The 62,500-nt window shown below is 41.9% G+C and overlaps 1 protein-coding gene across 1 annotated transcript; it reads left to right on the forward strand.

Annotated features, from left to right (window-relative positions):
• Window positions 1–4,437: 4,437 nt before the first annotated feature.
• Window positions 4,438–49,118, forward strand: LOC308077743 (chondroitin sulfate N-acetylgalactosaminyltransferase 1-like). Its single transcript, XM_080418636.1, is given in 9 exon segments — window positions 4,438–5,963; window positions 5,965–6,129; window positions 6,656–7,151; window positions 15,944–16,160; window positions 23,785–23,886; window positions 41,029–41,207; window positions 41,779–41,873; window positions 41,984–42,065; window positions 45,057–49,118. Coding segments are annotated over 9 exon segments (1,863 nt in total). The 5' UTR covers window positions 4,438–5,732; the 3' UTR covers window positions 45,353–49,118.
• Window positions 49,119–62,500: the final 13,382 nt, after the last annotated feature.

Consider the following 62,500-nt stretch of genomic DNA (forward strand, 5'->3'; position numbering starts at 1 on the left):
GCAATTCGAAATAGTCCAATATACAAGCTCACAACGCGTCGCATCGCGACGCGTTGTGAGCTTGTTAATTGTCTATTTCTAAAGATTGTAAAACATTTTCTTAAAATCTTGAATAACTGTTCTTTATCTAAGACATGGTTAAAACATATTTTTTGTTCATACAGAATAGCCCAGCACCGGCAGAGAAACAGTGACATAGTGGAGATACATTAAAATGCTAAGAAGATACACAGTAGTGTTATTTCTCTAGGCTAATTTGGAATTGTGTATATTCTTTTGACTTGTGGGTGAATTAAGGACACAGGGACTACTTCTGAGGCAAGAGTTGCCAAGACAACGCATGCACCCCAATTACATCATTTCCTGTGTGAAACTCCATGCCAGTTTTGATTTTACTGGAAGTGATGGTAAACCTTGTGGGTTTTTAGGGGCAAGAAGATCATAAATTTTCATACAAAGTTGACAGCTCTAAGCCATTGGTTCTCAAAGTGGGGTCCGGGGACCCCCAGGGGTCCTTGGGGGATTCTAGGGGGTCCCCAGCAAATCGCAATCATTTTGCTATTAGCTATTCAAAAAATAGTGTATACAAGTTTGTAGATCTGCTATTTTTCAAAAATCTTGAACATTAGTTAACATTTTTAACCTTTGCTTCCTGGGGGTCCCTGGCACAACATATTTTCAGATGGGGGTCCGCGGACAAATATCTATCAATTTGGGGGGGTCCTTGACGTGAAAAGGTTGAGAACCACTGCTCTGTGGCAGCATGTTGTCTTCATTACTGTAGATATAGGGCTTGCTATAGAGTCCTGCCTTCATTTGAATCCTTAGGTGTTGGTATATATATATATATATGGCTCTGTTAGCCACAGAGTGCCACGTAGCTAGTGAATCGACGTATTCATACCTAGTGAGGGCTCAGCAGTTTGATGGAGTCACCTTTCATAAATCATATACTCCATTATGCCTCCAAAATTGTGTTTTTAACAAGGCAACCGAGTAGTTGAGCCCGTATGTGGCTCTTTACTGTACCTAGGGCCTGTCACAATTATTACATAATCACCTAATCGCAATTATTTCAGATAATATTTTTTGGCATAATCGTCATGATCAGTACTACCATGTTAAAAATGTTCATATATTATTACAAAAATAAAATAATCAATCAATATCAATATTTTCAAACATTTTCAAAAATAGTGGAAATAGCAGATTTATACGCTCAATGTCGTGATGCGACATGTTTTGAGCGTGGTAGATCGGCTATTTTCCACTCGGCTAATTCCACTATTAATGTCTTTTTTTTAAAGTTAAGGAATTTTACTCTGAGAGTTACAGAACCGTAAGTGTCCATTTGGACGACTCCTGGTTGTCCCCCGGACCAGATGTTGAGACACAGTGGGCTTGTGTGTTTGTTTTGGTATTGCAGTAAACCACTGGTGGACAAACTTGTGGACCGCAGAGGGACACACATACATTATATACACAGAGACAGACCGTGTCATTAATAACTACACTTTCACACTTTGCTTCATGACGCTTAACTAAGCCAGGCTACTGAAAGTCAGAGAGGGTCCTGCACTAGTAGTGGTCACAAGAAGAACAATAAATATGAATGGTTTTAATGGACGGAAAGACAAGGAAAGACGGAAAGAAGATTCATGATCACTTGCACAAATCAAAACCTGTGGAGAGCTTCTATGATAATGATTCTAAGACGATGTTTCAGAATTGTACCAAACAGTTTTTTTTTATGTCTAAAAGCTGCTATCCATTATGATGATTGTGAGTGATGATGAGATTTGACATTCTGATGTCAGACTCATCAGCTCATTGTGGTGGCGTGCAATTATGGTCCCCCTGCTGCACCTAGACTTAACATCCATTATCCTCATTCTAATTATGATCCTAGGCTAAACCTCAGGGCTTAAAGACATTGTGGTGGAAATGTAACATCATTCTCTTGTTCGAAACCACCGTTTTCCATTTATTTCATATCGCTAGAGCAATTGAGTAACAGGAAAAGAACCCTCTTCTTTCAAATCCTTATCATCTTGCAGATACAGTGACTCTGACTTTCCTGGTTTAACCACTTCAATCCTATATCTAACTGATAAGCTTTATCCATCCATGGTTTGTATGGGCTGTGCATAACCGTAGTCCCAGGTTTCCAGAATGTGCCACTAAGGGTGCATCCATCCACACATAAGATGCAAGTTGACGCTATAGTTGTCACAAGCCCTTGTTCCGGTTCCGGCCATTTCTGCGGCATCGGGACGTTTTTCCGTTTTTTCCTTTAACATGGGAGTGGATGGCACTTCCGATGGACATGTATCTTATGTGTGGATGCACCCAGTGTGACATATCTACCCATTTCCTGTTCCGGGTTCAGTGTTCCATCGCTTCGTTTGATTGGCTCTGTCTGCAGCAGATTTGAAACAGGAAACACAAATGACATTTCATACAGTATGTGTTTCCTGTTCAAATTATGCTGCCAAGCCAATCAAATGTATACTGTAGCTATGGGAAAATGAACTGGAACAAGAAACAGATATGCCACTGCTTCGGACCATTGGCATATCCGTTGGCAGATATACCAATGGTCCGAGGCGGGGGTTAATCCGCCCCTGGCGCGATCCTGTTCCCACTTCCATTGGGAATTACACGGCCAAGTGAACAAGAGTGGCAACAGAGTGTTTGGTTTGGAGCAGGACTCATCTTGTCGCTTTCTGTCATAGTGATATAGTCCTGCATCAGATCACGTGTCCCTATCCAAATTCAGGTTCTCCAATAGGCTACCCTCTTCTCTGTTTTGTCTTTCTTGCTGATTCAACGACGTCCACAAACAACTGTGATTTGTTACTTAAAGGTAGGGTAAGTGATTTACTTTGGTTAGAATAAGTGTCAAATAGCTCTATATTCTGATAGTACTCATTGCTATAGAGTGTTTGTTCAGTAAAAGGAGTCTCTGTGTCTCTCCAGCTCTTTATTAAACAGGAAATGCATTGTCAGGACTCTCTCCTGATTGGCTTAAATGTTGTCACCTACCTGAAAATTTACATATATTCTGTTTACTAAAGAGCTGGAAAGACCCCTGTGACCAAACAAGCGCTCTGTACCTTTTTAACAACATTTTTAAATTAATATGAAAAATATCACTTACCCTACCTTTAAGTTAACCTGATGTTAATGTCCCACAGTAACTGATCACATTATTTTGTTTAGATTCTGTGTTATGCTAACTGGACATCTTCTAATTAAACAAGGACAAACTGTGGTTAAGTGGTTAATTCTAGTGTTATGACCTCATGAAGACATTTACTAAGAGAGACCGGTACATGGGAGTGACACTCCATCAAATCATTTTTATTTTCTACCATAACTGCACAAGATCTCATTTAGCCCAACCGTCCTCCTCGCTTCAAACATTTTCAGAGCATTGGAGGTCCGGCTGAACAGATGTCCTGTCTTCCCTCATTCAGCTGTTAGTTAGAGCACAGTCCAGTATTCACTACTGCCATAAACTAATCCTTTCATTAGGATCTCGGCTTCAGTTAGGCCTGCCAAAGAGCTAACTGTGCGCTAAGTCAATAGACTCTCACGCACGCACACACAAACGCACAGACACACACTAACTCTGACACACACTAACTCTGACACACACACACACACACACACACACACACACACACACACACACACACACACACACACACACACACACACACACACACACACACACACACACACACACACACACACACACACACACACACACACACATAAATATACACATATCCTTTCCATTCATATTCAAATTAATATGTGTGCTCTCTTATCCACAATCCACATACTGTACTGTGTGTGTGTGTGTGTGTGTGTGTGTGTGTGTGTGTGTGTGTGTGTGTGTGTGTGTGTGTGTGTGTGTGTGTGTGTGTGTGTGCGCTCGCGTGCGTGCGTGCCCGTATAGACTTTAAGGGCACAAACACATGCCCTCGCACATTGCTTCATTCTTTCACACGTCTGTGACACTTCAGTGTGTTTTGTCAGGAGCTGTAGTCTTGGAGGAATGCTTAGTTTGGCTTTGGCCTCTGCTGCACGCTAGTTCTAAACCAGCATGTCAGAGAGAGAGTGGTCTGGCATGTTTTCCTCCTCTCTTAAACTTCATTTAAACAATACAACGTAAGTATGTGATGATGGTGCAAGATGTTAAGAATCATCAAGTTATAAAAATGTCCCTCCCTCTCTCTCTCTCTCTCTCTCTCTCTCTCTCTCTCTCTCTCTCTCTCTCTCTCTCTCTCTCTCTCTCATCTCTCTCTCTCTCTCTCTCTCTCTCTCTCTCTCTCTCTCTCTCTCTCTCTCTCTCTCTCTCTCTCTCTCTCTCTCTCTCTCTCTCTCTCTCTCTCTCTCTCTCTCTCTCTCCCCCTCCCCTCAGAGGTCTCAGGGGGATCGTGCGGCCCATGACGAAACCGCCGGCGACCACAGAGGATCCGTTTCCTCATGCCCCGTACATCTACATCCATGCTGTGGCATCAATCCTTTCGCATGAGACCATCAGTGGAGCGTTCTGCATTCCATGAGAGACAGACAGGGGAACGACAAACACACTGTTCAATATCCCGGGCTTACATTCTTAGACAGTATCTCAGAGCTGTTCGTCTGTCTGTTACACAGACGGGAAGAAGAGGATATTATTCTGGACCAACTGAGAGACTAAATGATGACATCATTTGTACATATGAGTCGCAGATGACTGTTAGATGATGATGGAACCACCAGGGTCTGGTCTGTGGAGCTGAATGGAACATTACATTACAGTCATTTAGCAGACGCTTTTATCCAAAGCGACTTACAATAAGTGCATTCAACATAGGTAGGCAAGAAAACTACTAATCACCAGAAGTGCATTCTCTTCTAAAACAAGCAACTAAGAGTATACCTAGCGCTAAGGTAAAAAGTGCAATATATCAGCTACCTACTTTCTTAAACAGATGAGACAAATCAAATGAGCAAGAGCTACAACCAATAAGTGTATCAAAATAAACAAGATCCATAAAACAGGAGCTCGTACAAATAATTGACAACAAGTAGGCAAGGCTAAGTGGAAGGGTACAGGGAACGGGAGAGGGAGCGCAAAAGTGTTTTTACACTTTTTGCCATTTTGTCTAGCATGTCAATGGAAAAGCAAAATGACCTAATTCATGATACGATGACCGAACACTGATATCTTAACTACTACTGCCCCCACACCTCACTGTGCAGCTTAAAGATAATAAGTGACACATGCAGCGCTATCGTAACGTGTGAGGTTATATATATATATATTTTGATTATTACAAAACATACATTAACCACTTCATTTGAAAAGAGCCGATCTACAAGCTCTCAATGCGTCGCATCGCGACGCATTGAGAGCTTGTAGATCTGCTATTTTCAAAAGATTTTTTATACATTCGAGAACTTGAACTGGGACATTCTGCATAATGAGTACTTTCACTTTTGGTACTCTAAGTACATTTTGATGGCAATACTTTTGTACTTGTACTCAAGTGCATTTTGAATTCCGGACACTTTTACTTGTAACAGAGTATTTCTATATTGCAGTTTTGATACTTTTACTTAACTAAAAACAATTGAGTACTTTTTTCCACCACTGGTCCCGTTCCATCTGGGTGGGTGTATGGCCGTTTAAATCAGATAGATAAGCGTTAAGCGTTAAGTGTGTTGTTGTCGTGATGTTGCGGCGCGGGCTCCTCTCCTGGGCGTCCCGCGTGGGAGGGGTGCTAGTCCTGGTCTGCTGCTCGCTCTCCCTCCTCTACGTCATGACCTGCAGCCCGCCGCACTCCGACGAGCCGCCGCTGAGCCACGCCCTGCCCCACGCCGGACCCAACCATCTCACCCAGCTGGGCGGGGGGGGCGGCACGGGGCCCGGGGGGGCCGCCGGCGCGGGGGGGGCCCGCGGCGGCAGGAGGAGGAACCGGAGCGGTCCAGAGCGGAGGCCCCGCCCCGGGAGGAGGAGGAGGAGGAGGAGCCCAGTCCTACCAAGCCCTCCTCCAGGAGCGCGAGGAGCAGCACCGCCTCCACATCGCCTCCTTGAAGAAGCAGATCGCACAGCTGAAGGAGGCCTTGCAGGTAGAGCCATATGAAATCCGTTTTATTTTTTTCCCAATTCCGTTTAATTTTTTCCCAAATTCTGTTTTTTCCATTTTAATATTTCTGAATTCTGTATTTTGCTTTTTATGCTCATTTTTACCATAAAAAAAGTGTCTGGTATGTGGAAATGAATAAATGTCCACAATTTAATAAGATATAACAGTCCATACATGTCTCTGAAAGAAATCTACACAATTCTCAAAAATGTTACCCAAAAGAATTCGGTCTGAGCATGCACAAAATGGCGTCGCCCATGTATTATTATCATTTCTATCGTCTTTCTAAGACGATTTCTACGTGGATTTTATTGTTATAAAGTAGGATTTGGCCATGCAAAATGGTGGTGTCCCGTGGATTTGTAAAAAAATTATTTTACCGCGAATATTTTTTTATATTCCAAATTCTGCAATATTCAGTTTTTTATTCCAATTCCATTTTTATTGGTCAATTCCGTGATTCCGTCCGCGATTCCGTTAACACGGATTTCATATGGCTCTACTTGCAGGAGAGGAGCCAGCAGCTCAAAGGGGTCCAGGAGACCCTGGAGAGGGCGGCGGCCGGGGGCGGCCCGGCGGAGGGACAAGGAGGAGGGGTACTGGGCGTGGCTCGCGGGGGGGGAGGCGCTGGCGGGGGCTTGGGGGAGGCGCAGGGGGCCAAGAGCCAACAGGCCGACCTCCAGGAGTTCCTGAGGAGCCAGCTGCTGAAGGCCGAGGTGAGCGCCGGCGCCCGTCTGCCCAGCGAGTACGCGGTGGTGCCCTTCGAGAGCTTCACCCTGCAGAGGGTCTACCAGCTGGAGACGGGGCTGACCCGGCACCCCGAGGAGAAGCCCGTCCGGAGGGACAGGAGGGACGAGCTGAGCGACGTGCTGGAGACGGCCCTCCGTAGCCTCAACGGACCGCCGCCGCCGCCGCCGCCGCCGCCTCAGGCTCAGGCGGAGGGTCTGGGCAAAGGGGGCAAGACGACGACGGGCAAGGTCTACACGCCGTCTGACTTCATAGAAGGTGAGGATATATATAGGTCGACGCAGCAACCGCATTTTTCACCTGATTCGGATGCTATCGATGCATTGAATGGGACATTATCACGTTTTATCTAATCTCTCAAGATCAGATTCTGCTCTGCGTTTGAATCTGTCGGGGGGGTTCGTCATATCGCGTACGCACTGGCCTACAAGTGGGCGTGCCTTCAGATCAGGAAGCAGGCCGCGCTTTACCCAATCAAATGTAGTGGGCGGGATTCACGTGTCCGTCGATCCTTCCCCACTCGAAACAAACCCAAACTAATTTAACAATAGCGTCCTCGGAGCAGACAAAACCACGGATAGATATTCACATTTTAACTTGCTCTTTCATCATAGAAACAAGTGGGCTTATAACCAAAACGATCCATGTTCTCTGGGAGAAGTGGTGTTAGTGTTCCGTGTAGAAATATTGTTAGTGGGAATGAAAACATAGTCGCACCACCGGAAGTGATGCGCTGAAGGCAGACCAAAACCCCGGTTTCCTTGCGCACGGGTGCTACGTCAACTTCCTCCCAGAGCCAACTGAGATAGTCAAAAACAGCAGAGGGCGCTGTTTTTCCTTTTCATTTGGCGATGGGTTCCCAGATTGCGTTTTATCAGACCATTGAATGGGCGAAGTAGGCGACATACTGACGTACTCGCGATTTATCAGACCATTCATTGGGTGTTATCAGGACATACTGACCTTCGCCCATTCAATGGTCTGATAAAATGTGATAATGTCCCATTCAATGCATTGATAGCATTCGAAGCCGGTCCATTTTTAAACCACTGGTTGTCAACCTGGGGTCTGGGGACCTCCTTACAAGACTGTAACTCTTGAGTGTACAAATGGAACCAGATGGACCCTTTAGTGTCCATTTATTCTCTCTCAGAGTTAAAGGAATAGTTCATCCAAAAAATGTCTATCAGTTACACACCCCATGAACCCAATCCTGTGTTCATTTTACTCTGAGAGTGTACAGTACTCTGTGAGTGTACAAATTGACCAGTAATGGTCAATTTCTGCACTCAGAGTGAAATGATTATATGAACACTGAAGGGTTTTAGTGTGTAAATGTTTTATGAGAGAGAGAGAGAGAGACTCCTGAAGTCAGGATATCCTGCAGACAGTAACGCACTCACATGATCACAGCCGTAGGACATGAACACAGCTGCTCCTTGTTTACAGGGGAGCATCACCACCAACGTGTGTGTGTGTGTGTGTGTGTGTGTGTGTGTGTGTGTGTGTGTGTGTGTGTGTGTGTGTGTGTGTGTGTGTGTGTGTGTGTGTGTGTGTGTGTGTGTGTGTGTGTGTGTGTGTGTGTGAGAGAGAGAGAGAGAGAGAGCCTCATTCCACAAAGGTTAGGTATATCCTGCTTAAAAGGAAATGACATCTCCCGTAAACTTGTATGTTTTTACTTTAGTACTTAAAAAGGATTACGTGACATTTCTTTCAACCTATACTCTTGAACTACAACTATTGTAGCCACAATGTAGAGGTTTATAATGAACTGTAGCCTTGCTAATGTCTGTTTACTTATAGTCTTCTACAGTATGAAATAGCACACAATAATAGCACACAAAGTATATGGGTATTGGTATACACAGCTACACAAAAGGTTAAGCCTGATTTATAATCTGTTGTGCCTCAGTGTCGCGTGACGAATATAGCAGATCTACAAGCTCTTGATTCTTGAAGCTCACACAATGGGTGTCAGCTCTGCACGCGACGCTGACACACAACAGATATAAATCAGGTTCAGGCTTGGTTTAGGAGTAAACACCCAACATTGAGGCTGAATGCAATGCATCAGTAAAACAAATAGAGAGACAGAAAGTGATGATGTTTATAGCCTAGTAGTCTGATCAACAGTGGTGTAAAGTAACTAAGTACATGTACTCAAGTACTGTACTTAAGTACAATTTTGAGGTATTTTTACTCTACTAGAGTATTTCCAATTGTTGTCTATACTCTTACTTCTACTCCACTACATCTCAGAGGCAAATATTGTACTTTTACTCCACTACAATTATTTGAAAACTTTAGTTACTAGTTACTTTGCAGATATAAATGATTACATTATAAAACATACATTAACCACTTCAGCCCTATTTTATACCTAGGCTATTTGGAAATAGCAGATCTACAAGCTCACAACGCGTCGCGGTGTGAGCTTGTTTTCAAACATTATTAGTACTTATTTTCAAACATTTTAGTACTTTTTACTTTTGATACTTTAAGTACATTTAGATACTGTACCAATACTTTTGTACTTTTACTGAAGTAAATTTTGAATTCTGGACTTTTACTTGTAACAGAGTACTTCTACATTGCAGTATTGATACTTTTACTTAAGTACAACATTTGAGTACTTTTTCCACCACTGCTGATCAAATATATATGGTATTTTATTCCATGTAAACCGAGCCCCGCCGCTCTCTTAATGATGAAGCCTGACAACACAGGAAACTAACCTTGTTATGACAGGAAGTCCTGACTGGTTTCACTATCACACAACCGATCTATGGGTACAGTAACTTTTATAATGGTTAGGAATTCTCTCTCTCTCTCTCTCTCTCTCTCTCTCTCTCTCTCTCTCTCTCTCTCTCTCTCTCTCTCTCTCTCTCATATATACATTAACCACTTCAGCCCTACAGTATATACATTTCGGCCAATTGAAAATAGCCGATCTACAAGCTCACAATGTGTCGCGATGCGACACATTGTGAGCTTGTAGATCTGCTATTTTCAAAAGATTTTATACATTTGAAAGCTTGTGAGATGGGACATTCTGCATAATGAGTACTTTCTACTTTTGGTACTTTAAGTACATTTTGATGCCAATACCTTTGTTTACTAAAGTAAACGTTTAATTCCGGACTTTTACTTGTAACAGAGTATTTCTACATTGCAGAATTGGTACTTTTATTTAAGTAAAACATTTGAGTACTTTTTCCACCACTCTCTCTCCCTCTCCCTCTCCCTCTCCCTCTCTCTCTCATATCTTCTGGCCACATCATCACAATTATTTTTAATGTCTCTCTTCCTGTCCTGTCTTCTTTGTTATTCTGTTTGCTCCATCTATCCTTTCCCGTCTTTCTCTCCGTCTTGCTCCTTATCGCGTTCTTCCCTTTCATGATTTAGCCCTGAGGCCTGCTGAATAGACTAGAGTAAAGACTATCACAACTACAGCCTCAAGTATAAGACCAGACCAAAAGAGCTTCAGCTCTGACAAAATACATAATTGCATTTCTTTACAGTTCTCTTTCATTCTCTCTCTCCCTCCCTCTAGTATGCTCTTTCTCTCTTCGTCAGTGGTGGAAGAAGTACTCAGATATGTTTACTTTAAGTAAAAGTAGCAATACCACAATATAAAAATACTCTGTTACAAGTAAAAAGGCCGTGCTCAAAATGTTACTTGAGTAAAAGTACAAAAGTATTGGCATCAAAATGTACTTAAAGTACCAAAAGTAAAAGTACTAATGTTTGAAAATAGCAGCTCACAACACGTCGCGATGCGACGCGTTGTGAGCTTGTAGATCTGCTATTTTCAAATGGCCGAAATGTATAGGGCTGAAGTCGTTAATGTATGTTTTGCAATAATAATCAAAATCTACAAAGTAACTAGTAACTAAAGTTTTCAAGTAATTGTAGTGGAGTAAAAGTACAATATTTGCCTCTGAGATGTAGTGGAGTAGAAGTAAAAGTATTGCAAATTGGAAATACTCTAGTAAAGTAAAAAAGTAACAACATTGTACTTAAGTACAGTACTACTTAAGTACATGTACTTACTTTCCACCACTGCTCTTCGTGTGTGTGTGTGTGTGTGTGTGTGTGTGTGTGTGTGTGTGTGTGTGTGTGTGTGTGTGTGTGTGTGTGTGTGTGTGTGTGTGTGTGTGTGTGTGTGTGTGTGTGAGTGCGTGTGTGTGCATGTGCTTAGTGCATACATACATACATGTACATACTGTATGTGCGTATACGTGCATTTATGTGTGCAATATGCCTGTAGTGTGCATATGTTCGCTATAAAACCAGCGCTTTCAAAGCCCTCATCAGCGAACCCTGATGAGCGCTTTGTAAGCAGAAATGCGTGGGCTTTATGAAGTATATTGAGCTCTGCAGGTGATTTCCCAGTTGTTTTCTTCTGGTACTGTATATCTATACTTTGCTGTTCAAGCATCTTGTTTGAGGTCAGCCGGGGCGCCTGATGGAGGGGAAAGGAACTGGTTGGAATCCTTCCACGCGCTACGTCCTACCGGGGGAAACCCCCCCCCCCCCGGTCAGGTGATAAGAAGCGGCCTTCTCACTCCTCATGCATTGAAGGAAGCATGAGCTCAGTTTGGGGCTCTCTCCCCAGGCTGGCAGAGGGAGAGTAGCGCCCAGGATTACAGCTTAGGCAATTGGCACTGGGTGAAAAAATGGGTTCCAAAATGTGTGGGATAAAAAAATAATATATATATATATATATATATATATATAATAAAAAAACATCTTGTTTGAGCTGTGAGATGTCTTTCTTTCATATAAGTTTAGACACGCCGTCCTTGACGAGAAGACGAGAGAGACTAGAGTCTATTTTGGGCATGTCATTATAGAAAGTTAGAGATAGGGCTTAAGTGGTTAAATATTTGTATAACGAAAAGAGAGACATAAGTGTAACTGGAACATTGAGCTGTAAAAAAAAAAATGACATGGAGATACAAGGTTCCCACCTGACAGTGTGGATATCCTACATTCACCCACAGCATTTCTCTCGGTGACATGTCACACCTGTCTCTGAGATAACAGCATGGTTATTGTTCCAGTGCTAGTAGGTGGGGGTGGGGTGGTGTAAGAGTGTGGGTTTTTACCAGGTTGCTTGCAGCCTGGTCTGGGAAGAGACTGCTCAACTACTCAACACTTTCTCAACACTTTCTGGCGAGGAATATGTTGCGTCCCCCGGGCTCCACTTTGAGAAACCAGTGTTGTAAGGAATTCATTAACCCATTAAGACCGGGGACGCATCTGCGTCTCATTTTAAGATTTCTTTGGGCTATTCAAAAATAGCAGATCTACAAGCTCATAGCGCGGCACCGAGTGCCGCGCTACGAGCTTGCAGATCTGCTATTTTTGAAAAATCTTGAAAAAATATTTTCCAGATTTTTTTCAAAAAACTGTTGAGATTTAGATTTTTTTAAAGAATCGCCTCAGGTCTTAAAGGGTTAAGCAGGGAGGGAACACGACCACAAATGACACAAATCTGTTCAGAATTACGTGCAGGAGGACCTTTACTGACACTGGAGCTGGGAGGGTCGCGCACACCATGCGATATGTTAGGCTATAATATTGTGACTTCATATCTGTCCCAGTGATGACAATATATATAGCCTGGTTCCAGACCATAGACCCCGCCCACTCTCAGAGTGGACTGCTCCTCTTGGTCTGGTGTCAGAACGTGAGCCTATGGCTTTTCACGGTCGAAGAAAAACCTGTCAAATCAGAGTCGGAGGTGGGGGTGGGTCTAACGACAAGCCAATCAGCGAATATCTGCTAAAACAAGCTGTGCGATGACGTCAGATGTAGGCGGATCCGTGGATCTCTTGTGATTGGTTTAGGGAAATTTGAATCCCCTCCCCCTGGTAATCGCGGACACTGCAGCCAATGTCAGACTGAAGCTCCACGCTCCGATATACATCACCTATACTTTTCAATGAGTTCAGTTCAGTGTCCAAAAGATGAGTTTTTACCTACTCTGTTTGCACCGAGTGATGTTGTAAGCAGAATCCTTTAATACAGTGGTTCTCAACCAGTGGTCCTTGAGGGGGTTCCAGGGGGTCCCCAACAAAAGGTGGTAATACATTTTCACCCCTTTATCCATATTGTATACGTTGGCTATTCAAAAATAGCAGATATACAAGCTCACAGCGTGTCACTTCGTGCGAGATCGTAGATCTGCTATTTTTGATTTTTTTTATCTTGAAAGTGTTTGAAGAATTTTGTAGAATTTAGCATTTTTTTATCACAAATCTGAAGGTCCCTGGCACAAAACATTTTCAGATGGGGGTCCGCGGCCAAATGTATATCATATTAGGGGTCCTTGGCATAAAAAACGTTCCCCCCCATTGGCCCGTACCGTTTCATGCTTGCAACCAACCCCAAAACTTTGTCATCACACATGCCCCAGACACAGAGACAGATGGAGAGAGGTAGACAATGAATGTGAATGTGTGTGTGTGTGTGTGTGTGTGTGTGTGTGTGTGTGTGTGTGTGTGTGTGTGTGTGTGTGTGTGTGTGTGTGTGTGTGTGTGTGTGTGTGTGTGTGTGTGTGTGTGTGTGTGTGTGTGTGTGTGTGTGTGTGTGTGTGTGTATGTGTGTGTGTGTGAGTGAGTGAGTGAGTGAGTGAGTGAGTGAGTGAGAGAGAGGAAGAGAGAGAGAGGAAGAGAGAGAGAGGAAGGAAGACAGTAGAGATGGTTTGCACCTGGTAATCACATGGTGCTCTACTCTGTCATGACTGTAGGTAGACATTTCATTGCATACATCACTGTTATTATTTTAGGGAATGCCTCCTGGTGGAGATTTGTGCTCTATTCTACTGAATGAACATTTCTATCTACTGTATACCTCTTTGATATACATGTTTTGATCTTTTGAGTGCTCTGGTCCACTGTGTTGGGTGTCAGTTCTACTGGTTTAAAACGGTTTGCAAGTTCCTGTACTGACTCTACAAGCAAAAAGCATTGAATTAATTTGCAATTGCTATATTATCAGAGATACTTCAGGTGTGTTGTTTATTCTCGCTGACTTTATCGTCTGATGCTGTGTATTTTGTGTGAGTGTCAAGCCTTCTATAGTGTGTGTCTGTGCACCCACACCGTGCATAGCCTATGATACCTTTCTCAGGAGACCTACTGAAACAAAAAATGGTACTGTAGCACCGATTTTCCATCAAACAGCTGCCACATGGCTGTAAAGCAGTACCTCTAACCACTGTTGTTAACCAGAACATGTACACAATGCACAAGAGCCAATCATAACGCAGTCCCTAGTCTACACACCATGTTTTGTTTTGTTCAAAGGTATACGGAAATAATGGCCGTTAGAGAAATGTAACTAAAGTGATCAGAAGTGCACACTGTTTGGGTCCAGTCCAGTCGCATACCACATAGGCTGGTAATCCAATCTGACAGAGTATCGCGGGTTCAACTCCCAATCACGACGGCCTTTGCTGCGTGTCTCCCCCCCCACCCCCCCATCTCTCTCCCCATTTCCTGTCAGCCTACTTTCCTCTCAAATAAAGGCAGAAAAAGACCCAAAAATATATTTTAAAAAAAGAAATGCACACTGTTTGAAGGACACTTCTGTTAACCCATTAAAAAGCATCTGTGTCATTTAAAATTTTAACTATATATATATATTGCACATTGGTTGGCTAATAGCAGATATACAAGCGTCACTTCGTGCCACGCTATGAGCTTGTAGATCTGCTATTTTTTTTTAATCGTGAACATTGATGCAAATATTTGAATATATATATTTATTTTTTTTAAGCGAACATTTTTTACTCAAATCTTTGCTTCTGGGGTCCCTGGTACAAAATATTTTGAGATAGGGGTCCGCGGCCAAATACATATAATTTTGGGGGTCCTTGACATGAAAAGGTTTGAGAACCACATACTGTATAGCAACATAGGTTTTTCAGAAAACTGTTAGGATTCAGAAGAGATTCGTAGACTTGGCCTCAGGTACGAGACTGACTGAATATCATTCAAGTCAGCGCTTAAAGTTACAGTAGCTTCCCTGTTTTAACTTCACTGACATTTATGTTATGAATAGTCTACACAACTTGGTCATCCTCTCTCCTTTATCTGACGGGCTGGTCATCCTTTCTCTTAAAAACAATCAGAGGATGTCAACAATGTGTCCTGGCAGGCTAAGTAAGACAGCCAGTAACAGCTGGAAGCTTAGGCTGCACATAGAAACAGGATGCATAGAACAGACTGTTTATTTAATGGTGCAGGCAGCCTAACATGCAGTATTATTCAGATCTATGTTCTGTGTTGTCAGGCGGCCGATTTGCTCAGGGATGTAATTATTCTTTATGGTTTCATCATGGGGGAGCAATTCTCCATCTCCGTTTTTCATGGCGGAGCAATTACTTTTAGTAATCCTTTGTTCACGCACCAGAGGTGTTACTGTTTACAATACGCAGAAGTGTACATGACACAGTGGTGTAAAGTAACTAAGTACATTTACTCAAGTACTGTACTTAAGTACAATTTTCAGTACTTTTACTTCTACTCCACGACATCTCAGAGGCAAATATTGTACTTTTCCTCCACTACAATTATTTGAAAACTTAAATTACTAGTTACTTTGTAGATTTTGATTATTATTACAAAACATACATTACTCACTTCAGCCCTATATACATTTTGGCCATTTGAAAATAGCAGATCTACAAGCGCACAATGCGTCGTGAGTTGTGTGCTTGTAGATCTGCTATTTTCAAATTATTTGTATGCATTTTATGCATTTGAAAACTTGTGAAATGGGACATTCTGCACAACTTTTGGTACTTTAAGTACATTTTGATACCAATACTTTTGTACTTTTACTCCATTACATTTTGAATTCCATTTTATTTTTACATTGCAGTATTGATACTTTAACTTAAGTAAAAACATTTTTTACTTTTTCCACCACTGACAAGACACTACTTGGTCCTCACTGTCAGCTGTTACCGTAGGTCAAAACCGTCCCAAACCACTGGATTTAAATATCTATTTAAATAATATGTCTTTTTTGGACAGGAATCGCCCGTACGGAGAAGGACAAAGGGACGCTGTATGAGCTGACCTTCAAAGGAGAGTCCAGCAGAGAGTTTCGTCACCTGGTCTATTTCCGTCCCTTTGGTCCACTGATGAAGGTGAAGAACGAGAGAGTGGACACGTCCAACGTCCTCATCAATATCATCGTCCCGCTGTCCAAGCGCACGGAGAAGTTCAAGCAGTTCATGCACAACTTCAGGTCAGTGCTGCTATAATTTGCTATAAGGCCATAGGCATGCTGTGGGGGCCTCGGGGCAAAAGCCCTTGCCCGAAATGACGAGCCCCCACCACAATATCAAATATGGGGGCCCAGATTTACAGTACCATTACAGTAGCTCGCCCATAGCCAGGGGTGGGCTGCCGTGGTGGAGCCTAGTGGCGCTCCACTAGCTCTGAAGGTGCAAATGCGTGCCCGCTAGAACAATAACCCTGTATGTATGTTGTGTTTTAACCACAAACGAAGTTCCGAAAGGAAAATAAAGTTGCTTGAAGTTGAAGTTGAACCCTCTACCTGGCTGCTTTGCATCCTTGAAATTTACTCGAGTAAAAGTAAAATATTTTTCTTGAAAATGTACTCGAGTAAGAGTAATAAGTATCAAAGAAATCTAATACTCAAGTAAAGTACAGGTCCTCAGAATATGTACTTAAGTACAGTACTCAAGTAAATTTACTCCGTTACTGTCAACCTCTCATGTGTTATAGTTACTTCTTTACCACTGTGTGGATGTGTTATAGTTACTTCTTTACCACTGTGTGGATGTGTAAAAGATTGACATTTAGTGGTATATATCCACATTGTGCAGTTACCAGGAGGAATGTCTGATAGGAAAGAATAATTAGTGGGTGGTGTAATAAGAGTGAACAAGTTGGTCCCTTAGATTGGGAGGGCGTCTGAACACCAGCCTGGGGGGCTCCTTGAAAACATGTTTTAATCTGGGATCCGTGTTAATAATATGCCAATGTTTGTGCAAAATGTTACGGAAATCAAATCCTCTTGCTCTTGTTAAGAGCCTTCCAATCAGCCAATACTGTGAAGCTCTGATGAGCACTATCAAAAACAAGCAGATGACCTCACCAACAGGTTTTTGATACAGGGGTATAAACCAGAGTGGATTGACACCGCTTCTCAACGTTTTGAGTCTGTTACACAGGAGGAGTGTCTGATTCCCACTACACGCACACAGCAAAAAAAAACGATTCTCCCTTTTGTATCACCAGATATTCTCGTGTGTGTGTGTGTGTGTGTGTGTGTGTGTGTGTGTGTGTGTGTGTGTGTGTGTGTGTGTGTGTGTGTGTGTGTGTGTGTGTGTGTGAAAAACTCTACAAGCTCACAACGAAACACATTTGTGACGTGAGTGCTAATTCAAGGTTAAAACTCTCAGTCTCATTGTGGGCTTGAGATCTATTTAGCCTTTGCCTTTTCATCTTATTATAGACCGCTAATTCAAATAATACAAAGAGATTAAGTCAATAGTTTAATGCAAAGAGAATAGGTCAATAGTTTAATGCTAATAGAATAAGTCAATAGTTTTATATGTGTAATGAAATGATGATTTAATATGTATAATGAAAAAAGTGTAATACACATTACACAAACTATTAAAAACATGATTTATGATTAACATAGTGATGATAGCACTTTCAGTTTATTTTTCTCAGTTCTTTGTCTGCTGGAAATATCTAGTCAAATGATTTGTGGTTTGTCCGCAAGTGTCTTTCCAAGTTCTCTTTCCTCACCATCACTGCGCAGTTCTCGCTAATGAGACAAATACTTAGAATTATTGTGATGACATCGCAGTTCCATGTATGGTACAGAAATACATATGGCTGAGATTTCAATTCATTTCAAACTTTCCAAGTTCCCTTTCTTCACCATCACTGCATAGTTGTTGCAAGTTATGTCTTTTTTCTCATGACATCTATTAAATATTATCTCAATGCATTTAGCAAGGGATAATGCATGGGGAGGTGGTCATTATTGAAATTTGAAGCCCGACAGGGTGATTATGCACCGAGGCGGAGCCGAGGTGCATAACCATCCTTATTACACCACCCTTATTACACGGCTACTTAATAAATACATAAATAAATTTACCCAAAAGTAACAACAAAACGAAGTATTTCCTTGCTTACGTCAATGAAAGTATTCCATAAGTATTGGGCTGGGCGGACAAGTTCGCCTCGGAAAACAAATGACAGTATTCCACAAGGTAACCAGAAAACTCGCCCCCAAAACACACTCGCCCCCCATTCTATATACTGCCGATTTGCCTGTAATACCGCCGGATTTGCCCCGGGGCCACTGTGTTTTGGGGCGAGCGTTTTGGTATTCCCCCGTTGTTGTGCCACGATAAACAAGGAAGTGCAGTGGATCAAATAGAATCACTTTTCGGTTATTGCATCGTCTATTTCTCACTACAAATGTTTTCAAAAACATTCTTGAGAGCAACGTTTAGTTGTAAATGACATTGGCCGGGTTTCCCAAACGAATTTCAGCTCGTGCGTAGCCTAGAAGCTGCGTAAGAGCCTCCACGCAGCTGCGTGTCTTCATTAACAGCAGCTGTGTGTGCCCTACGTGCCATCTAAACTGGCTTCGGGAGACACTATCGTCGTAGGTTCTCAAGTGCACGGCGTTACGTGTGTGCTAAAACTACATTCGGGAGACAGCATGCACGTAAAGACCTCCTGGACGAAGCCTACGTAAAGCCTACGTAAACTATTGAATGGTCTCAGCCAGATGAATTTAATCATCAACCCCCAATCCATACAAAGTTACTGGTTAAACAGGTATCAGCCTTGAGGTTCATCAAGTTACATGGGCCACCTATGACTGGGACCATACAGATTATGTGATAACTTGGCTGAGAGATCCCATTTTTTTGCATTGGCCACTGCATCATACATCAACGTTGCCGCCATATTGACTGGGGCAATTTACCACGACTCCACTGCAAGAAATACACTGTACCAGAGTCATAAGTACATATGCGACTAAAATGTTGTTTCTGTTTTATACCCATTACTGTTGTCATCTATGTCATTGGTTCTCAAAGTGGGGTCCGGGGACCCCCAGGGGTCCTTGGGGAGGTTCCAGAAAATGTGTTAATACAGCGTCACAATCATTTTAACCACTTTATCAATTCATAATGTTGACTTTTCAAAAATAGCAGATGTACAAGCTCACAGCGTGTCACTTCGTGCTGCGCTGCGAGCTTGTACATCTGCTATTTTTTTACATTTTAGAAAAAATCTTGAAAGTGTTTGAAATATTTTGAATAATTGTCAAAACAAATTACACAAATCTTCTCTTCTGGGGGTCCCTGGCACAAAACGTTTTCAGATGGGGGTCCCTGGCACAAAACCTTTTCAGATGGGGGTCCCTGGCACAAAACCTTTTCAGATGGGGACCAAATACATGTCAATTTGGGGGTCCTTGGCACGACAAAGTTTGAGAACTATCTATGTAGATAGACTGAAGTATTTTTTGTAGGATATAGTAGGATCATGGGCTAGTAGGGTTTTATTGTACTTTAGTTAGTAGGGTGGTTGAATAAAAGAAAGAAGTCTGCACAACAGCTGCTGCTCCGGGTTTCGACCAACAAGTGGGTCTTCTGAGGTCGGACCACTGGTGGTCCACTGGTCCTGCACCAGCGACTATATGGTTCATATGGTGCATAACAATTATTTTTGGAAACAGTAGGATGGTTGAGTCATATTGTTTGGGGAGATAGATGTCTGAAGCCAGAGTCAGCATGGGCCAGAGGCATGGACAGGACAGGAAGGCAGACATTTACATGAAGAGAGGGAATTGGGTAAACAAGGGAAAGGACAGAATAAACATCATAGATTTTTTTGGGGGGAAAAGTAATCATGTTTAATCTGTGTCATTTCAGTGGATAAGCTGGGATCATTATGTCTGGACAGTGGGTTAGCTTGTAGCCCTGATATTACCATCACACACACTGACAGACACGCACGCACGCACACGGACGCACACACACACACGCACGCACACGGACGCACACACACACACACGCACGCACGCACGCACGCACGCACACGCAGACACACACACACACACACACAGTGGTGGAAAAAGTATTAAGATATTTCACTTAAGTAAAAGTATCAATACTGCAATATAGAAATACTCCGTTACAAGTAAAAGTCCGGAATTAAAAATGTACTTGAGTAAAAGTCCAAAAGTATTGGTATCAAAACGTACTTAAAATACCAAAAGTAAAATAACTAAAATATTTGGATTTTTTTCCCCCAAATAGCCTAGGTATATAATAGGGCTGAAGTGGTTAATGTATGTTTTATAATGTAATCATTTATATCTGCAAAGTAACAGGTAACTAAAGTTTTAAAATAATTGTAGTGGAGTAAAAGTACAATATGTGCCTCTGAGATGTAGTGGAGTAGAAGCAAAAGTATAGACAATTGGAAATACTCTAGTTAAGTAAAAAAGACCTCATTTGTACTTACTGTAAGTGCAGTACTAGAATAAATGTACTTACCGGTAGTTACTTTACACCACTGACACACACACACACACACACACACACACACACACACACACACACACACACACACACGCACGCACACGCACACATTTTCCTGTTGCAGCACACAAGGACTTGTGTGGGCTCTGTCTATTGTATGTTGAAACACGTGCGTGGGTGACAGCATTACACAGACAAACTGCTCACGATGGTTCTGTGCAAAGAATAAAACTAATATTTAAATAATTGTGCAGTATAGCATGGCTAATAATAGCTTAAAGACTCTAACATTACCACTTAGGTGTTGCCGTCTCATTTTCGGGTTTCTGCTTTGTGAAAGGTTGATCTAGAATAGTCTAGCATTATTAGAAGTAAATTGCTTTTCACCAGGGCGTGACATTATGACATTGTGTCATCTTTCATCTTTTCAGTCTACAGAGCAGGAATATTAATTAGATATTCATCTGAAGTAGAAGTAGAATAGAAGTAGAAATAATGTATTTTTCAGTGCCTGTCTGGCAGATGTCTGTCCGTGTGGGTCTACATGTTTGTTGTTGTGCTGCGAAAAATGTCTGAAACGCAGAAAACTAATACTATCACCCTTATGCACCTTATATACGTATATATACACAGTGGTGGAAAAGTACTCAAATGTTTTACTTAAGTAAAAGTATTAATACTGCTATGTAGAAAAAGTATTGGTATCAAAATGTACTTAAAGTACCAAAGGTAGAAAGTAGGCTTCTCAAAGTAGAAGAAAGAATGTGCCATTTCACAAGTTTTCAAATGTGTAAAAATCTTTTGAAAACAGCACACAATGCGTTGCATCGCGACACATTATTGAATAGCAAAGATAGCAGATCTGCAAGCTCACAACGTGCTATTTTCACAACTATAGAAAATCTTCACTAGGGCTGTGAATCTTCTGCTATCTCACGATTCGATTTTTTTCCCCTGATTCAGCCCAGAACTTGCCACTTCTCAAAAATGTCATTACACAAAAATACATTTTTTTTCTTCTAAATCTCTTTTTTGAAAATGAGAATCGATTCTGAATCGTCCAACATGCAGTGGTGGAAAAAGTACTCAAATGTTTTACTTAAGTAAAAGTATCAATACTGCAATGTAGAAGTACTCCGTTACAAGTAAATTCAAAATTGACTTGAGTAAAAGTACAAAAGTATTGGTATCAAAATGTACTTGTAGCCTACTATATGTACTATCAAAAGTAAAAGTACTAAAATGTTTGAAAATAGCAGATCTACAAGCTCACAACGCGTCGCGATGCGACGCGTTGTGAGCTTGTAGATCTGCTATTTTCAAATAGCCTAGGTATAAAGTAGGGCTAAAGTGGTTCATGTGTGTTTCATAATATCATAATTTATATCTGAAAAGTAACTAGTAACTAAAGTTTACAAATAATTATAGTGGAGTAAAAGTACAATATTTGCCTCTGAGATGTAGTGGAGTAGAAGTAAAAGTACTGAAAACTGGAAATACTCCAGTAAAGTAAAAAATACCTCAAAATTGTACTTAAGTACAGTACTTGAGTACATGTACTTAGTTACTTTCCACCACTGCCAACATGACAATCGCAATTCGTATTCAAATCGATGTTTTCCTGCAGCCTTAATCTTCACCTATAAGTATAAGTAAATAATACGCCCAAAACAGGGACACCACCAGGTTAAAAGTGGTTAATCATGAATGAGGGTAAAGTGTTACCTCAGCGACTTATCGTTATGAAGAAGGAATGCTAGCTGTGCTGTATAAATATATATAAATATATATATCACACACTGCTGTTCTGCCCAGGGGGGCATTTTAATGTTTTAATGGGCTACAAGACCTGCTACTAAGCAGGATTTACATGTAAAAAGAGCTTTGATAAGCAGCAGCAGCAGGCATTTAACAAATCAGCCTTCAAGGAGGATGTCTCTTCTCTGCTGATGGGGACAGACTGCTGAGCAACGAGCAAATAGCCGTATTAGCTGATTAGTTTGACTCTCTCTCTCTCTCGCTCTCTCACTCCCCCTTTGTCTCTCTCTCCCCCTCCACCCACCCATCTCTCACTCTCTCATCCTCTCTCCATCTTTCACCCGCTCTCCCTCTCTCCCTTTGCTCTCTTTCTCCCACTCTCTCCCTCGCTCCTCTCTCTTTCTATACAGTATACACAGTATGTACACTCACGCACACGCACGCACACACACACAGACACTGATAACAATACACAAATATCAACAAACGTGCGCTATTTGGATGACACAGGCTACTGAGGCTACATGCTGTATCTGTCAAAATACTCATATATTTTCATATATTTTCTGGAGATCTAGATCCTTCATTTGGTTATTTTCTTAGACATTTTCACGCCTGTATTAGCGGCAGTGGAGAGAGACAGGAAATGGCAGGAGAGATATGGGGAAGGACATGCTGCTAAGGGCCTCGGGTCAGATGAACCCAGGCCGGCCGTGGCAAGGACTGAGCCTTTGGCATGCACTCCACCAGATGAGCCATAGACCTGGAGCTAGTCTCGGTTAATCCAACAGTGCAGTGCGTGCGTGTTGTGCGTGTTGTGTTTGTGCATCTACTGTATGCATGCATTTAGGGAGGCCAGATGAAGCATGGTCGACATGTGTGTGGTATATTTGACATGTCTCCATTAAAATGCACGCAGGAATGTCCCACTAGGTCTTACTTGTCTCTCTTTTTCTCTGGACGTGTCCTTTGTAGACATTTTCTAGTGGAGCCCTCAGCCCAACCGATATGTCGGTCTGGCCAATACCGGCCAACTTCATTTGTTTGCATGCATTGTAATGCAACGTGTTTTTTTTTTATACGTTTGAATAGGTTTTCGTGCCAAGGACCCCCAAATTCATATGTATTTGTCCGCGGAACCCCCATCTGAAAGGGTTTTGTGCCAGGGACCCCCAGAAGAGAAGATTTATGTTAAAAAAAAATAGCTGATGCACAAGCTTGCAGCGCAGCATGAAGTTGACGTGCTGTGAGCTTGTAGATCTGCTGTTTTTGAATAGCCAACGTATAAATGGATAAAGTGGTTACAATGATTGCGATGCTGGAGACCCCCTGGAACTCCCCCAAGGACCCCACTTTGACAACCAATGGTGTAGTTACCTTGCCATGATGTAACTACACATGTTGGTGAGATGTCTTGCTCTATTCCAAAAGTCTCCTTTCCAGTTTGGTTAGGGTTTAAATGGCCAAAAATGGAAAAATGGAAAAAGTGGCATTTATGAAATTGTCGTCCTAAACCTTTGCTGCCCTCACAAGTATAGTAACGTGTGTGTGTGTTTCCAGGGAAGTGTGTGTGCGTCAGGACGGTCGTGTTCATCTGACAGTGGTGTACTTTGGGAAGGAGCAGATGAGTGAAGTCCGCAGCACCCTGGAGAACACGTCCAGGTTGGTGCGAGCGCGTGCGCGCACACACACACACACACACACACACACACACACACACACACACACACACACACACACACACACACACACACACACACACACACACACACACACACACACACACGGTTGGTAGAATCCCATCATTCAGACACTACAGTACATGCAATCTAATTACTATGCAGAAACCCTTTTCACGTGCTTCTGCAGATACAGTACATCACATCCCCCTCACTTCATTCGCACTCTTTTTCATGCTCTCTCTCTCTCTCACACACACACACACACACACACACACACACACACACGCCGTAATAGCAATCCTCAACAACCCGCCCCCATATATCCATACCTCACAGATTAAGCACTTAAGCCCTATTTTATACTTGGGCTATTCAAAACATTGTGACAGTGTTCGCCTACAGTGACATGTTCAGGATTAGAAACGTGGAAGGTGGAATCTAGAAGCGTATTTCTTCGTGGGAACTGCTTCATCCATTCTCACTTTTCAGCAGCAAAGTGAACAGAGTGGGTTGGAGCGAACTAGCGCAGTATAGGCAGGTAGTGTGTGCGCATGCATTACTTATGAAATCGGGAGATTAACGGGATAAATAAATTATAAAATGGGAGCACAGCTTGAGATAGAAGTATGGAGAAGTATGGAGACTCCTGCTAGAATCTTTGGAGTGTTGGCAGGTATGACACACACACACACGCTTGACGCATGCACGCACGTACGCACACACACACACACACACACACACATGTGCGAGCTCCTACCTCATTGATGTGCCCCACACTGTCTTCTACCAGATGAATAATAGAAAGGTGTATGCTACCTATGCTGATTCAGACACCTCAGCACTAAGTAAGTTGCCTTGGAAACCAACGGTTTCAGAACGAGGCACCTTGATGTAGCACACCTACACCTCCTGGACATGATACTAGTATGTCTCAGGGACTTACTAGAGCCATTTAGACCTGAAGCCCATTCTAAAAATCCTAACAGTTTTCTGAAAAACTTATGTTTTTACATCACGTGGTGCTCATACCTTTTCATGTGAAGGACCCCCAAAAGTATATGTATTTGGCCGCCGACCCCCGTCTCAAAATATGTTGTTCCAGGGACCCCCCAGAAGCAAAGATTTGAGTTAAAAATGTTCGCTTTAAAAAATGTATATATTGAAAGATTTTTCAAAAATGGCAGATCTACAAGCTCATAGCGTGGCACGAAGTGATGCGCAATGAGCTTGTAGATCTGCCATTTTTGAATAGCCAAAGTATAGAATAATGGTCAAAGTGGTTAATATATACAAGCTAAAATCTAAAATGACACAGATGCTTTCCCGGTTTTAATGGGTTAAGCCCAGTACCTGATCCTTCCAACGCACAGACTTTTCTTCGGAAATGACTACAAATTGACTTGTCTGATGGGCGGTGTCAGAACTCGTGCCCCTCCAGATGTTCCAACTCTCCGTAATTTTGGTTCGGCCAACCTTGATGCTGGGTGCCAAGCAGTGAGGCATTTGAAGCATTTTATAGTGTTTGGTAATACCAAAATGTAGAAACATTCTGTTACATGTAAGTAAGTACTGCATTCAAATTTCAATGAAAAAATATATATATTTATAGTAAATTTCAAATTTAAATGTGAATGCAGGACTTTTACACGTAACAGAACATTTCGACATTTTGATATTTGCTACTTTTACCTACAGTAAGTACATTTCTCAGAGCTCAGTCATCGCTGCAGGCAGCGCAGAGGTCAGCCCTGATGCAGCTTACATCCACATTGACCCCTGTGGCTATGCATGCGTGCTGATCACAGGTCAGCCCTGATGCAGCTTACATTCACATTTACACATTTAGGGTGGGATGGCTCAGGGTTGAGGACAGAGTGCGGCAACTTGCATTGGGCCTGGTCTACAAGATGCACCACAACATTGGGATACCCATGCACCTGTCTAAATACTTCAAAAACGTTAATGAAGTCCACGATCACAACACCAGAGGCAGCTCCACTGATCACGTCCAACCCAGATTTGGCACAAACAAGGGAATGAACTCGGGAGATTAACAGGATAAATAAATTCTCATGCTATGCAACAAAAATGCGGAATGCCCTACCAAAATGAGTAAAGGAGTGTAAAACCCTAGTCACTTTCAAAACTGCCCTAAAAGAACACCTTCAGGAGGCTGCAATTCCAAACTGGCCCCTGTCAAAGTCTTAACCTAAACCCCCCCCCCCCTCGAACTGTTTACTGTACATATTTTTAGTTTTTGGGCGGTGTAGCCGCCCCTATAAGTGGGGTTGGGACACCTCATTAGCTGAATTGTGATTGGCTCATTAGTACACCCCTAGCTGTACTGTGATTGGCTGACTCTATTGGCTGACTCTATTCAGCACTGTGATTGGCTAGCGAGACACATGATGACATTAATAACCTTTATGCACTTCCAAAAATCTATTTTTTTTGGAAGTGAGCTTCCATCACTATGATGACCACTGTGATGACCACACCGCCCACTTCACACTGGGTGTGATTGCCAGACCCAAGGGGTCGGGCTTACATGAGGCTTTGTACCTGTTTCGTCCATACATGGGCATGGTCACTTTGTCCTCCGGCCCCAGCCAAAAAAGTCTGTCCCCCTTTACCTATTTGACGTCCATACATGGGCATAGACACAGACTGACACGTCATGTGACGTAGTGCTCTGATCTTATAAAGTACTTATTCTGGGTCTGGCAGAACCAGGTCTCTTGGTCTTGTTTTAATGTCTCCATGAATTGAGTACGTGAGGATCTCATTTGAAACAAGCCATTGCGGCTTTCATCATGAGCGATCCATTTTAGTTGACCTTGTATTGTAAACTGTACTTCCATGTGCGTTTTCTCTACAACCTTCTAAATAAAGTATTTAATCAATAATCAATCAATAAATCAAACCCCTGTTATCTGCATGCATGTTGATCACAGGTCAGCCCTGATGTATGCAGCTTACATTCACATTGACCCCTATAGTGTCTCTGCATGCATAATGCTGATCACAGATCGGCCCTGACACAGATTGCGTTCGCGCTGACCCCCTCGTCTGTCTGTACAGCAGCATGCTGATCAGCTCGGCTGTTGATTGAGCTACACAGCTCCAGCATAAGAGGGTTGCCATGACGATGTTGGTCTGTCCCACATGTCTCGAAAAGCTTTCAGTAGCCTTGAACAACACACTCTCTCTATCTATCTGGTATGAATTCCTGATCTGAGGAGTTTTTTTCCTGCCGTTTGAACTACTTAACCCATTTAGTCCGGGAAAGAATCGGTGTCATTTTTTTGATTTCTTTGGGCTATTCAAAAAATAGCAGATATACAAGCTCATAGCGCGGCACCGAGTGCCGCACTACGAGCTTGTAGATCTGCTATTTTTTTGAAAAATCGTGAAAATGTATGCAAATCTTTGAATATATATTCTACAAATGTATTCAAAATCCTATCCTAATCCTAACAATCCACAACAAAATGATATGTATTTGGCCGCCAGAAGCAAAGATTTGAGTTCAAAATGTTTGCTTTAAAAAATATATATATTCAAAGATTTGCACAAATTTTCATGATTTTTCAAAAATAGCAGATCTACAAGCTCATAGCGCGGCACTCGGTGCCGCGCTATGAGCTTGTAGATCTGCTATTTTTTTAATAGCCAAAGTGTAAAATAATGGTTAAAAGTGGTTACAAAGATGTGTTCCCGGTCTTAATGGGTTAAAGCTTTTAAAAGTTTCTGCCCCGTGGCCAATAACGCTGCACTAGAGACTCTTATATAACTGTTTATGTTAGTGTGAATCGGCCACTGTGTCAACATAAGCTCTGATTTGCCTGGAGGAGACAGCAGCGTCTGTTCCCCTGTCTCTCCTTCTTCTCCTTCATCTGACCATCTTTCTCTGGCTTGAGTGAATGCTGTCATTATGCGTCTGTTTAGTTGCGGAGGATCGCTATCTTTTTGGCGATTACATAGGAATGCTGGTACACGTAAAGAGGATGCGTGCATGATCCATGCATACACACACACACACACAGATACACGTGATGTACCCTGACACACAAGCGCGCGCGTGCATACCCAATTACCCATTACAAAACTCAATAGGAGGTACATGATGTAACACGCATACACAATAATATGCATGCACTTGTTTACAAGTAGGTCGACATGATGTATGCGCACGCACGCACACACACATGCACGCTTCAGTATCTATTTCCAGTAGCAAGGCTTAGGCTAGATCATTAGTTGGTGATCTGATACCACAAATTGGATCCACCTCTACAATATCCTGTTGGTGTGTGTGTGTGTGTGTGTGTGTGTGTCTGTGTTTGTGCGTGTGCGTGTGCGTGTGCGTGTGCGTGCGTGTGCATGTTGTTAGTCTAAGCCAGTGGTTCTCAACCAGTGGTCCGGGGACCACCAGTGGTCCTTGAGGAGTTTCCAGGTGGTCCCCCAGCTAAATGATGGAGAGTTGGTAACCAAATGGACCCTGATAGATCTTTAACTCTCGAGAGCGTAAAATGAAACCAAATGGACCCTTTCGGGTCCATTTGGTTTCATTTTACGCTCTCAAGAGTTAAATTATTGTTCAACATCTGCATTACTTAATTTACAAGAAGTCTACACAATTAGAGAATGTAGAAGAATTCTTATTTTGACAAAATCTTATCCAATGATAACAAAATTGCTGCTCTTCGTCCGCCACAGCAGCTACTGCTACCTGCCTCGTCCCTGCGCTGCGGTTGTTCTTCGGTGTACTCGGGTTCAAATAAGTAACCCTGCTGTATTTCTGACTCCGAGATAACGTAAAAATAGTCATCTTCCTCCATGGATTGGTCGGACTTTGATATGTTTGCAGACGCCATGATTGTGCATGTGAGGTAGCTAATGGGAGTGGCCGAGTGGGGAAAAAAGGTTGAACAAAATGTTAGGGCGACACCTTCGGGGACGGTCCTTTGAGCTATGGGGGTTGGTTTGGATTTGAACTACACCTGTAGTCACCTGCAGTCATGTAGTGCGGACATAAGGTGAGAACGCCAACGAAAACGTCATTTGACGCTTTGGTTGGCGTCTCACGGATAAAAAAATCAAAAAACACAGATACAACACTCCTAGACTTCATAAAAATAGGATTTTTATCAAAATCGGCGAAGTGTCCCTTTAAGTTTTGGGTCTGAGAGGCTAAAATCTCATCAAACGGTGGTTCCGTGCCTCAAATGCCGAATAAATAATGGACCTTGATATGAAATAGGTTTGAAAACCACTGGTCTAAAGACTCCAACTATTTTTGAATGTTTGGAGAACAGATCAATCCCACTCCCTGCTTTTCAACCTCCAGGAGAAGTGTCTGGAAAAGGTTCTCCTTCACATCGGAGAGGATTCAGTTGAAGGAGCACAGAGCACTGTGTCGAGATGTGACGTCTATGCACTGACTTGAATGTTAACCATGAATGATTCTACCCTGTGGGTGGGTGGGTGGGTGGGTGTGTGTGTGTGTGTGTGTGTGTGTGTGTGTGTGTGTGTGTGTGTGTGTGTGTGTGTGTGTGTGTGTGTGTGTGTGTGTGTGTGTGTGTGTGTGTGTGTGTGTGTGTGTCTGCGCGCGTGCGCGCGTGCGTGCGTGCGTACGTGCAGTGGTGGAAGAAGTACTCAGATATTTTACTTAAGTATAAGTAGCAATACCACAATATAAAAAATACTCTGTTACAAGTAAAAGGCCCTGTGTTCAAAATGTTACTTGAGTAAAAGTACAAACGTTTTGGCATCAAAATATACTTAAAGTGCCAAAAGAAAAAGTAATCAAATGTTTGAAAATAGCAGATCTACAAGCTCACAACTCGTCGCATCGCGACGCGTTGTGAGCTTGTAGATCTGCTATTTTCAAATAGCCTATGTATGAAATAGGGCTAAAGTGGTTAATGTTTGTTAATATAATAATGTATATCTGCAAAGTAACTAGTAACTAAAGTACAATATTTACTTAAGTACACAACTTGAGTAAATAAATGTACTTAGTTACTTTCCACCACTGCGTGCGTGTGGCGTGCGCTCGTTCACGTGCGTGTGATTGAGAGAGTAGAATGCACGGTAAGGTCTAGTAGTTATGCAGTCTTAGGCATTTGAAGACGGATATGAATCAATACACATGAATGATTACTGTATTTCAGAGAAGGACAGAGCAGGTTGCTGAGGAGTGGAAGTGAACTAAGAGGAAATCCATCAAATCTGAAGCAGATTGTCAAACAGGATATAGACAACAATCTTAAAAGGGAGCGAGAAGAGAAGAGAGGAGAAGATAAAGAGGATCGAGCTGTTTATCAAGTGACATCGGTGGCAGGGGGGGGGGGGGGGGGCAGAGAGGCTGTCTAGGAATCAGAAAGTCAACCGTTTGATCCTCAGGCTCTGCGTCGGAGTGTCGAAGACACTTTCACTCCTGATCACGTACAGAGTATAGGCTTGACTGTGTGAAATGATGTGATCGACGCCGTGTTGATTTCGTCGACTAAAACTATGACCTTTTTTCACTGACGAAAACTAAATAAAAACTAAGCTACGATGACTAAAACTAAGACTAAATATATTGACAATTTTGTCAACAAATAAAAACTAGACTCAAATGTTAGTGAGGGATCTAGTGGAGAAGAGATCCGGTAGAACTAAGACAAGTTGTTTTATGTTTGGTTGCATGCTGTAAATAGCAGATCTACAAGCTCACAACGGGTCGCGCTGCGACACGTTGTGAGCTTGTAGATCTGCTATTTTCAGCATGCAACCGAGTTAAGTGTAAAATCAGCCATTATGACGCCATCAAGGCACCACCAAAATACATTTTAGTCGACTAAATCAACTGTAGATTTTAGACTATAATCTTATGATATTTAGACGACTAAAACTAGACTAAAACTAAAACATTTCAGATGAGTAAAATATGACTAAAACTAAATGGAATTTTATTCAAAAGACTATGACTAAAACTAAATCAAAATGTGCTGTCAAAATCAACACTGGTACTTCGACGTCAACATTTCACTGAGAAACACACAGAAGACATAGCGTATTTTTTGCCACACTATATCATTGATCTCCTCACACCAGAATAATCAGATTTAGGTTGAAAATGTGACAACCGGGCTGTAAACATCTTGCGTCTGGGGCTGGGCTGGATAACAAGTCTAAATGTTTAATGCTTTTAGTGCTCGTCTCTCCATTACACGTACATATAACTGATTCCCCTAGGAACCATCACAGTACAACACAGTCAACTCCTCACTGTTACAGAATGGCTCTATACGAGGCAGAGCTGTCTAGAACAGTGATTCTCAACCATTTTAATTCCAAGGACCCCCAGTTTGACATGCATTAGGCTACGGACCCCCATTTAATGGCATTTCTATCTCTGGGACCCCAATTTGTATTGTAAAATCAATGTTAATTGATCAATTAACATTGATCTTACAATACCATTGTACCATTTGTACACTCTCTGAGTTACAGACCCATAATGGTCCATTTGGTTCCTAAGACTAACTATCATTTAGCTGGGGACCCCCTGGAACTCCCTCAAGGACCCCTGGGGGTCCCTGGACCCCACTTTGAGAACTACTGGTCTAGAAGAGGGCCTGTGTGTGTGTCTGTCTGTCTGTCTGTCTGACACAATGGCGCCACGCGGTTCCCATATAGATCCTGAGATTCCATTTCTTAACCTAATTTCAATGACCCCAAACCCCAATATGAGGTCCCAGAGTTCCTGTTCTGCATGTACTGTAGCACATTTGGTTCTCAAAGTGGGGTCCGGGGACCCCCAGGGGTCATTGAGGGGGTTCCAGGGGGTTCCCAGCTAAATGAGAATTAGTATAGCGCCACAATCATTTTAACCACTTTAACCTGTTATACTTTGGCTATTCAAAAATAGCAGATAAACAAGCTCATAGTGCGGCACCGAGTGCCGTGCTATGAGCTTGTAGATCTGCTATTTTTCTAAAATCTTGAACATCAGTGAACATTTTTAACAGAAATCTTTGCTCCTGGGGGTCCCTGGCACAACACATTTTCAGACGGGGGCCAGCAGCCAAATATTGATCAATTTGGGGGTCCTTGACATGAAAAAAGTTTGAGAACCACTGCTGTAGCAGGCAGATGGAAGCCAGACCAACAACAAAGTATATATAAATGATATTAATGAATATTATGTACACATAAACAAAGCTCAGCTTGTGTAATAATAGAACAACAGATATAATTTATATACAGCACCTCTGTATTTTACTGTATACTGTTTGGTATAGCTTAAAAGCCCATTGAGAAATGTAGACCCTGTTGTCAGGTAGGACACCTACTGGTAGAAGAGTAGTATTGCCTGAAGCTCACAAGTGGCAAGCAGCAGGGGAGTCCCTCTTAGACGAGCGGGCAGATCATAAAGGTTGGAGTGGATTGCGGTTGAAACAGCAGCTGGTTGATTTCATGGCAGATCTGAAGGGGAAATGAAGCAACCAGATGATTTAGGAATTAGATTCTTTGTGTTTCCAGACTTTTGGTTCAAAGAACAAACCGTGTCTCCTATAAGACCTTCAAAAACCCATTAGATACGGTTATGTCTCCGGAGACGGTAGTGTAGTGTAGTACCAGCGGCGGAAAAGACAGCTGCTGGATGCAGCCGTATCATCACATGTTGTATGTTATTATCAGTGGTGGAAAAAAGTACTCACATTTCTTACTTAAGTAAAAGTATCAATACTGCAGTGTAGGAATAAAAAATGTACTTGAGTAAAAGTACAGAAGAATCGGCATCAAAATGTACTTAAGGTACCAAAAGTAGAAAGTACTCATTATGCAGAAATAAATGTCCCATTTCCAGTTCAAATTGTATAAGAAAATCTTTTGAAAATAGCCGATCTACAAGCTCACAATGCGTCGCATCACGACGCATTGTGAGCTTGTAGATCTGCTATTTTCAAATGGCCGAAATGTATATAGGGCTGAAGTGAGTAATGTATGTTTTATAACAATAATCAAAATCTACTAAGTAACTAGTAACTAAAGTTTTCAAATCATGGTAGTGGAGTAAAAGTATAATATTTGCCTTTTGAGATGTAGTGGAGTAGAAGAAAAAGTACTGAAAACTAGAAATACTCCAATAAAGTAAAAAAAAAAAAAAACTCAAAATTGTACTTAAGTACAGTGCTTAAGTAAATGTACTTGGTTACTTTCCACCACTTGTTATTATATTATAACATTGTACTTTTTCTAACCACAATGCCTGTAAATTGTTGTTGACACCTACAAATACAAACCCGAGGGAAGTGTAAAAACTCATTCACAGAGACAGAGAGAGAGAGATGCTTAATTTGTACACTGTGGTTATGACCGGTATGTCGCTCGCTGGAACTGGCCGATCTACAAGCTCAAAGCGCGTTGCATCGTGAAGTGATACGTTTTGAGCTTGTAGATCGGCTGTTTTCAGTGGGATCGACACTGCCGTACCGCGGTGTAAAACTCAGGCTATTATAGATAAAGAGAGAAAATGTGTGTCTCTCTCCCCTGGCAGAACTAACAGGATCTGGTCTGCTGCTACGTGGGAACATGACACTTATTTTAGTACGCCTGTTATTTCGACACTATTTCAACATGTGAACCTCCGCGGCGCTTTAGCCTACTCATATTTAACCCATTAAGACCGGGAACGCATCCGTGTCATTTTAAGATTTATTTGGGCTATTCAAAAATAGCAGATATACGATTGTAGATCTGCTATTTTTGAAGAATCTGGAACATTTTGTGAAAATCTTTGAATATATATTTTATTTTTAAAGCAAACATTTGTAACTCAAATCTGTGCTTCTGGGGGTCCCTGGAACAACATATTTTGAGATGGGGGTCCGCAGCCAAATACATATCATTTTGGGGGGTCCTTGACATGAAGAAGTTTGTGAACCACTGATTATAGCAACATAAGTTGTTTTCAAAAAACTGTTAGGATCTAGAAGACATTTGTAGAATCCCCCCAGAAGCAAAGATTTGAGTTACAAATGTTCGCTTTAAAAAAATATATGTATATATTCGAAGATTTCCCAAAATGTTCATGATTTTAAAAAAAATAGCAGATCTACAAGCTCATAGAGCTTGTAGATCTGCTATTTTTGAATAGCCAAAGTATAAGATAATGGTTAAAGTGGTTAAAATATAAAATGACAGATGCTTTCCCGGTCTTAATGGGTTAATTAGTAGGCAGAGAAGATGGCTGTGTACAGTAGATTATGTTTGTGTACTCTAGATATGAAAAGCAATAAAGATACTAAGGACACTGCAGGGTGCAGAATTAAGTTCATAGCCTAATACTCTGTGTACTAGCACACACACACACACGCACGCACGCACACGCACACACCCACACACACTGCTTTAAATAGATAATGTTCTTAGACTAGCATAAGGCTCACATGGATGCCGTTACTAGGATGAATAATACATCACCAGTTTTGCCTCTTAATCATTAAAATACGGACGCCATAAAATGATCCCTGAATTATTTATACCTGAGCTGAGCTTTATTAATCCATGAAATATGTTTATTTTAATTACTTGGTTGTTATGATACATAGCATCACTATCGTGACACAGTACCTTCTGTAGGAGAACCCCAATTGATTGATTGCATTTATGAAACATAATATATCTTATCTTATTATCTCCACCAAGACATCATGTAGTGTGTGTGTGTGTGTGTGTGTGTGTGTGTGTGTGTGTGTGTGTGTGTGTGTGTGTGTGTGTGTATCCAACTAATCTCGCAACCACATCTCATACTACATGTTTACAATTGCTCTGCAATCACAAATTCACAAAACTGACATGCATGCAGTATATTTAGAAAAAATATTCAAGAATTTATGTCCTTGGCCTTCTGTCAGTGTGCACAAGAAATATGATGCTGATCGGCCTAGAATTGTGAACGATTTAGCTGTGGACACACACACACACACACACACACACACACACACACACACACACACACACACACACACACACACACACACACACACACACACACACACACACACACACACACACACACACACACACACACACACACACACACACACACACACACACACACACACGATGATGCTGGTTTGTGATAACAAAATAAAGCATTTGAAAGAAAGACATATCTTATACAGAACAATCATCATGTTCTTACTTACTTCTGCCGTCTACAAGAGTTCTCCAAGCATCTCGGTCCTGAGCCCACACCTCCAGCTGTCCCCATAGTGTGGCCCATTTTCTTGGCATCTGCCTCCATAAGTCTCGGCGCCAGGTGTTTCATGGCTGACCTCCCTTTCTTTTCCCGTGGGGGTTCCACTAGAGGGACTGTCTTGTGTGGTGTTTGAGGCTGGTTTACGGAGAGTATGGCCTATATCCATCTCCAACGCCGTTTGAGGATCTCTTCCTCTGATGGTTTTTGGTCGGTGCGTTGCCACAGTTCTTTGTTGCCGATGGTGTTAGTCAGGCCAACAGATCTGGAGGATTAGTCGCAGACAGGTGTTGATGAATGACTGGATTTAGTTTTTGGTGTTTACAGTGGTCGTCCATGTCTCAGCATCATAGAGTAGGACTGACTTCACATTGGTGTTAAAGATCCTGATCTCATTGTCATGTTCATGTACAATAATGTTTGTGTTTCTTCAACGATAAAGACACCCCTCTTTGTGAGAATGCCCGACTTGCGGTTAGAGTTAGTACAGACAGAGGCCTTGATAGGGTGCAACCAAAAAAGTGTATTTATTCTGATTGTACAAAATACATGAACACAGGACGCTCTCCACACAGGTGACATGGTCGTGTTCAGCTCTCATCCTACCAGCAACTGAGTGTGTTTGTTGCTGGCAGCCTTTTATACTCAGCTGGAGGCAATCAGTTTGGACTCCACCATGTCAAGGGGTAGATTACCGAATAATACACATACATAAATACAGATAAAATTAACTCTCATAACTTCTACTAAAAATCCATGAACTACACCAATAAGGATTCTTATACTACAACATTTCACAAATCCCTAGCAAGTCCAAATACACATCACATCACAACCCCACCCCACCCCCCTCTCCCCTTCTGACTTGGTCCAGCCCAATTACTCTGGCCACAGCACAACTTACAGGGACATAAGCTTTCAATAATCACCCAGCATTCCCTATATTGCACTACTCAAACATATTGCCCTTGGTCTCTTATCACGGTGGTTATCAAACTTTTTCATGTCAAGGACCCCCAAATTGACACTTATTAGCCCGCGGACCCCCATTTCAAAAGATATGCCAGGGACATATCCCCATAAGAGAAGATTTTTCACTGCTAGCTACCAGTGATTCTCAACCATTTTAATTTCAAGAGGACCCCCGGTTTGACATACATTAGGGCTACGGACCCCCATTTAATTGCATTTCTATCCCTGGGACCCCAATTTATATGGTAAAATTAATGTTAATGTAACTCTGAGAGTGTACAAATGGAACCAAATGGACCCGTTAGGGTCCATTTGGTTCCATTTGTACACATTTGTACACTCTCAGAGTAAATATTGCCTAGGGCGCCAAATTGCCTAGCACCGGCCCTGAGTGACAGAGGACCTCTCTGTCACACTCTTGTTAACTGTGGGAATTGGGAAAGTTTCCTAACTCTCCCTGACAACTTCAGTGACTTTTTTGTTGTTGGTCGCATTCCAATTCAGAGTAACTTTTCTCGCCTTTGAATGAAGGGTTTAGGTCACGCCCCTTTATGATGTGCGTTGTAATTCAATTCACGTCTCTGTAATTATACACCCAGACCATGCAACTGATCCATCAAGTATTGTTTGACAAAAAGTAGTTTATGTTCCCACTGTCTGTCTATCTATCCATTCCATTCCTCATTGGGACCTTTTCCCCTTAGACTGTGTGTGTGTGTGTGTGTGTGTGTGTGTGTGTGTGTGTGTGTGTGTGTGTGTGTGTGTGTGTGTGTGTGTGTGTGCGTGTGCGTGTGTACGTGTGCGTGTGTACGTGTGTGTGTGTGTGTGTGCGTGTGTGTGTGCACACCAGCTGTGTTTATATTCACAAACTACATACCAGGCTGGACTCTATCTGAGTCCAGGGACCCCCAGAGGTCTTGGGGGGGATTTCCAGGGGGTCCTCACAGCTAAGTGATCGATTGGGAACCAAGATTTTTTTTGTTCTGAACATGCACGCTGCCCACCCATCTGACCACTTAGCCAGCCGACCACTGTTAGCTGCCGTGTTAAGCTGTCAGCTGGGTGGGCCATAAACAATTTTGGTATATGTTAACCCATTAAGACCGGAAATGCATCTGTGTCATTTTAGGATTTCTTTGGCTATTCAAAAATAGCAGATATACAAGCTCATAGCTCATATGAGCTTGTAGATCTGCAATTTTTTTGAAAAATCTTGGAAAATTTGTGCAAATCTTTGAATATTGAATATTATACATTTGTGCAAATCGTTGAATATTTAATATTATTATATAATATATTTTAACTAATAACATTTTTAACTCCGATCTGTGCTTCTGGGGGTCCCTGGAACAACATATTTTGAGATGGGGGTCCGCGGCCACATATCCTTTTGGGGGTCCTTGACATGGAAAGGTTGGAGCACCATTGATATAGCAACATCCTGTTAGGATTTAGAAAACATTTTTAGATACGTATTTGGCCGTGGACCCCCGTTTTGTTCCAGGGACCCCCCCAGAAGCAAAGATTTAAGTTTTGAGTATTACAAATATATATATATTCAAAGATTTGCACAAATGTTCAAGATTTTTTGAAAAATAGCAGATCTACAAGCACTCTGTGTCGCACTATGAGCTTGTATATCTGCTATTTTTGAATAGCCAAAGAAATCTTAAAATGAAAATGAAAAAAAAAAGAACACTTCACAAAAGGGCCCAGTTCTCTTACATGCCTAAAAATTCAAATATCAAATGGGGGTCTGTGGCCTTGTGCGTATAAAAATGGGGGTCCTTGAAATAAAAAATATATGAATTCATTATTATTATTATTATTTTATGAAGTAGATGGGGGGGGGGGTCTGTGGCTTTATGCATGTCAATATGAGGGCCCTTGAAATAAAAAAATAAAAAGGAGAAAAATAGTCACTGCCAGAGACTAAATAATAAAGTGGGTTGGCACTGGAAACCGCAGTCTTCTCGTAGAGTGTGATCAACGCAACATTGCACAATGTACATATCATAGGCCTACTGTTGAATGTTATCACCGATGCTATCGTATAAAAATACAGGGAAACTGTTGTTATGTTGCTGATATAAAATATACAGATATGGTATCTTGCACATTTGACAATGCTATTTGTGTCTACGATTGCGACTACTAGTTGTTTTAGTATAAATACTAGGTACTGTTACTATTGCTGCTATAGTATGTGTCTCTGCTACAATAGCATGTCAGTGCATGCTTGCTATAGCATGTAATTGCTATTGCAAAGTGTTTTTGCGCACGCACAGACACACACACACACACACACACACACACACACACACACACATTGAGAGCAAGTTTACAGAGCATTATAAGTGTTTCAACTGTTCCCATTTAGTCTCCAAAATCACCGGCGTCACCCGCTATTCTTGGAAGCTGAAAAGCGGTATTTGCCAGGCTGGCCCGTGGGGGTCGTTACACAGAAGGATAAATACTTCTCTCAGCCCACTAATTCTTGGGGAACAAGCACACAGATGCCTGTGTGTGTATTGTATTGTCCTGTGGCTATTTAAGGCAGTTAGGAGTAGAAAAACAAGGCTTTATATCATTGTCATTTACAGATGTGTTAGAGGATGGAAGACAATGAGACACGGTAACACAAACAATCTACTCTAGTCTTTGTCCTGAGTGACAAACACACACATACACACACACATATACACATATACACACACCCACACACACACACACACACACACACACACAAATAAAAATAGCAGATCTACAAGCTCTCAATGCGTTGCATCGCGACGCATTGAGAGCTTGTAGATCGGCTATTTTCAAATGGCCGAAATGTTTATAGGGCTGAAGTGGCTAAAGGAGAAATCCGGACATTTTAAGTGTTATCTTTGATGTGTCGTTACTCACCTACCGACGTAAAAAGTGGCGTTGTTTTTTTCCAGAGATTCCCCTCATTTTTTCAACCCCCTCCGTTGGCATAATGGGAGCGCGTGGCTTAGGGAAACTCGTCTATTATAACCGATGCAAAGTAATTTTTTTCTCTACTACTACTCATTGTAGAGTCTCATGATAGTCAAACATGCCTGGCAACACCAAGTTGCCAGGTTCTGGGAGAGAAACAAGCAACTAGCGTTAGCTCGTTCGGCATTAGCGGTAGCCTCTCAGGAACTTTCAGCGCATGTTTGACTATCATGAGACTCCACAATGAGTAGTAGTAGAGAAAAAAATAACTTTGCATCGGTTATAATAGACGAATTTCCCTAAGCCACGCGCTCCCATTATGGCAACGGAGGGGGTTGAAAAAATGACGACAGGGGAATCTCTGGAAAAAAACAACGCCACTTTTTACGTCGGTAGGTGAGTAACAACACATCAAAGATAACACTTAAAATGTCCGGATTTCTCCTTTAACACATTGACCACCAGAGGTTAATCTCATAATGTACTCACCAGTGCCAACGTTTTATTGTTGTTTTTTGTTTTTTTTCACGTTGCCATAGACCTCGTTAAAATCCTTAAGATTGAGCTCTGCACTGTTTGTAAACATCGCGGAGATCTCCCTGCGTGTACCAGTCCAAACCACGTGTCAAACGGGGCATCCATGTTGTAGTTAGAACGGTTTAGGTTAAACAGTGATCAGCGAGGAGAAAAACTACAATCGAAGAAAATGGCGTTGCAGTGTGCGCTTTAGAATGGAGTCCTATGGGATCGGCAAAACGTGATCCCGAATAATTCCATTTCCGGTGGTGTTACAATGAAATGTGCCGTACTAGAAAATTGAAAAAAGTTTTTTTTTTCGAAAAAAAGGAAAAAGCACCACAGCCCGTTATCTACGGGATCGGCGCTTTACAGTTGGATTTATCGGCCCGTAGGCTACGGGCCTGGCGGTGAGAGTGTTAATGTATGTTTCGTAATAATAATAAAAATCTACAAAGTAACTAGTAACTAACGTTTTTTAAGAATTAGTAGTGGATAGTTAAAGTAGTGGATTAAAAGTACAATATTTGTCTCTGAGATGTAGTGGAGTAGAAGTAAAAGTACTGGAAATTGGAAATACTCCAGTAAAGTAAAAATGCCTCAAAACAAAAAGTACAGTACTTGAGTAAATGTACTTAGTTACTTTACACCACTGCACGCACACAAACACACACACACAATCATACGTGCAGAAGCACAAAAGCACACGTACTCAGGGGGAAATGCAGAAGTTCTGACAGAAGCTGTTCTTGGTCAGTTCATCCTGTGGATGTTTCCTCTGGTCCTCCCTGTTTCCTCTTGTTGTGTGTAACTGAGGTTTGATTGAGGCTCCAGCCAAACTGACACATGCTGAGATGTGTCTACAGACTCTACACGTTATTTCACCTTAACTTGATTTGTACTCAGGCTTTACAGCCTTCCTAGAAATGTACTTGACTAAAAGTAAAATATTTGTCTTAAATAAATGTACTCAAGTAGGAGTAATAAGTATCAAAAAAATCTAATACGCAAGTAAAATATAGATCCTCAGAATCTGTACTTAAGTACAGTACTCAAGTACACTTACTCTGTTACTGTCCACCACACGGTCCCTGCTTCATCTCTCTCTCAGCTAGGGGGTCCTTGGCCTGAAAAAGGTTGAAGACTAGGATCAAAATATGAGAAATTGGAAAATATCAGCAAATCAGCTAATTAATTCCTACTGCCTTTCAACTTAATTAATGCACTCCTAATTAAAAAGCTTATTCACAGTAAGGGTCAGCACAGTACTACAGCACATTCAGCACTACAGTACAAGGTGGCTTGAGAATTGACAGAATGGATAAATTGGGAGATATAGGTGGAGATAAAAAAGCTTTTCTGAAGCTTGTTATCCAATATTATATAGATAATTCTTTCCCTCTGTTTCTTCAGGGAGGTCAACTTTAAGAACTACACTCTGCTTCAGCTGGACGAGGAGTTTTCCCGGGGGCGTGGTCTAGATCTGGGAGCCAGAGCGTGGAAGGGAAGCAACGTCCTGCTGTTCTTCTGTGACGTGGACATCTACTTCACAGCTGACTTCCTCAACACATGTCGCCTCAACGCACAACCTGGTAAAGCCCCATACACACGCACGCACGCAGCACGCACACAGTGGTGGAAAAAGTACTCAAATGTTTTACTTAAGTAAAAGTATCAATACTGCAACGTAGAAATACTCTGTTAGGGCGCGGTCACACCGCACTTTTATCTATGGGGCGGAATCTGCCAATGCTTTGTCAATGCAAATGCGTGGATCTTACTCGAATCCACGGATTTGCATTGACAAAGCACTGGCAGATTCCGCCCCAGAGGTCAAATAAAAGTGTGGTGTGACCGTGCCCTTACAAGTGAAAGTCAAGAATTCAAAATGTACTTGAGTAAAAGTACAAAAGTATTGGTATCAAAATGTTCTTAAAGTACCAAAAGTAGACAGAACTCATTATGCAGAATGTCCCATTTCACAAGTTTTCAAATACTTTTTCCACCACTGCACGCACACACACACACACACACGCACACTCGCACACACACACACACACACGCATACACACACACACACACACATACACGCACACGCGCACACACACACACACACACACACACACACAGCGGTCTGACCTCCATGTCTCTCTGTCTCTGCAGGTAAAAAGGTTTTCTACCCAGTGTTGTTCAGCCAGTACAACCCGTCACTAATCTACGGAAACCACGACCGCATCCCTCCTGTGGAGCAGCAACTGGTGAGAGAATACATTTCACACAGCTTTTATTTTTATATTTGACTGTAGGGATAGAAATCCAGTTGCTGTGATTTGTTAAATAAATTCCCATGTTTCTTTTTGCCTCTCAGGTGATGAAGAAAGACACAGGGTTCTGGAGGGACTTTGGTTTTGGCATGACCTGCCAATACAAAACCGACTTCATCAACATAGGTGAATTATAACTACTAGTCTTGTGATTCTCAATCTTTTTTGTTTCAGTTTGAGACAGATCCCAATTTGATAGGACTTTTATCTCACCACAACTGCCACCACAGATCGCCCTGGGTCGCTGCGTTATTTTTTGTGTTGAAATCCCCTTAGGGGAATCTTAGATCGCCTCATATAAGAACTGTGTTAGAAAAATAAACACACCACCCCGGCGATTTTACTCATATGGATATGAAGCATCGATTGAATGTGTTACCCAAAGAGTAACACATTAAACGCTAGAAACTAGTCAAACGACCCAAAGACTACGTTTCCCATGAAAGCGGCTGCTGTAGTGATTTCAGACCCGGAAGTGTAGTTTTTAAGGAAGAATGAATTCAATTTTCTCCATAAACAGGCTGTATCAAATATGAATGAATATCATAAACGATGCAGAGAATTGAATGATTGATGAGAATGTTTTGTAATGAAAGCTTCTGTGCTTTATTGATCACACACAAGCACATGTTGGTGCATCAAGTATTATCTAAGCTACGTGCATCCCCAGCCTTGCTGGGTGGGTCTATGCTGCTTGATATGCATTTTAATACAAATCCCTTTATACTGTAAACATTAACCAATAAGCCAGTCTCTCTCTCTTCTGCCGTTCTCTCCACTGACACTTGTGAGTAATTATGTGGCCTGACTGACAATGCAATCTGTACTCTACAGAACTTTGCAACTTCCACTTTCTGATAGCAAGTACTGTAAGAGGAAAAAGTGTGTGTTTGTGTGTGTGTGTGTGTGTGTGTGTGTGTGTGTGTGTGTGTGTGTGTGTGTGTGTGTGTGTGTGTGTGTGTGTGTGTGTGTGTGTGTGTGTGTGTGTGTGTGTGTGTGTGTGTGTGTGTGTGCGTGCGTGCGTGCGTGCGTGCGTGCGTGCGTGCGTGTGCGCGCGCGTGTGTGCGTGCCTCCCTTGAGCCACTCTCCTGTCTCCACCCACTGCAGCCTTAATTGAGTGAGAGTTCACAGAAATGCTAATAAACAGCTTACATTTGGGGAGAAGGGAAGAAAGGGCCTCTCACTCCCTGCATTATGCCAACGGTCAATGATGCCTGTGTCCAATTTGAGATGTATTGGTCAACCCTCTGAGGAGAGAAGTGGATGAGGGCATTTCCACCCACGGCAGAGTCTAAATTGAGTTAGAGTTCAACAAAAATGCACCCACACTGAGGAGAAAATGGATGAGGACAGGGTTAGTCATATAATCAGATCTTACACTAGGAGAGTAGGGTAGGAATAGTAGGATAGCGCGACAACAAATGATGCTATATGTGTAGACATCAGTGTTGATTTTGACAGCAAATTTTGATCTAGTATAGTCTTTTGAATAAAATTCCATTTAGTTTTTGTCTTATTTTAGTCATCTGTTTTTTTTTAGTTTTTGTCTAGTTTTAGTCGACTAAATATCATAAGATTATAGTCGACTAAATCTATAGTTGATTTAGTCGACTAAAATGTGTTTTGGCGGTGCCTTGATGGCGTCGTAATGGCTGATTTTACACTTGGTTGCATGCTGAAAATAGCCGATCTACAAGCTCACAATGCGACGCGTTGTGAGCTTGTAGATCTGCTATTTTCAGAGCGCAACACCCGAGCGCAACCAAACATAAAATGACTTGTCTTTTAGTTCTACTGGATCTCTTCTCCACTAGTCCCTCTCCAACATTTCAGTCTAGTTTTTTGATTTGTTGACGAAATTGTCAATATATTTAGTCTTAGCTTTAGTCATCGTAGCTTAGTTTTTATTTAGTTTGTATTTAGTTTTCGTCAGTGAAAAAAGGTAGTCGACGAACATTTTTCGTCAATGTTTCAGTCGACGAAATCAACACTGCCGTGCACCAACTGTATATAAAACATGAAATAAAAGCAAAGTAAAACATGACTTCCAGACTAAAGGGGTAAATACACTAGATGGAGTGGAACTGATGTTGACTGCTCTAAGAATGCAGGTTAAAACATGTCTAGTTGAGGTGTTCTTGGATGCCACACCATGCTTATCTTATCATTCCTGTTTTGTGACATAGCCAAAGCAAGCAGTGCTGAGAGAGAAAACATGTTGTGATTAGACAGCAGAATGTGTTACAGAAGTAGCTTAGGGTGCAACAGTAAATTAAACTAATTGATTTAAATGATCATTAAAAAATTGTTGAGAGCTTGTATGTAGATCATGTATTTTTGCAATTTTTTGTGTGACACTCTTGTACAGCGATGTATAAGTCATTAAAGGTAGGGTAAGTGATTTGCGTTGGTTAAAATAATTGTTAAATAGCTCTATATTCTGATAGTACTCATTGCTATAGAGTGTTTGTTCAGTATTAGGAGTCTCCTTGTCTCTCCACCTCTTTATAAAACAGAAAATGCATTTTCGCTTCAGTTTCAGTTTCATTTCCAATTGTATCCAACCAGGAGAGATAACTCAATCAGGATATAGATTAAACAAGTGAAATTGGAAGTGATGACACTAAGAAATGAGCAGGCAAAATTGGAACTGGAACACTATACAAATTAAGCTTAAAAATTGGTACTTTCTCCTGATTGGCTGAGATTTTGACACCTACCGAAAAATGTATTTTCTGTTTATTAAAGAGCTGGAGAGACAGGGAGACATCTGTTACTGAAAAAACACTCTATAGCAATGATTACTATCATAATATAGTATTTTAACCTTTTAACAAAATACTTTTTGTTTTAACCAAAAAATATCACTTACCCTACCTTAAGTCACACTAAGCACTTATTCGATTAATCGAATAAGTAATCAATAGAATAATCACTAAGAAAATAATTGATAGTTGCAGTCCTAGAAGAAGTGAAGCGTAAACAGAAATCATATGGTTTTGTATATTATTCTTGCAGTATGTTATTCACCTTTTTCTTTCACCAGGATTTAAACTGTTATTATACTGTATAATTCAATATCACCATTCCAACGTTTGTGCTCCCACTGTCTTACAGGAGGGTTCGACGTGGACATCAAAGGCTGGGGCGGCGAAGACGTCCATCTCTACCGGAAATATCTCCACAGCAACCTGCTGGTGATCCGCGCGCCGTCCAGAGGCCTGTTCCACCTGTGGCACGAGAAGCGCTGCGCCGACGAGCTCCCGCCGGAGCAGTACCGCATGTGCATGCAGTCCAAAGCCATGAACGAGGCCTCGCACGGCCAGCTGGGAATGTTGTTCTTCAGACACGAGATCGAGGCCCACCTCCACAAACAAAAACAACAAAACCCCCAAAGCCCCAAAAAGACATGATGATGCATCATAGTGATAATCATTAGCGTCATGATGATGGCTGATGATGAAGCATTGATAATCGTATTAAAATACTAGTGATCGGATGAGAGCTCTTCATTAGACGGTATTTGAATAATACTGAGGACTTTTCATGATGTCAAGAGCTCACAATGCCTAATTGATTTGGCATTACTCTTTTTTTTTGGGGGGGGGGGGGGGGGGGCTTTATTGATAGATGGATGGATGGGTAGTGGAGATAGACAGGAAACAGGGAGAGAGGGACGGGGGGTGACACGCAGCAAAGGCCGTCGGGATCGGGACGCGAACCTGCGACACGCTGTCATCAGGCATTAGAGCCTGTGGGCCCTATTTTCGCCGGTGCCTCACCCATTATTATCCCTAAACTTCTTTGCAAATTTTTTATGTTTTTAAAAACATTTTCAAATCGTTCCAATAGCCAATCTACAAGCTCACAACGTCTCGATGTAGATCGGCTAGTTGAACTATTTGAAAATGTTTTAAAGGAGCTACACCCATCCATCCATCCATCCATCTTCAACCGCTTATCCGGAGTCGGGTCGCGGGGGCAACAGTTCCAGCAGAGAGCTCCAGACCTTCCTCTCCTGAGCAACATTAGCAACTTCCTCCTGGGGGATCCCGAGGCGTTCCCAGGCCAGTGTGGAGATGTAATCCGCCCATCTGGTCCTTGGTCTGCCCCGGGGTCTCCTCCCAGTGGGACGTGCAGCGAGGACCTCCCTAGGGAGACGCTCGGGAGGCATCCGTACTAGATGCCCGAACCACCTAAGCTGGCTCCTTTCCAAGCGAAGGAGCAGCGACTCTACTCCGAGTCTCTCCCGGGTGACCGAACTTCTCACCCTATCTCTAAGGGAGATGCCAGCCACCCGTCTGAGAAAACTCATTTCGGCCGCTTGTACCCGCGACCTTATTCTTTCGGTCATGACCCACACTTCATGACCATAGGTGAGAGTAGGAACGAAGATTGCTCGGAAGACCGAGAGCTTTGCCTTCTGGCTCAGCTCTCTTTTCGTCACCACAGTGCGGTACAGCGACTGCAATACCGCTCCTGCTGCTCCGATTCTCCGGCTGATCTCCTGCTCCGTCCTCCCCTCACTCGTGAACAAGACCCCGAGATACTTAAACTCCTTCACCTGGGGCAAAGCCTCATTCCCTACCCGGACTGCACAATCCACCGGTTTCCTGCTGAGCTACACCATGAATTTAAAAAATATATTTGATATTTAATATCATATGGTGTATGTCCCTCAAACCTTTTTCAAAAGGTTTGAGCCTAAATCATCACTCAGATATACTCATCCCAAGTCAATTGTCTCTGGCTTATACAGCACTTTCAGCTGCAATACCAAAACGTCCTCTTGTGCAGGGGGGGGCTACTGAGCAATTCTGTCTGTTAATAAAAAAAAATATTTAAAAAAAAAAAAAAAAAAGGAAAAATTCTGCATAAAAAGAAGCATCTAAGAAAAATACAAAATCGAAAAGAAAACACTTTGAACATTTTTGAACAATTCCACCAAGTGTTTGAGGTGCCTGTTTCACCCACTTCCGGGGGGCGGAGCCAAAATCCGAGCCCGAAGTATTTGTTCGTAGACCCCCACTTAGGGGGGGTAGAAAAAGTTTCGGAGCGATTCGGGCACTTTTCATTTAACATTGGGTTTGCCATCATTAATGTTTGTGACATCATAAACATTTCCATTCTGAGATCGCCTGTTCAGACACGCCCATTCTGGAAATCCATGAAATGAGAAGGAATGACTGAATTAAAAAAAAAACATTTTTTTGGGTAAAAGAGACACTGGGGACCCCAAAAAATACAAAAAAACAAGAAAAAAGTGATTTTCATGGTGTAGACCCTTTAAAAAAAGTGGCAAAGAAGTTCAGGGATAATGGGTAAGGCACCGGGCGAAAATAGGGCCCCAAATGTGGTATGAGCCTGGACCGCTAGGCCAGCGGGCGCCCCGACTTGGCGTCGCTCTTGAGGAGACACATAAGGTTTTGCTCACGTTGAGAGACGCCTGGATCAGCAATGTGTTTCATTGGATTGTTACTGAACTTATCCACCGTGATAGAGCCATCTCTACTGTGCTTTTCCATGTGTCTTTACTCTCACTGTACCTACTCACAGCAGAACCAGATTATAACGACATGCTCAAACAAAACAATCATAAGAGAGAGACAATTTCTTCTTGGTACCTACAGTATGCCGAGAAAGAAAATATCTGAGTAAATTGTCAAAAGAAAAGACTCAATGCTCCTCACATCTTATTTTTCTTAAATGACGTGCCTTGTGTGTCTGTACAATCTTTTCTTCAGAATGCCTTGACAGACTTTGACTGGCCTTGACTACATTTATATTCTGCAGACTGTCAGCTCCACCTAGTGGACAGAAGCAGTACACGCCGGTGATTAAAATGAAGGACTTCCTTACAAGCCTGTAATGGATCTGTTGTTAAATGTTTGTTTGTGAATTACTGTATAGAATTTGTATCAATTGCTTTTATGTTGCTGATGTTTTCAGAGATCATATGCAATATTATGACATTTTATAAAGAACGTAAAGCTACGGTATGTGATACCTTACCTGTGCAGTATTATTTTATGTGCTCCATGACCCTATTCTATTCAACTAGATGGTGATTTAGACATCTCGCCACACAAACTGGCTACACATAATTAAGGGGAAAATTATTATGAGCTTATTATAATTAGATAAATTGTATATTATTTTCTAGTTTATTATTAAACTAAGTTATTGACACATGAATGGCAGAATGCGTAGAAGATGTGATATTTATGATATGACTGCAGGATTGGAAGATCATTTACTGAGGTTGTATCGACGATGACTTAGTTAACAAGTCAGAATGAGACATATTAAGTCTAACCTTTATTATTATTTTATCTCATTATATCTCCTCTGCATACCGCATGCATGCACGCACGCACACGTGCGTGCAGACACACACACACACACACACACACACACACACACACACACACACACACACAGAAAAACAGTGAGAGAAAGTGGAGAAGTTAGAATATTAAATGAGTGATGTACATTGCTACAGAGACAAAGTATGGTAAATGTGAGATAAAGTGTATTTAAACCATTCCCCTTGTTGTCAAGCATAGATGCCCATAAATATAAACTTCCAAAAGAGATTAGTAATATTGTCACTGTCAGGTGGAAACCTTGTATGTCCAAAACCTTTACTTTTCAGGAAATGGGAAAAAAGATTACCTGTGTCCCCATAGATCTAATGTAGTTATTCTTTAATACCTTTCATTGGTTTATTTAAACCCAAATTGCTTTGGGATCTTCTAAATTGGCTATTTTCGTAACATTCACTTATAAAAACTAATTTAAAAAAGATGAAATATGGAGATACAAGGTTTTTGCCTGACAGCAAAGATATATTTCATATAATCTTCTATAGACATATTGGACATTAACCTGACTTGATGTCTCATCCTAACCTGGCTGACTCCGCCAAATGGAAGAAGCTTGCGACACACATTAGTCTCATCCCAGCACTTCATTTATTCCATTAGAAGCAAGTAAACTGAACAGTACTTTTTGTTTGATGACCAAAGCTATGAAAAAAAGGAGGCACTCTTGAAACATATTTGTTATCGTTAGCCATTCACAGTTTTTTATTTTCTTCTGAAATGTAAGTATTTTTGTGTTCGATGTCTTTGGGTTTATTCTCCACTTGAATGAACTGAATAAAACCTATTTTTAGCACATTGTTCACGTTATGTATTATGTCTACATTTTGGGGGGGTCTTCTGTTTATGTCTCGGCTGTTTGAATACAGAGTGATAATCTACATGTATTACCCATGCATCCATTAGCTTCTATAGTTTGTAATAATTTCATAATTGCCTGTTGTTGGGATATTTTAGATTTTGTCATCTGTACTGAACAGACAGAACTCAGATATTGTCTCATAAATGTACTGTATATCAAATCAACACACCACCAGCATTAACACATTGGGTGCCAGAGGTTTTCTAAAAGAGTCTATAGCTGGTGCCAGCATTTTTAAGCTTTCTGACTAATCTTTAAAGGACCACAGAATATTCTGTGCTATCACTATGTAAACACCAAATATCTCAAACTACTTTATTCTTTTTTTTAACTTTGTTTATTGGGTTTTTCACAGCAGGATTCAGCATTAAATGCAAATGGTCTGGTGCATAAAAAAGCTCCTTAGTGCAACCAATAAAATACTAAAGCTCAATAATCACATTGAATTATCACCCCAAGACAAAGGACAAGTACAAATAAAAAATAAAAAATATATACATATACAAATTATATAAAGCAAACACAGACCAAACAAGACAAAAACAAAAACAAAAATATAGCTGCAAGCAGCGATAAGCGGGCCAGGGAATAGAGAGAGAGAGAGAGAGAGAGAGAGAGAGAGAGAGAGAGAGAGAGAGGGGGAGAGAGAGGGGGAGAGAGGGAGAGAGCGAGAGAGAGCGAGAGAGAGAAAGAGAAAGAGAAAGAGAAAGAGAAAGAGAAAGAGAAAGAGAGAGAGAGATAGAGAGAGAGAGAGAGACGGAATAGATTGAAGAGAGAGAGAGAGAGACGGAATAGATTGAAGAGAGAGAGAGATAAACGGAATAGATTGAAGAGAAAGAGAGAGAGAGAGAAACGGAATAGATTGAAGAGAAAGAGAGAGAGAAACGGAATAGATTGAAGAGAAAGAGAGAGAGAGAAACGGAATAGATTGAAGAGAAAGAGAGAGAGAGAGAGAGAGAGAATCGGAATAGATTGAAGAGAGAGAGAGAGAGAGAGAGAGAGAAACGGAATAGATTGAAGAGAAAGAGAGAGAGGGAGAAACTGAATAGATTGAAGAGAAAGAGAGAGAGAGACTTGGAAAAGGAATAGATTGAAGAGAGAGAGAGATACATGGAAACGGAATAGATTGAAGAGAGAGAGAGCGAGAGAGACATGGAAACGGAATAGATTGAAGAGAGAGAGAGAGACATGGAAACATAATAGACTGAAGAGAGAGAGAGATGGAAGCAGAACGGATTGAATGGACATCTCAACCTATTGCCATTAACAGCAATCGAACCCTCAACCTTTGGATTAACAGGCTGCAACACTACCTATAGTGCTATAGCTTTGTACAGATTGAGGTTGTCTGTTGAAGATAAAAGTGAACCAGTGAAAGCAGCCGACCTACAAGCTCAGAAACACGTTGCTATCTGAAAAATTTTGAGATTGTAGATCGGCTATTTTCAGAATGAAGTATGTCATACATTGCAAAAACATACCCTCTCAAATAAGTATTTCAGGTTATGTTTAACAATTGCACATGTATTAATTGACACAATCATGTTGTGTGCAATGCAACTTTAATGAAGTCCGCATCAAGTGAGGTTTGAACTGGCAACCTTCAGGTTGTGAGGCACACGTTTAAGGGAGAAGCCATTGGACCAACAGACAAGAACCTGTGAAAAAGGAGATCACACAGATGATACAGTTTCACGCAAATAGCTGAAAAATCCTGGGTTTAAGTGTTTTTCAAACTGCTCAAAATTGCGGACAATCTAAGGGGGGAGCTTACTGGTCAACGTGATACATGTGTTCCTCATGAGTCAAGGCACATGTGTAAGCAGGTTTAATGGCTGTCGGCCAAACGAGGCATGACTTTTGCCTGTTTAAACTTTGCACTTTCAAAAAATCGCTATAGCGCCCCCCTTTGACCAATTGGAGTAAGATTGGTTTCAGTAATATTTGGAATGACCCTCAACATTAACGCAAAGTTTCAAAGAAATGTGAGTCTGTATACTGCCCTTGCAACACGTGCCTATGTGAAGCTAGACAGCTAGTTAACAATCCTGGGATCCTCCAATAAACAAACAAGGCTTGACTTTTCTTGGTAATTTACTGAAGTCTCTGCAGGGTATTTTTTGGTTGTAAAACTCCTGTGACAGAAGGACTACAATCTCTGAGACTGGCCTCAGAAACATCTTGACAGCTCCATCCTTCAGAGCATTGGTGAAATTGTCAGTTGGCATGGATTCAATCAACTCAGAGTGAGCTGCTCTGGTAGACATGTAGGTAAGGTGTACAGCCCAGCATTTGCTGTCTGCACTACTTCCTCTCGTATGACGTGTCATGCTGGTCCGGGGTCCAAAGACACCAAGACCAACATTGGTGAAAAGGGGGCTTTAGCGGGGGTCTGTCCATAGGCAAGTCTTTGGCTTGTGACAGCTCACTTACACTAATTGTGTCTAGGTAACGTTTCCATCCTTCGCTTCCTGTGTTGTCTGAGGTCCCTCTGAAGGATGTAGACACATGGATGAGGTGTCCTGTTGTTCGACAGAGTATTCTCCAGCTTGAGAATCGCTTGAAATGTTCAGGGCTCAACTGAGACTTGAAGGCTTTGGTACTCAGAGTTGTGACTTCAGGCTGAATCTCAGTGCCAGCTTCAGGCTCAACAAGGTTGAAGAGGCTGTATTCAGATGTGTCCTTTGTGTTGGACTGTGACAAGAAGGCAGGGCCTGAGAACCAACTGCTATGTTGTAGATCGGCTGTCTGTATAGACCTGGTGGCTTGGTCTGCAGGGATCGCATCCGTTGCAGCATAGGACCACTGGTCAGGGTGTGTGGATCCTCTAATCCGAGTTACCCGATTGCTGTCCTTGTCTTTGTAGACGTGTTTGTCCATGATGTCCAGGAATGTTCTGTCATCCATGGATAGTACTGGTTTGTCGTCATCCTTGGACTGTTCGAACACCGAGCATCCGAGGTTGTCTGTCCTCTCTGTGGGACCTGCATCTTCCTTACAGGCTGTAGAGGTGGAACCAGGATGCTGTGTCATACCACTGTAGCCTTCCATCACTTGGATGCCTTTTGGGTATGGGTTGAAACAGGATATGTGACAATTTTGCAGCACGTTTGCTTTGTAGACACTGACCTCTGATGGTTTGTGGACTGTCCCCAAGCACACTTCACCCACGATGACCGTTTCTAGGTCTAGCCGCTGCATGTAAGGAGCATTGTGGGGCCCGTTTATTTGCTCTCGCACCTTGTGCACCCCTAAGATGTCTTTTCCTAAGAGCAAAAGGATTGGAGCGTCTGGGTCCACAGGATGAATCTTCTCGGCAACTGGCTGTATGTGGGAGTGACAATGTGCGATTTCTGGTGAGGGTATCTCCGTCGTATCATCAGGAACAATGTCACACTCGATTAGGGTTGGTAGAGGAAGTTGTAGAACAGGGGGCTCCTGGTCTTCCTCCCCGCATTGACTCTCCTCAGCTACCTTGTAGGCTGCGGCTTCGAAGGAGGCAGCAGCAGCAGCCCTCTGAGACTGGAGAACATGGAGATTGACGTCAAGATCAGCCTTTTGTTTTTCAACTTCAGCCTTGTGTGCAGCCTTTTGTTTTTCACGTTCAGCCTTGTGTACAGCCTTTTGTTTAAGAAGATTGGCGTCAACATCAGCCTTTTGTTTTTCAAGTTCAGCCTTGTGTAGAGCCTTTTGTAGTTCAAGTTCAGCATTGTGTAGAGCCTTTTGTTTTTCTAGTTCAGCCTTGTGTATCATCACTGCAGCTTGTTCTTCAGCAAATGCCACTTCGGCCTGAGCAGCCTTTGCCTTAGCCTTTGCTTTAAGGTATGAAGACGATATTGAGGATCATGATGACTTGTGAGAAGACTGGTGAGAAGACTTGTGAGAAGACTGGTGAGAAGACTGGTGAGAAGACTTATGAGAAGACTTGTGAGAAGACTGGTGAGAAGACTTGTGAGAAGACTGGTGAGAAGACTGATGAGAAGACTGGTGAGAAGACTGATGAGAAGACTGGTGAGAAGACTTGTGAGAAGACTGGTGAGTAGACTTGACGGAATCTGCTTGGGATGCCTCATGCTCCTCCTGTTGTCTTGTTAGTGTCAGGAGTTCCAAATCCTCCTTCTCCTCTTCTTGATCATCATTAGCATCCAATGTGTATTTCTTTCCAGAGCCTGTACTCATGATTGCTGATTATAATCTTGTGTGCTTGAGCCCGCCGTGCTTCTTGTCTTTTTACTATACTGCCCTTGCAACACGTGCCTATGTGAAGCTAGACAGCTAGTTAACAATCCTGGGATCCTCCAATAAACAAACAAGGCTTGACTTTTCTTGGTAATTTACTGAAGTCTCTGCAGGGTATTTTTGGTTGTAAAACTGAAACAGTACAGAAATAGACATACACATACATATGAATTAGTACGCATATAAGTATACATAAATGGTAAATAATTGCATTTGAACCAGTTACCCAAAGTTACAAAAACAGAATGCAGCCACTGCAGCAATAAGCTAACATGGAATGCAGAGCACATGTGCTTACACAACTATCAAACAAACAATTAGCCTAGTCCACACAGGAGAAGCTGCAAACATCAAGTTTTGCATGAATACAATCATTACACAGATTAACTACAACTTAAATGTACTTACAGACAAATAATGTCCAAGGCAAAAACGTTTTAAGATTATTCTCAGCAGACCACAAGCACAGCTCACTGTTCACTGGAGAAATGCTGGCTTAACTGAGTGCAGTTTACTTTCGTTTTTGTTTTTATACTTTTTAACCTCCACCACTAGATGGCAGTACAAACACTATGATCTGTTACAAAGAACATCACCTTTTAGCTTAACTTATTGACTTATTAAATGACAGAATTATTTAAACATTTTTAAACTTTGGATCTTAACCAATCTGCCATTTGGAGGCAGCACAGTCTGCATGTATGTGTTAGGGGCAGATGAATAATTGTCATAAAACTGCAATATTCATTGGCTCATTAAAGCTTCATTTTTTCACTTATGGAAAATCTTTTGCATCAGTTTGTCGGCATAGGTCCAAAGTTCATGTGTAAAACGTTTCGTGCAGATTACTCAAAAATCCCAGGACAGAGGTTTTAACTGTTTTTCATATAATTCAAAATGGTGGGAGATCTAAAGGTCAGAGGTCAAAAGTCAGAGGGTTAAAGTTGTTCATCATGAGTAGACGCATGTGTGTATTGAAGTTTTATGGCTGTAGGTCAAACAGGGCATGAGTTGTACCTGTTCAAAGTTGGCATTTTCAATTGAGTGCTATAGCGCCACCTTTTGACGAAAGATTGTGAGATTTATTTCTTGATAGTTTTTCATGACCATCTACCATATGGCCGAGTTTCGTAAAAAGCGACAGCACGGTTCAGCCAGAACTGCGAAAAGTGGCAGAAACAGAATACGTACAATAATAAGACAGGTCCAGAGCTGAGCTCTGGCCCCGTAACTAGAACAGACACATCAGTCAAACAATATATCAATGTCACGTTTAAAATCCGCTATACAGCACAATACCCCCGCCACAGCAAACCCATCATATCAATGATCCACCAGACCTCACGTACCCGTATCCCCGATCAGAGATGGATTCAAATTCCGGACAAATTGAAAGAATGGACCCCATACCTCCCCAAACTTACTGGAGGAGCCATTTAATGAGAATCTTATCTTTTCTAGTTTTAGACAATACAAGATGTCTCTTATCCAATGAGTGTGAGAGGGGGAAGTAGGTGATTTCCAATGAATTAAAATGAGTCTTATCCTGGCCAATAGAGTGATAAAAGCCAAAACATCTTTTTCTATTTTAGAAAACAAGGGCAATGAGGGGAAAACCCCAAACAGTGCGCCTAAAGGAGTAGGCTCCGCCAAGTACTGTGTCAAATTGTTACACTATTCTGTGCCAGTAAGGGCTCGTACACACTGCAGGAGATTTGGTCCGAGATTGCTGTCGCCGACATTTTTTGGCGCTCGCCGACAAAACCTCCCGATCTGACGCAGATCGGCCTTTGATCTGCGAGATAATGCTCGCTCTGTGTGAAAGGTTCCGCGAGACGATGTGGCCGCGATTATCCGCTCTGCGACGGCTTTCCGACCGTTTTCAGATAACTACCATGTTAGATATTCAGCTCTGTCCCAGACAGGAGATCGGACAGTATCATACATTATGAAAGGGTCTGCGAGGAGATCCACGCTACAGCCAATGAGAGCACATTACAGCCACCGTGGCCAGGGGAGCGTCGCTGGATCTGACCACAACAAACAGTCCCTACCGCAATATTACCGTCCAGTCCTGTATTAAGTTAACATTATAAAACAAAAGGAGAGAGTGAGCGAGCCTGGTGGGCTGTTTATTTTAGAGGAATTGTACAGAGAGAGAGAGAGAGAGACAGACAGACAGACAGAGAGTGAGAGCAAGAGCGAGCTCTGTGTGTGTGTGTGTGTGTGTGTGTGCGCGCAGCATGTGCTCGCTGTTATGAACAGCGTTGCCAGATGTTGCGAGAGAAATAAGCAACCAGGTCTATGAAAACAAGCCCAAGAAAAGGCCACTTGAGCACTTTAAACCTATTTACAAATACATTGGATATTTTAAAATAGCCGATCTACAAGCTCACAACGCGTCGCAGCTATTTTCAAATAAAAATCTTGAGAAAATTTCGGAATATTTTCCAAATCCACACAAATCTTGTATGGGGGTCTATGATGGCACAACATATTTACAGAAGGGGGTCTGCGGACAAATACATATTATGTGTTGTTTAAACCACTGGTTTAAACAACATTAGGAAACAAGGCCAAATAAGCAACTACACAAATAAGCCCAAAAAATGCACCCCGCCAACCAATATTTACAAGCAACTCTACAGAAAAACAAGCCCAAAGTCGCTTATAATAAGCGGACATGGCAACGCTGTCACTGACGGCTTCTGCGCACTTGACGTGGAGAGAGAGAGAGAGAGAGAAAGAGCGAGAGAGGGGGGAGAGGGAGAGGGAGAGAGGCATATCACGGGATACGTCGATTAAAATGAATTGGAATAAACTCAAATGTATGTATTGGGTCTGACTCTGGAGATAGCATTCTAGTGAACTATCCTACAGTGTGTCAGCCCTTGTCGGGGATCAATCCTGTTGTGAAGACCACAACGATATTATGACAGCCGATTTCAAGAAATAAACTCCTGCAGTGTGTAATGCTTAACGATCAGATAACCCCCCGAGCACTTTAAGGTCCTGCAATGTGTACCTGCCTTAACTCACTTCGGAAGTATCTGTTCAGATGCAATAGTAGTTATTAAAACTAATAGCAATAGTTATTACTCTTTGACAGAGTAGAAGTTGACAAGATCTATATGGACAGAAACGTACTCAGTTGCATGAGATAAGGAGCAAGGATACCGCCCACTTTGGCAACCGTGGCACAGGTGCCAACAGCTGTGTTTCTGATAACTGTTGGGTACAGCTCTCCGGTGTAGGCAAAAATCAGTTGGAAACTGGTGGAAATGCCCAATTTACCCAGCATCTCCAGTGTTATGGACAGGTCAGGTAGACCTAAGCAAACAGAAGAATACACGAGAATAAAGTAGAATAGATGCATGTATCTATCTATTTAGATATGTTGTATGTGTGTATATATTTATGCATGTATGTATTTGTGTACATATGTGCATGCAAGTGCTTCACATTAATGAATGTACAGTATATCCAAAATTTGCAGCAGAATATGTACACACACACATTTAGTTTTATCTTTAGACTGAGAAGGAGTAGTCTTGTAACTTCTAACATTCATTAGTTTCCTACAGTATGATAAAGTCCCTACAGTCACCTTGTGGCACCAGCTGAATGCAGTACAGCATTCCTCCTCCGAGAACCAGACAGAGTGCCACAGACAGCTGCCTGGGAAGACACTGCAGCGCCAGCCAGCTGGAGACGGACGCCGGCAACTCCACGGTTGCCGAGATGAAACAGTTGAGAAAGCGGTCGCCGTGCAGACTCGATGTGTTCAGGTAAGGGACAGGCCAAAGAAACCACTGTTTATAGAGAACCTGGGAGGGACACACACACAGCAACAGTCTCTGTCCCAGTAGTAGCCTAAGTACTGATCAATGATCGACAGATGGATGGATGATGGCTAGATGGAAGGACAGATTGATAGATAGATATATGAACGCATATAGGGATCAATTAATATACATATACATATATATATATATATATATATATATATATATATATATATATATATATGTTACAGGGAAATTGGCATTCCAGGGAAATTGGAAAAGGAGCGCTTGTTTTTACCACCCACCCAAGCAATTCTGTATAACCAACGATAGAGGGCAATGAATGCAAGCGTGTGTGCATGTGCATGTGCATGTGTGCATGCGCACACATGCACAGGCACACATGTGTGTCGTCGTGGACACTGGATAGTAACCATAGACTGTAACCCATGAAAAGATCTATTCTGTCCCTATCGGTTCACAACTCGGACGGCGCTGATTCGACTAGCAGACTTTCGGCCGGTCGAGGCCTCCTCGGCCTCAAGCTCTGCTGAGTCGGCGCGCCTCCGTCATGGACAATAACTGTTATCACGTGTGCGTGTGAGCGCGTGTTCAGCGTTCCCCTAGCGTAGCTTCCTGGTTGCTATGTGGGGGGAACAACAAAAGCCAGGTCGGCTTCGCATCAAAGCCCCGCCTTGCGCCTCCTCCTCCTCCTCCTCGTGCCGCCTCGTATCAAAGCCCCGCTTCGCGCCTCCTCCTCCTCATATATATATATATATATATATATATATATATATAAAGAAATGTTGCATGACACATGAATGAACTGTCATTACAATCCTCTCTCCCTCTCTTCAGTGAACAATGGTACATATATTTAGTGAGCAGAGTCTGGACATGGACACCTGGAAGTCGGTTGGCAAGGGTGGATTTGGTGAAGTCTTCAAGGCCAGACATCGTACGTGGAAATACGATGTGGCCATCAAAATCCTAGGGCTTCATAACGGGTATGTGGAAAAGTACAAAGTGCTGATGAGGATTTAAAGGAGAGATATTTATATACAATGATTATGTCTTGGTACTGTCTAAGTGGAAAAGTAAAAGAAAAGGATACATATTTCAATGACTTGCACTGCGTTTGTTCTTGGACACATCTTGCACAGACCAAAACCTTTTTTTTATTTTTTTTGTGTTTAAAGCCTATACTTTGAATAGCAATAACTGAAAAGTAGCTAATCTGCTCTGAACACCCAGCTTTTCTTTAACACTTCACTGAAAATTGGTATTATAATCTAATGAAGTTCAGTTTTTAAAACAAAGATTTAAAGAGTTACATTAACATAGATTTTACAACATAAATGGGGGTCCCAGAGATAGAAATGCCATTAAATGGGGGTCCGTAGCCCTAATGCATGTCAAACTGCGGGGGTCCTTGAAATTAAAATAGTTGAGAATCACTGCTAAGGGCCGTAAAAATATTTTCTTATTATGGGGGGTCCCTGGCATATCTTTTCAAATGGGGGTCCGCGGGCTAATATGTGTCAATTTAGGGGGTCCTTGACATGATAAAACTTTGAGGACCACTGGTTTAGTGAGACACTGATGGTCAGGTTCTGTATTCAATAAAACAAGTGTTTGCAAAAGTTTTTTATTTTCTATTTTTTTTTATAATAATATAATTCGGATTTGGGTACTTTCCCCCCGTTTTTTGTTACTTTATTTCGGTTTTAGGGTTAGGGGTAGGGTTAGGTTAGGGTTATAGATATATTATTAAATCCGTGGCTCAATGAGCACACCCGGTCAGTCAAAAGAAAGCGCAGAGAAGCAGAACGCAAGTGGAAGTCTACCAAACACCCCGATTCCCTCATCAAACTTAAACAACTCATGAAAACCTACCAGGAGGCTGTCATCCATGCTAAATTCAAACACTACTCTGACATTATTACAAAAAATAGCAATAACCCCAGGACCCTTTTCTCAGTAATTGACTCTCTTACTATACCCCCGATCATTCACCAACTAGAACCATCACCAGAAAAATGTGAAGAACTACTGTCATTCTTCATCAATAAAGTATTAAACATTCGCCTCCAGATCCCATCCACCACTGATGATACCTCAATATCACCCAACATTCCTGCTCCTTTACATCAGTTCGAACCTACTACCCTGACAATACTCAATAAAACCATATCACAAATGAAAACCTCATCCTGCAATCTGGACACAATTCCAACCTCCCTATTAAAAGAGGTAATAGAAACAGTCGGTCCTTCGATTCTTACCATAATTAACCACTCCATAATCTCTGGTTCTGTCCCATCCTCATTTAAACACGCCTTAATTCACCCCTTTTTAAAGAAACCCGGTCTCGATCCTCTTCTCCTCATAAACTATAGACCTATTTCCAAACTATCCTTCATGTCCAAAATTTTTGAAAAAGTAATATCCTCACAACTTCTCACTCACCTGTCCAACTACAATCTGTTCGAAAAGTTTCAATCCGGTTTTAGAGCACTCCACAGTACTGAGACAGCCTTGGTCAAGGTCACCAACGACCTACTGATGACACTAGACAATGGGGATGCTGCAATACTGGTCCTCCTTGACCTGAGTGCGGCATTCGACACAGTCGACCACGCCACTCTGTTGAGCCGACTGGAGTCATGGGTGGGTCTGGTGGGCAGTGCTCTCCAGTTGATGCGCTCCTATCTCACAACAAGGAACTGTCTCCGTCGAGATAGGTAATGCCACCTCTTCCTCCGCCCCCCTCATTCACGGTGTCCCACAAGGATCAATTCTTGGTCCTTTACTTTTCTCTATTTATATGCTTCCCTTAGGTCAAATAATTCGTAAACACAACATTCATTTCCACTGTTATGCAGATGATACCCAACTGTACCTGCCACTCAACACATCTAACCCCAACTGTCCATCTTCCCTTAAGGCCTGCTTGGCCGATCTCCAAAACTGGATGTCTGCAAATTTCCTCCAACTCAATACAAACAAATCAGAAATTCTCCTGTTCGGCCCTCTCACCTCCAGACTCCATTTACACAACTGTCTTGACTCCATGTCAGCCAATATCACACCAGTAGCAAGCAATCTGGGCGTATTACTAGACTCTGACCTCCGCCTTGAGGCTCAGGTAAAAAACGTGGTTCGCACCTGGTTTCTTCCACATAAGGAACATTCATAGAATCCGCCCTGTCCTTTCCACCCCTAACCTTCACAAAGTTATTAATGCCCTCATTTCATCACGTCTGGATTATTGTAACGCCCTATATTCCACTCTCAGCAAAGGATCCATACATCGCCTGCAGTTAGTACAGAATGCCGCCGCCAGACTCATTTCTGGGACTAGGAGATCCGAACATATAACCCCGGTACTGGCTGCACTGCACTGGCTGCCAGTAACTTTTAGAATAGATTTTAAGATTTTATTGTTAACTTTTAAAGCTCTTAATGGCCTGGCACCACAATACTTAACGGACCTCCTAAAACCCCATGTGCCTGTCCGCCCTACTAGATTTTCCTACGTCTAGGCTGGTGACCAAGGGTGATCGGGCCTTTGCCATCAGGGCCCCTACACTCTGGAACAGCCTCCCATTGGACCTCAGGGTTGCAAGTTCCATCACCATTTTTAAATCGAAATTAAAGACTAATTTTTATAGAAAAAAATAGGCTTTCTTAACCTCCTAAACAGCAGAAATTTGGTGCATCTATACTCACTGATACTGTTATTTTTACTGTTGTAATTATCTATGATCTTTGATTCACTGTTTGATTTTATGTTGTTAAGCACTTTTAAAACGTTTAAAAAGGTGCTATATAAATAAAGTTTATTATATATTATATATTATTATTATATCTGTAAACACTACTTTTTCCCTACTGTAAACACTACTTTTTCCCTACTGTAAACACTACTTTTTCCCTACTGTAAACACTACTTTTTCCCTACTGTAAACACTACTTTTTCCCTACTGTGAACACTACTTTCCCCCCGTTTTTTGTTACTTTATTTCGGTTTTAGGGTTAGGGGTAATAAAGTAACAAAAAACGGGGGGGAAAGTACCCAAATCCGCCGAAATCTTCGTGTGTAGGTCTGCAAGAGCAGTGGTTCTCAACCTTTTCAGGCCGCGACCCCTCAAAATAATCATATTTCAACTGGGGACCCCTCAAAATAATCATATTTCAACTGGGGACCCCTCAAAATAATCATATTTCAACTGGGGACCCCTTGTTATTGGCCTCCCTTCGCACGGGTAATCCAAAAGCAGACAGTGAGCTCTGCAGCACCAAACATTCACTCTCACTGAGCTTCAGCACACTCAAACCCACTAAGCTGAATCCAATGGCAGACTCATTAGGCTACTAATTGAATGAGTGAGTTGCAAAATCAAAATACGCCAGTAGGTGGCAGACTTCACATGAACACAAGGTTATCGCAACTTAAATTTACACTGCTGAAAATATAGCCATGGCACCTATAGGGCCATGACACCCCTCAAAATAATCATATTTCAACACCGCCCCTGACAACCACTTGGAATCGTAGGAGTTCAGGCATTACGTTTAGTTTGACTCGGTTCCACAGATAAACATTGTGAAAATAGCAGATCTACAAGCTCACAACACAGAGGCGTTGTGAGCTTGTAGATCTCCTATTTTCCAAGTTTTTTGCCTCTTTCTCGGGTAATATTTCACAATTTGGCAAATGTTTGTAGCAAGTTGGGAGAGAAGTGGACCAGTGCTTTGGCCGTGAGTTGTACCTTAAGTTTTGGGTTCCAAAAGGGTCCTCCTCTCTGATTGGTGTGGCAAGATGGTGCAATACCGCCATCTACTGTACAGGAGTGTGTACTGTGAGGCATTGTCCCTATATCATAGGGCAAATAAAATGAATAATATATATTTAATTATATTACTTTAATCATTTTTATTTTTATTTTTTACTCACCACATTATGGACTAACCTCGATTCACCAGTCTTGTGAATGATCCATAGAGCACCAGTTCTAGTTACCCGGAAATGCTCCCTCCTGTTTATTCATGGCCAGCTGTTTCAGATTGATTGATTGATTGATTGATTGATTGATTGATTGTGTGTATATCTGTCTGTCTCTTATATGTCATCATGATTTGTGTGCATGGGGTTCTCATCTTAAAAAAGCTACGTGCTTAATGAGTCTTCCAGTTTAGTAGACCTTGTATTGTGAATTTGTACTTCCATGTACTGTGATTCTCATGTCTTACTAAATAAAAGTACATCAATCAATCGATTGATTGATT

This window comes from Gymnoscopelus braueri (assembly GCF_963280865.1).
Source record: "Gymnoscopelus braueri genome assembly, chromosome: 22".
Classification (NCBI taxonomy): domain Eukaryota; kingdom Metazoa; phylum Chordata; class Actinopteri; order Myctophiformes; family Myctophidae; genus Gymnoscopelus; species Gymnoscopelus braueri.